Source organism: Hyperoodon ampullatus, assembly GCF_949752795.1.
Source record: "Hyperoodon ampullatus genome assembly, chromosome: 3".
Lineage (NCBI taxonomy): Eukaryota > Metazoa > Chordata > Mammalia > Artiodactyla > Ziphiidae > Hyperoodon > Hyperoodon ampullatus.
In genome coordinates, this window is record NC_136916.1 from 104,437,041 (window position 1) to 104,497,988 (window position 60,948).

General features: G+C 38.2%; 2 protein-coding genes across 7 annotated transcripts; both read right to left on the reverse strand.

Moving 5' to 3' along the window:
• Positions 1 to 2,220: 2,220 nt before the first annotated feature.
• Positions 2,221 to 3,218, reverse strand: OR5AU1 (olfactory receptor family 5 subfamily AU member 1; the record flags this gene model as incomplete). Its single annotated transcript, XM_079701333.1, is given in 2 exon segments — positions 2,221 to 3,011; positions 3,014 to 3,218. Coding segments are annotated over 2 exon segments (933 nt in total). The 5' UTR covers positions 3,156 to 3,218.
• Positions 3,219 to 36,203: 32,985 nt separating this feature from the next.
• Positions 36,204 to 56,551, reverse strand: HNRNPC (heterogeneous nuclear ribonucleoprotein C; the record flags this gene model as incomplete). 6 transcript variants are annotated; one of them, XM_079701329.1, is made up of 7 exons in its annotated part: positions 36,204 to 36,973; positions 37,073 to 37,233; positions 37,480 to 37,593; positions 38,110 to 38,267; positions 52,623 to 52,670; positions 53,262 to 53,376; positions 56,296 to 56,551. In XM_079701329.1, 7 exons carry the CDS (start codon positions 56,534 to 56,536, stop codon positions 36,890 to 36,892), a joined length of 921 nt encoding a protein of 306 aa, XP_079557455.1. In that variant the 3' UTR covers positions 36,204 to 36,889. The 6 variants fall into 6 exon arrangements, with proteins under 6 accessions (XP_079557455.1, XP_079557454.1, XP_079557453.1 ...); XM_079701328.1 differs by having other exon boundaries at positions 37,073 to 37,230; positions 53,301 to 53,376; positions 56,296 to 56,536; XM_079701327.1 differs by having other exon boundaries at positions 53,301 to 53,376; positions 56,296 to 56,536.
• Between the last annotated feature and the right edge of the window lie 4,397 nt (positions 56,552 to 60,948).

Below are 60,948 nucleotides of genomic sequence, written 5' to 3' on the forward strand. Positions count from 1 at the left end.
ACTCATGGCAATAAATTTGACAACATAGAAGAAGGAAACAATTTTTGAGCAAAATACAAATGATGAAACTGACTTAATAAGCAGGGAAAAAACCTAAAATGAAACCAATAATGATATAAGAAATTGGAAGAGTAATTAAAGATCTACCTTTTAAAAACACACCAGTCTCAGATGGTTTTATAGCAGAGCATATATCATTTTTAAAGAACAGATATTCCTATCTTATTTAAATTATTCCACACTATAGGAAAAGAAGAACTTAAAATACATTTTATAAGACTAGCTTACACTTAATATTAAAACATAATAAAGATAATACGAAAGGATAATAGATCAACTTTATCTTTGAATACAGATGCAAATAGTCTAAATAAAATCTTTGCAAATCAAATCCAACATTCTATTAAAAGAAAATCATTTCATGACTAAGTAGGACGCCAGGAAACAGTAATAGTTTAACATTAGAAAATCTATGTCTTCAATTCACCATGGGAACAAAATAAAGGAGGAAGATCACATGATTATATCGAGTGATATAAGGCATTGTCAGCAGCCATTTCTAATAATAACAGCTAATGTTTAAGTGCTTGCTATGTGCCAGGCGTCGGTTCTAAGTGCTTTGTTTGCATTAACGTACTTAATTTTCCTAACAACTGTATTGCTACAATCATTATTATTGCTATTTTACAAAAGAACTTGAACTTGAACTCAGAGAGGTTAAATAATGTCCCACATATAGGAAATGATGGAGCCAGGATTTGAAGAAAGGTTGTGTTTCTCTAGAGCCCACATCCTTATCAGCTAGACTACACTGCCACTAAGAAAATCTCTAATTAGCACTAAAAAAAAGTCACTATCCTTAAATATGATCAACATTCATTATTGAAGGCTAACAGTAAACTCTACAATAAAAGGTGAAATTTCCATTAAAATTCAGGAACAAGTTCAGTGTCAGGATCTTTGTGTGGGTGTGTCAATATATATAGCACCATTCTTTCCCTTGTGATTCTGAACAATGTAGAAAAAGCATAAGATGTAATCAGGGAGAAAAATATCAGTCATATTACCATTAAAGGCTAGATTAGAGTTCATGGATTGCATCTGTGGGAAATGGACTTTGGAAACTAAACTCCAGAGTTAGGCAGACCTTGCTGACCCAGTCATGGAAGCACCGGCCCGAGGCAGGTCTCCCCTTGTCAGGGGACTAGCCAAGCGTGCCTGATTTATTTACCTCAAGTGTGTCAATGAGCACAGAGAACCCAGGAATATTATGTTTGATTGAGCTCCCTCTATGTGATCCTTCTTATTTAAAAAGATTTAATTTGATTCAATCACAACTTATAAACTACCAAGAACAAAGCAGGGACAACAAACCTTTGTGAATGGTGGAACATGTACTCCTCTCTCTCACTTTGTGAGAACTTAGGGACTGATAGAAAGGAAAAGATGGGGCGTGTGGCATGCAGGATCTTAGTTCCCCGACCAGGGACCAAACCCGTTCCCCCTGCAGTGCAAGTGCAGAGTCTTAATTGATGGACCACCAGGGAAGTCCACAAATGCCTATCTTGTGCTGAATGATTTACATGCAATATCTCATTGAATGCTTAGTTTAAAACTCACACCAATTAGAGGATGAGATATCTGTGGCTCAGAAAAGCTAAGTAGCTTGCTCAAGTTTATCCAGTTTGGAAGTGACTAAGTAGTTATTTGGCCAGGAAAAAAAGTCAGTGAAGACAATAGAACATCATCTGAGCTTTTGAAATTGTTGTTACAGTCTCATTCAAATAATTAGTCAATCAAAAAAAATTTAAGTCAAGGAGTCAGCCTTTACAAAGAAGAGATTGTAAAGAATGGGGAAGATTTCCCCAAGACGTGAAGGTCTTCAAGTTAGTCAAGGGAAGATTTCATCATGAAGAATATAAATGTCAGTTTGTAATAATAAACTAAAATATTCACAAACATGGAAATATGAATGAAGCATCTGAACAAAGGCATGACTAAATATTGCCAGTGGGTCCAATTATGCAACAAGCTGACACTCCTCGCTTCTTTTTAGCCTTTATGACACCATCAATTCTTTCTGTGGCAGGTAGATTCAGAAGCACCTGCAGACCAGAGAGTGCCCCCTATAAATAGGGGTGAGCATGGGATTGTACTCAGGTTGGCACTACATAAAGTACCCTCAGTTTTCTAAAGATATGTGGTGATGAACTGAGAAGATCATTCCATTATTTTCCTTCCCCAGACCTTTCTTAAAGCTTCTTTCACATCCTTGTTTCTCAAAGAGTAGATAAGGGGGTTCAGCATTGAGATCACCACTGTGTAGATCACAACAACCATGTGGTCTTGGGTTAGGGAGTGGCTGGACCCGGGGCACAGGTACATGAAAAGTGTTGTGCCATAGAAGAGCCACACAGCAGTGAAGTGGGAAGCACAGGTGGAAAAGGCCTTGAACCTGCCCTGGGCTGAGTTCCTTCCCAGGATGGTGACGAGAATGAAGAGGTAGGAGACCAAGATGGTGAGGGTACAGCTCAAAAGGTTGAAACCAGCAAAAATAAAGAGCAGGATTTCACACCGCGAAGTGTCCACACGTGACGGAGACAGGATGGGCGGTCCATCACAGAAGAAGTGAGTGACCACGTGAGCACCACAGAATTTCAGACTAAAGATACAGCTCATGTGGATTAGAGAACTGAGGAATTCTGCACTGTAGGAGCCCACAATCAGAGAGGCATAGACCTCAGGAGACATGGCAATTGAGTAGAGCAGGGGGTTACAAATGGCCGCATAGCGGTTGTAGGCCATGGCAGCAACGAGATAGCACTCACTGGTGACAAAACCCTCATAGAAAAACATCTGAGCCATGCAACCAGGATAAAAGATCACCTTCCTCTTGGCTAAGAAGTTCACCAGGGTCTGGGGGACAACTGTGGAGGAGTAGCGGAAATCCAAGAAGGAGAGGCTCTTCAGAAGGGAGTACACGGGTGTGTACAAGGTGGCACTCAACGTGGAGCATAATGAATGATCAGATTCCCCAGCAGTGTGATAGTGTACATGCCCAGGAACACCATGAAGAGCAGCCTCTGGAGCCAGGGGTCACTGGTGGGGCCCAAGAGCTCAAACTCAATCCCTTGGCTCAGGTTTGCCCTTTCCATATTTCTCCAGTGCTCTGCGATATGGAAAGAGAGGACCACCAGAAATGAGGTGAAACACCCAGGGGCTCTCACTTGTTTAGTTCTGCCCTAAGGACAGCCTTCTGAAGATGATTGTGATAGAACTTTGTCATAGAGAAGTTCTCCACTACTTGGCTGGTTGGTTAGTTAGGAAACATGACTTGAGCAGCAACGGAAAATATAAAAGAAGTATACACAGTTTGCTTTCTTAGGGATCTTAAAAAATTCTAAATAATGAAACAGTTACTTACCAAGTGTTTATTGACCGTCTGCCATATGCTTAGCTCTGTGTTCTTCCTGTCAGGAATTCAAGAGTGTCTCACCTCAGGAAGTTTATATTCTAGAGACAGTATATTTTGCATTTAGGCACACAGGTTCTGGTGTCAGAGTGCCAAGTTTCCAAGCTGGGACCTCACTACTAACTAGCTGTGTAAACTTGGGAATGTTTCTTAACCTCTCTGATTTTCAGTTTTTGGCAAAATAGGGATAATAGCACTAATCTCAAAAGCTTGTTTTAAAAATTCAATGACTTAATTCATGTAAAGCACTTGAACAAAGCCTGGCACATTGAGAAAGAATGTTAGCTTTGATTATTCTTGTTGGAGAGATAGATCTAACACAAAACTAAACAACAATAAAATGAATAAATGAAACAATGACAAGATTTGGCAAGCAACCTACCACCAGACAAAATAGACAGAGACACGTGTACTAAGCAAGAGTGACTAAACAGGCCTTCAGAGGATCCTGAGTGTTCTAGAGGAGTTGAAGGTGGTTCATTGGCTCAGCTATAAAATTGCCTCTCAGAACTTGACCCAAGCCAGGCACTACCATGGGCTCTAAAGGTGATGGGGGTCAGGATGTGGAGAGATGGGGATGGTGGAGGGCTGTAGAGAGCGGGCTGAGACCTTGCACTCTCGGGAGCATCAGCCAAAGGGAAAATGCCACCCGTCGTTCACGAAGTCACCATCGTTTCCAGTGAGTAGAATCACCTTGTTCTCAAGGGCTGTTGGGCCAGCAGGGAAGGAACAGCCCCTCCCTAGGACTAGGGCTTTGTAAAAATGCCTTTTCTATTCAGAGAATGAACAAAGCCATGATGCATCACCTAAGCACCACACTCTCTTCTGCTGCATTGGCTGCTCTGTTCCTGAATTACCTCTGGGCTCTGGAGTCAGTTAAGTACCCTGTGCTCTTTGGTGAGGATCTTTAGTTGTGAAGATTTTGAAACCAGCAGATGTGATTGGGGTAGGATAGAAAGGGACAAAATTGAGCCCCCTCCTTCTGCCTTGAGGAGAGTAAATGAATAATACAGCTGTGAAAGATGTTGAGAGGATTCCAGAGAGGAAAGAGCTGTAATGAACATGCAAAAGATTCTAGTTTTTCCCACTGGCAGACTTTCCAGAATCAGCAAACTGCCAGAGTAGCGGAAGACTCTGGACATATGGATAACTAAATTTACCTGTCAAGTAGGTAATGAAGGCACTATGGCTGTTGATAGAACACTGTGAGTGTTGAATGGTGACAAGAAGAAAGCATTGTAATGCCCGAAGAGGTAACATGCCCTAATGAAGTTAAGACACAAAATACGAGGGCAAATGTGAATACCAAATTGGAGCCTCGGTAACTTCTTTTAGAGAACGTGGAGCATAACTGATTTATTTGGTCACTGAGATGTAACATTCAGCCATTCTTAACCCAACAGTTTCTAGTTTATAATAAACCCCATTATTGCAGGAATGTGGACAGCCCTAGATTTGGGTTGCAAATGTCATTGGCCCTATTGGTGTCAAAAGCCAACTCAGCTTCAAGGCAAATTACAAGGATTTCAAAGAATTGACTGTAAAAATCCTAGGATGGAATAATTTACAGGAAGTTGAGGAATTGTTGCTAAGAGTGAAGTAGAACTTCTTAAGACGCAGCTTCATATCTTCTTCCTCAGTTGACTGTTTCAGTGTGGGTAATGAGTCTGCAAGTACCTCTCTGATTAAAAGAATGGACAAAAGCAGAGAAGAGAAAGAATGTGGCCAACACTCAGGCAGGGAGGTGGGTTGGAATAGGGTAGGGTAGGGTGGTGGTTAATACAATGGGTAGCTGATCAGAGCCTCTGATTTATTACTTGCTTTAAATCTACTCTCTCTTTCTATTCTTCTCCCCTTTCCTCTCTCATCTCTCTTCTCCAGCCTGCACTAAATTCAAAACTATTCGGAATATAGAGAGTTAGTCAAGCAAGAGATTGTGGAGAAATTGACATCTCTGACAGTCTTTCAAAGGATGCTGGAGTAACCACTATTTCTGTTGGCTGCAGTTTGTACCTGTGAATGAAAACGAGGAAGAAAATTTGAGTGGTCTTATCATATGGAAACGGATTGTGGAGTGGTGTGTTTAGGAGTGAGAGCAGGTGCCTGGGGCCTGTAGATGAGGGAGAAGTAAGCAAGGGATTTTATTTCTACCTGCTTCTTTGCCCTCCTCCTTGGGCTAGCAGAGAGTGGGGGTACAACGGAGAGCCGGCAGTCAGAGGGAGCAGCCAGTATCTCTGAGCAACAGTGATCCGAAGCAATGGCTTTTTTTTTTTTTTTGCGGTACGCGGGCCTCTCACTGTTGTGGCCTCTCCCGTTGCGGAGCACAGGCTCCGGACGCGCAGGCTCAGCGGCCATGGCTCACGGGCCCAGCCGCTCCGTGGCATGTGGGATCTTCCCGGACCGGGGCACGAACCTGTGTCCCTTGCATCGGCAGGCAGACTCTCAACCACTGCGCCACCAGGGAAGCCCCCAAAGCAATGGTTCTTAAACATTAAGGTGCCCTGCCCAAGGTTCACTGGAGAAGCTTGTTTCTGTGCAGATTCCAGGTCCCAATCTCAGAAAATGTGAGCCAGTAAGTCTATAGCCAGGCCCCCAAGTCTGGTGAATCTGAAACAGGTGGTTGCTGAACCATACTTTAAGAAACACTAAACCATGGGGTAACTTCCCCCGAGCCACATATAAATATCTGTTCTAAGTTGCTAGAATTCTCCATGTCCTGGAAAATCGAATCAGCCTGTGGGGTAGGATGGTTGTCCTGGACATTCTCTTCCTTCCAGGATATGTGTCAGTAGTTAACAGTTCCCAGAAATCTGAGTACTACCTGACGATAATCAAACACCAGCGAATTTCCTCCTTCAAGGTTGCCTGAGATGTCCTTAAGCAAACCATTTAATTCCAACAAAGCATGTGACTTGGTGGCAGAGCTATTGCTCTGGGGTCAGAACACAAGCCTTCATTAGAAAAACAGTAAAGACAAAGCCAGACTCATTCGGTCCATAGACTGAGTCTGGGGATCAGAGCCTGCTACTGACATTAACCTCCCACGTGGTGAGGGGAGGGAGGCAGCCCCCTCCCTGAGAGGCACTCACAGCTTATCCTGTACTGGGAAGAGACACCCCAGAGCCATCTTTTCCCCTGGGCGGCCCATCAGGTCACAGCTGGGGAGGACGATGTGTTGGTTAATGAGGGTTTAGCAGGCAGGTGAGGAAGTGAGAATAACTGGTCCCATGTAGATCCATTAACATGTTTGGAAAGTTACTAGCTCCTCTACCCTTGAGGAATCTGGCGATTGGGAAACTGGAAATGAAGGGAATGGTTCCACACTAGATATCTGACAATACACTGATCATTAGCCCCAAAGGTCTTCTCTACCTCAACCCCAAACTGAACTCTTGTGTAAATATTATCTGTATTTCTTCTACATTGGAAAACAAAGTTTTTACAGTTTTTCTTTCTTTTATTCCAGTTACCCAATGTACACTGGGACCTAGATTACAGCTGAGGACCTCTATACCCATCAAGATCATAATAAAATTAGAGGTATGTGATTTACTTAACAAATACTCAGGGATTTTCTAGGGATCTTTCGGTTATTGATTTCTAATTTAATAACGTGATCAGAGAACATACTTTGTATGTCTTGAATGCTTTTGAATTTATTGAGATTTGCTTATGGCCCACCCAGAATATGGTGTATTTTGATGAATGTTCCATGACCACTTGAAAAGAATTATATTCTGCTGTTGTTAGGTCAAGTGGTCTATCATTGTCAGTTAGGTCATATTCCTTGATAGCGTTGTTCAAGTCTACTATATCCTTTCTAATTTTCTGCCTACTTGTTCTATTAAGAGTTGAAAGGGGGGTACATTTAAATCTCTAACTGTAATTGTGAATTTGTTGATTTCTCCTTGCTGTTTTTCAGTTTTGCTTCATGTATTTTGAAGTTTTGTTATAAAGTGCATAAACATTTAAGATTGTTATGTCCTCTTGATAAATTTCCCCACTTACATTATAAAATGACCTTCTTTATGCCCGCTAATATTTTGGCTCTGAAACATACTTTTCTGAAATTAATACTGTCACTACAGTTTTATTTTGATTACTCAGCATGGTATATCTTTTTTCATTTCTTTACTGCTAACCCTGTATTCCCAACTTTTCTGCACCATTACGTTTGCAGAATTTCCCCAGGCAGACCTGAAATCTTGGTCTTCCAGGATGATGATATGCCTGGAAAATTGATTTCAGATGTACCTTGACACACAGTAAGCATTCAGAAATATTTGGGGGCTTTATCAGAAGAGCTGGTATGGGCTAGGCAGAAATCAAACAAACCCTGTGAAAGGCAACTTTGCAAAGGATGGGATGGGAGCCTCACCCCAATCAGATGGTATCATAGGCAGCCTTTGTGGAGCCCTGAAAGCCAGAGATGATGGTCACTTTGATAGAGTGCTGCTGCATCTTCTTCTCCATGCAGGTATCTTTATTCAGTTGATTTCTCACATCCTTTACTTACAGTAAAGGAATTTTTGCCCTTTATTTGCGTCTGTTAGCTTGTTTCACATTAAAATCACTTTGGGGAACCAACACTCAAAGTTCAGGTGTGTGTGGCTTTTGTAAACAGCATATATCTAGAATATTCTCTTTTAACTAATCAGAGTATCTGTTTTTATATAGGTGAGATTTTGGGGTATTGGTTTTTTGCTTTTCAACTTTTGGGGCTTTCAGGTATATTGAATTTGTTTTATTTCTCACCTTGAGTTTTCCATTTATCATACTTTTTCCAGTTTGCTTCCCTCCCCCACCCTCTGATCCTGTTCATGTTTCCTTTTGGATTAAGTTTTCTTTTTTTGTAATGTATGTTTTTCCCCTTCTACTGATTCCTCTATTTCTATTAGTAGCTATCCTTAAATATTTAACAATGATATTTAGTTTAACAAAGTATCAAATATGATTAAATCCATAAGTTCATGATGATATTTAAATTAATTGGTCACTGGATTAGTTATCTATTGTCACACAACAGATTATCTCAATAAACATTCATTTTCTTATACTTTTGGAAGTGACACAGTACTGTAATTTTTGCAGTATCCTCCTGGTTACACAGGTCAGCCCCATTCACTGTGGGAGTGGACTACACAAGGGCATCAATACCAGGAGCTGAGAATCACTGGGGCCATCTCAAAGACTGGCTATCATAGTCCTCCCTCTGGTCTTCACTGATTAATGTCCAACTTACACATGAATATACGCTCAAAATATACTCACCCCCTCCCAAGAATCCCAAAAGTCATGTTCCATTACAGTATCAGCTCAAGGTCCACAATCACATCTAAATCAGGTACAGGTATGGATGAAGTGCATCATATGTGGTTTCTTACATAGAGTTTCTTGAGTACAGTTCCTCTCAATCGTAAGATTAGTGAGCTAAACACACAAGTTACATCTGGCTTCTACACATACAAAACACATAATGGCAGGACAGGTATGGGAAAACCACTATAGAAAAAATGGGGGGTAGAGGAAGGTGGGCACACAAGAGTCACTGAGGCACAAAAATTCTAAAATCCAGTAAGACACTTGTTGGCAAGTCCTTGATTAGGACTCAAATCCTAGGAATAATTCTCTGTGGCTCTTGGCTCCACTCTGAGATTATAGTTCTGCCCACTAAATTATCCTTCATTTTATATGAAAGCTAGCCTGTGTTTGTAGCTGAGTAGTTTTCTTAGCTTGCTTCCTGTCTGAAGGAGTTCGGGGATTGAAAGGCTTCTCTTCATTTTCTACTGTCTTACAGTTCAAGCTGGTGGTGATTCTGCCACCATGACATTCTTAAAAACTTAACAAATCTCTCTGAGATAACACTCTACCTTGAACCTCTGCTGAGACTGCTGAGGGCCTACACTCTGAAGCTTCCTGGAAGTCCTATCATTTGTCTGAACTGTTCTCTGAGGCACCACCTTGGATCTCCCTAAGGTCTTAATGAAAGATTTTACTGTCACCCTCAGCTTCATCTTTATTGATTGATTGATTGATTGATCGATTGATTGATTGGCTGCACGCAGCTTGCGGGATCTTAGTTCCCTCACCAGGGATTGAAACTGGGCCCTCGGCAGTGAGAGCATGCACTCCTAAGCACTGGACCACCAGGGAATTCCCAGATCACCCATTTCATTAGGTACATTTTCTACCACCTACACTACTGTAACAACAGAGTTGCTAAACTCTCTGCCAATGCATAACACAGATTTTTTTTCCTCCAGTTTCCAATAACACTATCCTCATGTTTATTTAAGTCCCATTGGCAGCCTTCTCAAAGGCTATCAGAGTTTTGCTAACAGTCTCCTCAAAGCCTTTTAGACTTTCACTGATACTTTCCTTAAAGTTCTTTCAGCTTCCTCCCACCGTACTGTCAAAGACACTATAACTTTTCAACGTCTCACTTCCATGTACCAAAGTCTGTATTACTTATCTGTTGCTGTGTAATAAATTGTCCTAAAATTTAGCAGCTTAAAAGAACAATAAACACTTAGTATTTCACATGATTTCTGCTGGTCAGAAATTTGAGAGACCTTGGCTCTCACCACCAGGAAAGTCCGTCAGGTGGATTCTTAACCACTGCGTCACCAGGGAAGTCCAAAAAACATTCTTAAAGAACATAACTTACCAAAACAAAGAGGAAATAGATAATCAGAATAGTCCTAAAGCTAATAAAAATTTTTATCCATTATTGAAAATTTCCGGGACTTCCCTGGTGGCATAGTGGTTAAGAATCTGCCTGCCAATGCAGGGGACATGGGTTGGAGCCCTGGTCTGGGAAGATCCCACATGCCGTGGAACAACTAAGCCTGTGTGCCACAACTACTGAGCCTGCTCTCTAGAGCCCATAAGCCACAACTACTGAGCCTGCGTGCCACAACTACTGAACCCCACATGCCCTAGAGCCCGTGCTCCACAAAAAGAGAAGCCACCGCAGTGAGAAGCCTGCACACAGCAACAAAGACCGAAAGCAGCCAAATAAATAAATAAATTAATTAATTTTAAAAAATTCCCTACAAAGAAAAGTCTAGGCCCAGATGGCTTATCAGTAAAATTTCCCAAATATTTAAAGAATAAATAACATCTATATTACACAAAAAATTCCAGGGGATAGAAAAAGAGGAAATTCTGTTCAGTTCATTGGAAGAGGCCAGCATAACCTTGACCACCAAACTTGAAAAACACTGTAAGAAAGGAACCTACAGGTCAATTTCTCTCCTGAACATAGATACAAAAATCCTAAATAAAATATTACTAAAGTGAAGACGGCAATATATAAAAAAGGTAAATCTTACATCAAGTTGATTTTATTCTAGTAATGCAAAGTTGATTTAACATTCAAGATAGAATCTAAAGAAAGGGTACAAATGAACTTATTTACAAAACAAAAGTAGAGTCACAGACAAATGAACTTATTTACAAAACAAAAGTAGAGTCACAGATGTAGAAAACAAACTTATGGTTACTGCGGGTAAGGGTGGGGAGGGATAAATTGGGAGATTGGGACTGACATATACACACTACTATATATAAAACAGATAACTAATAAGGACCTACTGTATAGCACAGGGAACTCTACTCAATACTATGTAAGGGCCTATATGGGAAAAGAATCTAAAAAAAGAGTGGATATATGTATATATATAACTGATTCAATTTGCTGTACATCTGAAACTAACACAACACTGTAAATCAACTATACTCCAATAAAAATTTTTTTAAAAAATTCACAATAAAAGCTAAAATATATAATTGTCACAATTGATGGAGAGCAAGCATTTGATAAAATTCCATATCCACTCATGATTTTTAAAAACCTTTGCAAACTAGTGATAAAAAAGAATATCCTTAATCTAACAAAAGATAAATACAAAAACTTTACAGCAAGCATCACATTTATTGGCTTTATTAAAATCCAATAAATAGTAAAAGTTTTCTCCCTGAGATCAGGAATGAAGCAGGGTTGTCCTCGATCACAATTTTGTTTTGATATTGAACTGAACAATTTGTATTCAATAGTGTGTAATAGGCAGGAAGAAGAAATAAGAGGTATTGAAAAAGAAGAAACAAAACTTTTATTATTCACAGACATGATTGAATACATAGAAAGTCCAAAATGAATCTACAGAGTTAATAATTTAATTTTACAAGGACCTGAATACAAAGTTAATGCATAAAAAATAAATTATTAGAAAAGATCATTAGAAAATGAAACATCAAATGATAGCATTTCTATTGGTATCCAAAATTAATGACTTCTAATGACAGATGTATATGAAAGCTACTACATAATACTAAAACTAAAGAAGACTAAATAAATAGTTATATTATTTTCATAGATTAGAAGATTCAAAATTATAAAAATTCATTCCATTTTGATCTACAGATTACATTCAGTCCCACTCAAAATCCCAGCAGTTTGCCTTTGGAAATTGCAAGCTGATTTTAAAATTATTACATATTTTTGGGGCTTCCCTGGTGGCACAGTGGTTGAGAGTCCGCCTGCCGATGCAGGGGACATGGATTTGTGCCCCGATCCGGGAAGATCCCACATACCGTGGAGCGGCTGGGCCCGTGAGCCATGGCCGCTGAGCCTGCGCGTCCGGAGCCTGTGCTCCGCAACGGGAGAGGCCACAACAGTGAGAGGCCCACGTAGCACAAAAAAAAAAAAAAAAAATTATTACAGATTTTTTAAAAAGGCCTTCCCCAAAGCCTCTCTTTAGCCAAAGGACTGGCAAAGGGTGGCCTAGCAGAATAGAAAATCTTTGGACAATATTCACACTACTACAAACCACCATAGCAAAAACTGCAATCAGCAGTCCCAAATGAGGAACCTAGAGTTCCAACCCATCCAGCAGTAATGAGGCACCATTCTCCCTCCCTGCAGAAGCTGAGTGGAGGGTCTAGACTTCCATTCCTGCCTGACAGTAACAAAGCGCCCCTCTGGATACCCATGATGTCAGTAGAGGCTGAATCAAAAGTCTAAATTTCTACCCCTACCCAGCAGTAATGAAGCATTTCTCCCCATGTAGGCAGAGGCTGAGTGGAAAGCATAAACTTTCACCCCCACCCAGTGGAAAAAAGAGGTGTCCTCCCTTACCCCACCAGCAAGGTGTCATTGGAGGCCTGCTAAAAGACAAGATTTAAATAAGATCCAGAAAATCATAAAATAATACCCAGTATGTCCAGGATACAATAAAAAAAAGTTGTCATACCAAGAACCAAGGAAAGCCTCAACTTCAATGAGGCAACACCAAATGAACACCAAAATGACACTGTTGGAATTATCTTAGAAAGATTTTAAAGCAACCATCATAAAAATACTTCAATGAGAAATTATAAACATGCTTAAAACAAGTGAAAGAGGGCTTCCCTGGTGGCGCAGTGGTTGAGAGTCTGCCTGCTGATGCAGGGGACACGGGTTTGTGCCCCGGTCTTGGAAGATCCCACATGCTGTGGAGCGGCTAGGCCCGTGAGCCATGGCCACTGAGCCTGCACATCCAGAGCCTGTGCTCCGCAACGGGAGAGGCCACAACAGTGAGAGGCCCACGTACCGCAAAAAAAAACAAGTGAAAGAAAGGAAATCTCAGCAAAGAAATAGAAGATATAAATAAGAACCAAATTCCATTTCCATGGAAATCTAAATTTCCAATTTAGAACTTAAAAATAACTGAAATATAAAACTAACTGGATGGGCTAAAATAGTACAAATGGAGATGACAGAGGAAAGAATATGTGAATGTGAAGATAGAACAATAGAAGCTACCCTATCTAAACAACAAACAGGGAGAAAAGGGACAAAATTAAAAAAAAAAAAAAAACTAAACAAAGAAAACACCACCAACAACAGCAAAAAAAAAAAAAAAAAAAAACAAGAAAAACCCCCAAATCCCCAAAACCTCAGGTACTTGTGGGACGATAACAAAAGATCTAACATTTGTATGATCAGAGTCCCAGAAGAACAGAAAGAGAATGAGAATTTTTACATTAAAAAAAAAAGCTAAATTTCCCTCAAATTAGGTGACAGGCATAAACCTACAGATTCAAGAAGCCTAGCAAATAATTCCTAACAAGATGAACCCAAAGAAATTCACACAGAGAACATCATAATCAAAACTTTTGTTATCTAAGAATGAAGAACACCATCTTGAAAGCACCTAGAGAGAAAAGATACATTACCTATGGGGGAATAAGAATTCAAATATTAGACTTCTCATGAGAAATCATGGAAGCCAGAAAGGAGTGGCACACTTCAAGTGCTGGAAGAATGGTCAGCCATGAATCTTTATCCAGGGAAAATATCCCTCAGGAAGGAAAGTTAAATAAAGATATTTTCAACTGAGGTAAAACTAAGAATTTTTGTCAACCAACCTATTCTAAAGAATAAAGCAAGTTCTTGAAAAAGAAAGGATCTTGAAAAAGAAACTTCGGAATATTAGTAATGAAAAATAGGAAAATGAAAAGGGTAAAAATATGACTAAAGGTAATACACTATCCTTCTCTTGAAATAAAAAAAAATTCTGTTTGATGGTTGAAGCAAAAATAAAATTGTCTGATGTAGTTCTCTATTCAGGTAAAGGAAATATTTAAGACAATTTTATGATGAAGGAACAGGGTAAAGGGATCTAAATAAGGTTTCCAAATTTTGCTCAAAATGGTAAAATAAAAGCAGTAGACTATGGGCTTCCCTGGTGGCACAGTGGTTTAGAATCTGCGTGCCAATGCAGGGGACACGGGAGCCCTGGTCTGGGACGATCCCACATGCCATGGAGCAACTAAGCCCATGCACCACAACTACTGAGCCTGCACTCTAGAGCCCACGAACCACAACTACTGAGCCCACATGCTGCAATTACTAAAGCTCGCATGCCTAGAGCCTGTGCTCCACAACAAGAGAAGCCACCACAATGAGAAGCCCACACACTGCAACAAAGAGTAGCCCCTGCTCGCCGCAACTAGAGAAAGCCTGCGCACTGCAACAAAGACCCAACACAGCCAAAAATAAATAAATAAAATAAATTAAAAAAATTTTAAATGCAGTGGACTGTGGTCAGTTTTGTATGTATAATGTAATATCTAAGCAATCTCTAAAAATCTCTATAGAAATCTATCAACAGAGTGAAAACACAATCCACAAAATGAAAGAAAATATTTGATTATAGCTCATAAGGAATTGATGATATCCAGAATTCATAAAGAACTTCTATAATCCAACAAGAATGAAACAAACAAGTCAATTAAAAAATGGGCAAAGGAACTGAATAGACTTAATCCAAAGAACATATAAAAATGACCAATAAGCACAGCAAAAATGCTCAACATCATTAATCATTAGCGAAATGCAAATCAAAACCACAGAATTCCCTGGTAGTCCAGGGGTTAGGACTCTGTGCTTCCACTGCAGGGGGCACAGGTTTGATCCCTTGTCAGGGAATTAAGATCCTACATGCTGTGGTGTGGCAATAAATAAATAAATAAATAAATAAAAATAAAAAACATTAAAAAAAAAGAGACTTTATAAAAAAACCCACTTTTTTTACATCTTTATTGGAGTATAATTGCTTAACAATGGTGTGTTAGTTTCTGCTTTGTAACAAAGTGAATCAGTTATACATATACATATGTTCCCATATCCCCTCCCTCTTGCGTCTCCCTCCCACCCTCCGTATCCCACCCCTCCAGGCGGTAACAAAGCACCGAGCTGATCTCCCTGTGCTATGTGGCTGCTTCCCACTAGCTATCTACCTTACGTTTGGTAGTGTATATATGTCCATGCCTCTCTTTCGCTTTGTCACAGCTTACCCTTCCCCTCCCCATATCCTCAAGTCCATTCTCTAGTAGGTCTGTGTCTTTATTCCTGTCTTACCCCTATGTTCTTCAGGACATTTTTTTTCTTAAATTCCATATATATGTGTCAGCATACAGTATTTCTCTTTCTCTTTCTGACTTACTTCACTCTGTATGACAGACTCTAGGTCCATCCACCTCATTACAAATAGCTCAATTTCATTTCTTTTTATGGCTGAGTAATATTCCATTGTATATATGTGCCACATCTTCTTTATCCATTCATCCGATGATGGACACTTAGGTTGTTTCCATCTCCAGCCTATTGTAAATAGGACTGCTATGAACATTTTGGTACATGACTCTTTTTGAATTACGGTTTTCTCAGGGTATATGCCCAGTAGTGGGATTACTGGGTCATATGGTAGTTCTATTTTTAGTTTTTTAAGGAACCTCCATACTGTTCTCCATAGTGGCTGTACCAATTCACATTCCCACCAGCAGTGCAAGAGTGTTCCCTTTTTTCCACACCCTCTCCAGCATTTATTGTTTGTAGATTTTTTGATGATGGCCATTCTGACTGGTGTGAGATGATATCTCATTGTAGTTTTGATTTGCATTTCTCTAATGATTAAAGATGTTGAGCATCCTTTCATGTGTTTGTTGGCAGTCTGTATATCTTCTGTGGAGAAATGTCTATTTAGGTCTTCTGCCCATTTTTGGATTGGGTTGTTTGTTTGTTTGTTATTGAGCTGCATGAGCTGTTTATAAATTTTGGAGATTAATCCTTTGTCAGTTGCTGCATTTGAAAATATTTTCTCCCATTCTAAGGGTTGTCTTTTGGTCTTGTTTATGGTTTCCTTTGCTGTGCAAAAGCTTTTAAGTTTCATTAGGTCCCATGTGTTTATTTTTGTCTTTATTTCCATTTCTCTAGGAGGTGGGTCAAAAAGGATCTTGCTGTGATTTATGTCATAGAGTGTTCTGCCTATGTTTTCCTCTAAGAGTTTGATAGTGTCTGGCCTTGCATTTAGGTCTTTAATCCATTTTGAGCTTATTTTTGTGTATGGTGTTAGGGAGTGATCTAATCTCATACTTTTACATGTCCCTGTCCAGTTTTCCCAGCACCACTTATTGAAGAGACTGTCCTTTCTCCACTGTACATTCCTGCCTCCTTTATCAAAGATAAGGTGACCATATGTCTGTGGGTTTATCTCTGGGCTTTCTATCCTGTTCCATTGATCTATCTTTCTGTTTTTGTGCCAGTACCATACTATCTTGATTACTGTAGCTTTGTAGTATAGTCTGAAGTCAGGGAGCCTGATTCCTCCAGCTCCATTTTTCGTTCTCAAGATTGCTTTGGCTATTCGGGATCTTTTGTGTTTCCATACAAATTGTGAAATTTTTTGTTCTAGTTCTATGAAAAATGCCAGTGGTAGTTTGATAGTGATTGCATTGAATCTGTAGATTGCTTTGGGTAGTAGAGTCATTTTCACAATGTTGATTCTTCCAATCCAAGAACATGGTATATCTCTCCATCTATTTGTATCATATTTAATTTCTTTCATCAGTGTCTTATAATTTTCTGCATACAGGTCTTTTGTCTCCTTAGGTAGGTTTATTCCTAGATATTTTATTCTTTTTGTTGCAATGGTAAATGGGAGTGTTTCCTTGATTTCACTTTCAGATTTTTCATCATTAGTATATAGGAATGCCAGAGATTTCTGTGCATTAATTTTGTATCCTGCTACTTTACCAAATTCATTGATTAGCTCTAGTAGTTTTCTGGTAGCATCTTTAGGATTCTCTATGTATAGTATCATGTCATCTGCAAACAGTGACAGCCTTACTTCTTCTTTTCCAATTTGTATTCCTTTTATTTCCTTTTCTTCTCTGATTGCTGTGGCTAAAACTTCCAAAACTATGTTGAATAAGAGTGGTGAGAGTGGGCAGCCTTGTCTTGTTCCTGATCTTAGTGGAAATGGTTTCAGTTTTTCACCATTGAGGACGATGTTGGCTGTGGGTTTGTCATATATGGCCTTTATTATGTTGAGGAAAGTTCCCTCTATGCCTACTTTCTGCAGGGTTTTTATCATAAATGGGTGTTGAATTTTGTCGAAAGCTTTCTCTGCATCTATTGAGATGATCATATGGTTTTTCTCCTTCAATTTGTTAATATGGTGTATCACGTTGATTGATTTGCATATATTGAAGAATCCTTGCATTCCTGGAATAAACCCCACTTGATCATGGTGTATGATCCTTTTAATGTGCTGTTGGATTCTGTTTGCTAGTACTTTGTTGAGGATTTTTGCATCTATGTTCATCAGTGATATTGGCCTGTAGTTTTCTTTCTTTGTGGCATCGTTGTCTGGTTTTGGTATCAAGGTGAGATACCACTTCACATCTTTTAGGATGGCTATCATCAGAAAAAGAAAGAAAGAAAACAAATAACAAGTGTTAGTGAGGATGTGGAGAAATCTGAACCTTTGTGCATTGCTGGTGGGAATTTAAAACGGTGCAGCCAAGGGAATTCCCTGGTGGTCCAGGGGTTAGGACTCGGTGCTCTCACTGCCAGGGGTCCGGGTTTGATCCCTGGTTGGGGAACTAAGATCCCACAAGTCACATGGTACAGCTAAAAAATGGTGCAGCCACTGTAGAAAATGGTGTGACAACACCTCAAAAAATTAAACAGAATTCCCATATGATCCAGCAATTCTACTTCAAAGTATATAACCCAAAAAAGTGATAGCAGAAACTTGAATAGATATTTGTACGTCCATGTTCATAGCAGCATTATTCACAATAGTCAATAGGTAGAAGCAAACCAGTGTCCATTAAGCAGATGGATAAACAAAAGTGGTATATGAAAAAAAAAGTGGTATATATACCTAGGAATAAACCTACCTAAGGAGGCAAAAGACCTGTACTCTGAAAACTGTAAGATGCTGATGAAAGAAATTAAAGATGACACAAACAGATGGAAAGATATACCATGTTCTTGGTTTTTTTTTTCACCTTTTCAAGAACTTTATTTTAGAATTGACTTTTTTCCCTTATATATATACTTTTTAACATCGTTATTGGAGTACAATTGCTTTACAATGGTGTGTTAGTTTCTGCTTTATAACATAGTGAATGAGCTATACATTTACATATATCCCCATATCTCCTCCCTCTTGCGTCTCCCTGCCACCGTCCCTATCCCACTCCTCTAGGTGGTCACAAAGCACCGAGCTGATCTCCCTGTGCTATGTGGCTGCTTCCCACTACCTATTTTACATTTGGTAATATATATAAGTCCATGCCACTCTCTCACTTTATCCCAGCTTACCCTTCCCCCCTCCCCCACGTCCTCAAGTCCATTCTCTACGTCTGCGTCTTTATTCCTGTCCTGCCCCTAGGTTCTTCATAACCACTTTTTTGTTTTAGATTCCATATATATGTGTTAGCATGCAGTATTTGTTTTTCTCTTCCTGATTTACTTCACTCTGTATGACAGACTCTAGGTCCATCCACCTCACTACAAATAACTCAATTTTGTTTCCTTTTACGGCTGAGTAATATTCCATTGTATATATGTGCCACTTCTTCTTTATCCATTCATATGTCGATGGACACTTAGGTCACTTCCATGTCCTGGCTATTGTAAATAGAGCTGCAATGAACATTGTGGTACATGACTCTTTTTGAATTATGTATACTGTGTTCTTGGATTGGAAGAATCAATATTGTTAAAAATGACCATACTACCAGGAATTCCCTGGAGGTGCAGTGGTTAGGACTCCATGCTTCCACTGCAGGGGGGCATGGGTTTGATCCCTGGTCGGGAACTAAGATCCCACAAGCCATGCAGCACAGCCAAAAAAAAAACCAAGGCAATCTACAGATCCAATTAAATCCCTATCAAATTACCAATGGCATTTTTCACAGAAATAGAACAAAAATTTTAAAATTTGTATGGAAAAACAAAAGATCCTGGATAGCCAAAACAATCTTGAGAAAGAAGAACGGAGCTGGAGGAATCATGCTCCCTGACTTCAGACTATACTACAAAGCTACAGTAATCAAAACAGTACGGTACTGGCACAAAAATAGACATATAGAGCAATGGAACAGGATAGAAAGCCCAGAAATAAACCCATGCACTTATGGTCAATTAATCCATGACAAAGGAAGCAAAACTATACAACAGAGAAGAGACAGTGTCTTCAATAAGTGGTGCTGGGAAAACTGGACAGCTACATGTAAAAGAATGAAATTAGAACACTTCCTAACACCATACACAAAAATAAACTCAAAATGAATTAAAGACCTAAATGTAAGACTGGATACTATAAAACTCCTAGAGGAAAACTTAGGGAGAACATTCTTTGACATAAATTGCTGCAATATTTTTTTGGATCCATCTCCTAGAGTAATGAAAATAAAAACAAAAATAAACAAATGGGACCTAATTAAACTTAAAAGCTTTTGCACAGCAAAGGAACCATAAACAAAATGAAAAGACCTCGTATTAGACTGGGAGAAAGTATTTTCAAAGGATGCTACCAACAATGGATTAATTTCCAAAATATACAAAGAGGTCATATAGCTTAATATAAAAAAAAACCCAATCAAAAAATGGACAGACCTAAATAGACATTTTTCCAAAGAAGACATATAGATGACCAACAGGCACATGAAAATATGCTTGACATTGCTATTTATTAGAGAAATGCAAATCAAAACTACAATGAGGTATCACCTCACACCGGTCAGAATGGTCATCATTAAAAAGTCCACAGGGCTTCCCTGTTGGCACAGTGGTTAAGAATCAGCCTGCCAATGAAGGGGAAATGGGTTCAAGCCCTGCTCCAGGAAGATCCCACATGCCACAGAGCAACTAAGCCCATGCGCCACAACTACTGAGCCTGTGCTCTAGAGCCCGCGAGCCACAACTACTGAAGCTCACGTGCCTAGAGCCCGTGCTCTGCAACAGAGAAGCCTGCACACCATAATGAAGAGTAGCCCCTGCTTGCTACAACTAGAGAAAGCCCATGCACAGCAATGAAGACCCACCACAGCCAAAAATAAATAAATAAATAAATAAATTTATATTAAAAAAAGTCTACAAATAATAAATTCTGGAGAGGGTGTGGAGAAAAGGGAACTTTCCTATACTTTTGATGGGAATGTAAGTTGGTGCAGCCACTATGGAAAACAGTATGGAGGTTCCTTAATAGACTAAAAGTAGAGTTGCCATATGATCCAGAAATCCCACTCCTGCACACATATCTGGAGAAAACTCTAATTCGAAAAGACACATGCACCCCAATGTTCACAGCAGCACTATGTACAATAGCCAAGACATGGATGTCCACTGACAGATAAATGGATAAAGAAGATGTGGCATATATATACAATAGAATATTACTCAACCATTAAAAAAGAATGAAACAATGCCATTTGCAGCAACATGGATGGACCTAGAGATTATCATAGTAAGTGAAGTAAGTGATACAGAGAAAGACAAATATATGATATCACTTATATGTGGAATCTAAAAAAAATAATACAAAGGAGCTTATTTACAAAACAGAAATAGACTCGCAGACATAGAAAACAAACTTATGGAATGGAGGGGTGGGGTGGGGTGGGAGATAAATTAGGAGTTTGGCATTAACATACACACACTACTATATATAAAATAGGTAAACAACAAGGACCTACTGTATAGCACAGGGATCTATACTCAATATCTTGTAATAACCTATAATGGAAAAGAGTCTGAAAAAGAATATATATGAATAACTCAATCACTTTGCTGTACACTTGAAACTAACACAAAATTGTATATTAACTATACTTCAATAAAAAAATTTTAAAGCGATGTATGTATAGATATATATGTGATATGATAAAAAATAAATATTTATACTTTGTTCCTAGTTCCTGGCACAGATTTCCTAAAACCCTTGGAATCTCCTACGTGAAAAGAGTGTCTTGTATGCAAGTGAGATTACTCATGGGGCGGGGGGTTGCACCTAGATATCTTCAGGATGGGGACTGGTCGCCAGAAAAACTAACAACTGATTAGAAGGCTAAAACTTTCAGCCTCACTCCCAAACCTTGGGGAGAGGGGAGGGGCTGGAGGTTAAATTCAAGCATCAGTGGCCAACAATTTAACCAATCATGCCTATGTAATGAAACCTTCATAAATATCTCTAAACAACAAGCTTCAGTGAGCTTTCAGATCAGTGAACACATCAGTGTGCTGGGAGGGTAGCATACCTGGTAAAGGCAGGGAAGCTCTGCATCACCCCACCCCCACGTCTTTCCAATACATCTCTTCCATTTGGCTGTGCCTGAGTTGTATCATTTATAGTAAATCAGTAAAAGTAAGCATAGCACTTTCCTGAATTCTGTGAGTTGTTCTAGTGAATTATTGAACCTGAGGCAGGAGGTGAGGGTTGTTGGAACCCCCAAATTTTCAATAGGCCAGGCAGAGAGTGGCTAATTCGGGCACTGAATTTTCAGCTGGGGTCTGAAGTTGGGGCAGTCTTCTGGAATTAAGTACTTAACCTGTGGGGTCTGCACTAACTCCAGGAGTTACTGTCAGAATTGAATTATTGGACATCCAGTCAATGTTGGAGAACCAGAATGAACTGGTTGGTGCTAAAAAAACCCACATATATTTAGTGTCAGAAACACTTTACACCATACAATGGAATATTATTCAGCCTTAAAAAGGAAGGAAATTCTGACACATGCTGCAACATAGATGAACCTTGAAGACATTATGCTAATAAGCCAGTCATGACAGAACAAATATGGTATGATTCTACTTATATGAGGTACCTAAAGTAGTCAAATTCATAGAGACAGAAAGGGGCTGGGAGGAGGGAGAAAAGGGGAATTAGTACTTAAATGAGTAGAGTTTCAGCTGGGGAAGATGAAAAAGATCTGGGGATGGATGATGGTCATGGTTGCACAACAGTGTGAATGTATGTACTTAATGCCACAGAACTATATGCTTTAAAATGGTTAAAATGGTAAATTTTATCTTATGTATATTTTGCCACAATTTTTAAAAAAGACTATTTCTAAAAACATTTTAAGTTAACCAAATTATCCACAAAAACTACCAGAGCTAAATCAAGATGAAATTCTAAAAAGTGTTCAAGTAACCCATAAGACATCAGGAAAATGGGGAGGTGGGGAGAACAAAATAGAGAGGAAACAAACAGAAAAAAAAAAAAGCAGACTAAAGCCCTAACATACCAATAATAACATTAAGTGTAAATGGTCTAATCCATCAAGAAGACATAACAATCCTAAACATGTATAGTCCAAATAATAGAGGTTCAAATGCCTGAAGCAAAAACTGATGGACCGGGCTTCCCTGGTGGCGCAGTGGTTAAGAATCTGCCTGCCAATGCAGAGGAGATGGGTTTGAGCCCTGGTCCAGGAAGATCCCACATGCTGAGGAGCAACTAAGCCCATGCACCACAACTACTGAGTCCACGTGCCTAGAGCCCACGCTCTGCAACAAGAGAAGCCACTGCAATGAGAAGCCCACACACGGCAACGAAGAGTAGCCCCCGCTTGCTGCAACTAGAGAAAGCCCGCATGCAGCAATGAAGACCCAATGCAGTCAAAAATAAATAAACAAAATAAATAAATTTATTAAACAAACAAAAAACTGATGGACTGAAATGAGAAATATATAAAATCATAATTATAGTTAGAAACTTCAATATCCCTCTCTAAACAATGTACATAACTATTAGATTAAAAACAAACATATGGAATATGTGGGTAACACCATTAACCAACAGGACCTAATTGAAATTTATACAACACTCCGCCAAACAACGGAGTAGAATACACATTCTTTTTAAGCATCAATGGAACACCTACAAAGATGGACCATTTCCTGGGTCATAAAACAAACCTCAGCAACTTTAAAAGAATTGAAATAATACAGAATATGTACCCTGATCATGATGGCAACAAACTAGAAATCAATAGCAGAATGATAATAGGAAGACATACAAACACTTGGACATTAAGCAACACAAATCTAAATAATCCATGGATGAAAAAAGAAGTCTCAAGAGGAATTAAAATTACATTAAACTGAATAAAAATGAAAATACAACATACCAAAATTTGTGGGACACAGTTAAAGCAGAGAGAAATGGAAATTTACAGCAGTAAATACTTATATCTCAAGGAACTAGAAAAAGAGCAAAACAAAAAGCAAGCAGAAGAAGGCAAATAATAAAGATAAGAGCAGAAATCAATGAAATTGAAAATAGAATAAGAGAAAATTGAATAAAAAAGTGCCTCTTTGAATAGATCAACAATCTTGATAAACCTCTAGCAAGACTGACAAGGGAAAAAAAAAGAGAGAAGACACAAATTACCAACATCAAGGATGAAACAGTGGCCACTACAGAGCCCACAGACTTCAAAAGGATAGTAAGAGAAAAGGTCAAACAACTCTACACACATAAATTCAACAACTTAAATAAAATGGATCAATTCTTTAAAAAAAAAACTATTAAAATCACCCAAAACAAAATAGATAACTGAGTTCCTAGTTTAAAAAAATCCTTAAAAGTAAATCTCTAGGTCTAGATGGTTTCAGTGGACAATTCTACCAAATATTTAAATAAGAATTCCCATCTATTCTACATAATCTCTTCAAGAAAATACAAGAAACCCTTTCCAACTCATTTTATGAGACCAGTATTACCATAATACCAAAAACAAAACAAACAAAACAACAAAAAAAGGAAAATGGAAAAAAAAGACCATACTTTAAAAAAATCTGTCAAGAATATAGACACAAAACTCTTCAGCAAAATATTAGCAAACAGAATCTAACCATATATAAAGAGAATTATGCACTATGACTAAGTGGTGTTGATTCTGGGAATGCAAGATTGGTTCACTATTTGGAACACAGTTTTTGGAATCTACCATATTAATAAGCTAAGGAAGAAAGTCACACAATAATATCAATTGGTCCACAAAAAGCACTTGACAAAATTCAACACTCATTCATGAAAAAACACTCTCAGCAAGTTAGGAATAGAGGGGAATTATCTCAACTTGACAAACAGCATCTGTGAAAATCCTACAGCTAATATCATAATTACGACTATTTTCACCCCTAAAATTGGGAACAAAGCAAGGATGTCTGCTCTTACCACCCTTATGCATCATAGTACTAGAAATCATAGCCAGTGCAAGAATGCAAGAAAAGGAAACAAAAGGCATACATACTGGAAAGGAAGAAAATCCCTATTTGCTGATGACATGACTGTCTAGACAGATAAATCTACAAAATTCTCAATGCATTGAGAAAATTCATTTCTCAACGAAGCTACAAAAAAACACACAAAACTCCTAGAATAAGAGAGTTCAGTAAGGTTGAAAGATGCAAGATGAAGATATAAAAATGAACTATATGGGCTTCCCTGGTGGCGCAGTGGTTGAGAGTCCACCTGCCGATGCGGGGGACGCGGGTTCGTGTCCCGGTCCGGGAGGATCCCGCATGCCGCGGAGCGGCTGGGCCCGTGAGCCATGGCTGCTGGGCCTGCGCGTCCGGAGCCTGTGCTCCGCAACAGGAGAGGCCACGACGGTGAGAGGCCCGCGTACCACAAAAAAAAAAAAAAAAAAAGAACTATAGTTTACATACTAGCAATGAACATGTAGAAACTGAAATTAAAATAAAATACCATTTGCAATTGCTCCAAAATACTTAGATGTAAATTTAGCAAAACCTGTACAGAATCTGCCTTGCTATATGCTTAAAACTACAAAACATTGATGAAAGAAATAAAAGATCTAAACAAATGGAAAGTCATGCCATGTTCATGGATTGGAGGACTCAACATGGTAAAGATGTCAATTTTCCTAAATTGATCTACAGATTTAACACATTTCCTATCATAATCCAAGTAAGATTTTTAACATACAAACAAGCATATTCTAAAATGTATGTGGAAATGCAAAGGAAATAACTAAAACAAGTTTGAAAAAAATAAAAGAATAAGTGGAAGGAAACATTCTACCCAATTTTAAGACTTTCTATACAGCTACAGTTAACAAAAGTATGATATGGACAAATGGATAAATACACTGAACAATGGAACAAAAGAGAGAACCCAGAAACAGACTCACTCCAGTATGCACAATTGATTTTTGACAAAGGTGCAGAAGCATTTCAGTGGAGGAAGGATAGTCTTTTCAACAAATGGTGCTGGAATAATTGAATAGACATAGGTTAAAAACAAACAAACAAACAAACAATAACATCCTTCAATCTAAACCTCACATCTTATATCAATACAAAAAATTTTAAATGGATCATAGATTTAAACTTAAAAGTTAAAACTATAAAACTTTTAAGAGAAAAACAGGAGAAAATTGTCAGGACCTAGGTCTTGGTGAAGAATTCTTAGAAATGACACTAAGGGACTTCCCTGGTGGTCCTGTGGCTAAGATTCCGTGCTCCCAATGCAGGGGGCCCAGGTTCCATCCCTGGTCAGGGAATTCGATCCCACATGCCGCAACTAAGAGTTCACATGCTGCAACTGAGACCTGGCTCAGCCAAATAAATAAATATTTTTAAAAAAAGAAAAAAAAAAAAGAAAAGAAATGACACTAAAACATGATAATAAAAGAAAAAAATTGATTACTGGACTTCACCAAAATTTAAAACCTTTGTTCTACAAAAGGCTCTATTAAGATGAAAAGACAAGCTACAGACTGGGGGAAAATATTTGCAAACCATCAAAAGGATATGTATCTAGAATATATAAAGAACTCTCAAACCTCAGCAGTTTAAAAAGAATCCAATTATAAAATGGATAAAAATATGAACAGACATTTCACCAAAGAGGGATGTATGGATAGCAGATAAGCACATGAAAAGATGGTCAACAGCATTTGCCATTAGGGAAATACAAACAACCAAACAGAAACAGAAAACTACTACATACCTATTAGAAAAGTGAAAATAAAATCTAGTGACAATCCCAAATCCTGGCAAGAATGCGGAGAAACTGGATGTCTTATACACTGTCGATGGGAATGTAAAGTAATACAGCATCTCTGGGAAATAGTTTGGCACTTTTTAATAAAAATAAACATATACATACTTACCATACTACTCCCAATCACCACCAAATGTCCACAAAAACTGATACATGAATATTCATGGTAGCCTTGTTTGTAATAGCTCCAAACTGGAAACATCCCAAATGTCCTTCGACAGATGAATAAACAAACTGGTACATCCACAGCAATAAAAAGGAACAAGGGCTTCCCTGGTGGCGCAGTGGTTGAGAGTCCCCCTGCCGATGCAGGGGACATGGGTTCGTGCCCCAGTCCGGGAAGATCCCACGTGCCGCGGAGCGGCTGGGCCCGTGAGCCGTGGCCGCTGGACCTGCGCGTCCGGAGCCTGTGCTCCGCAACGGGAGAGGCCACAACAGTGAGAGGCCCACGTACCGCAAAAAAAAAAAAAAAAAAAAGGAACAAATTATTGATACACGTTAACAACTTGGATGGAATTCAAGGGCATTGTGCTGTGGGGTAAGGAGGAGCCATTCTTAAAAAGTTACACACTGTACAATGCCATTTATATAACTTCTTGAAATGGCACAATTATAGTGACTAGGAACAGATTAGTGGTTTCCAGTGGTTAGGGATGGTAGTGGGAGGATGACGTGTGTGTGTGTGATGAGACAATAAATAGTACAAGCGTTCCTTTGTGGTGATGGGACACTTCTTTATATTGATTGTGGTCGTGGTTACATGAATTTATACATGTGACAAAATTGTGCAGAAACACACACACACACACGTGCATGTAAAAACTGGTGAAGTCTGAATAAGGTCTGGAGTTTAATAGTATTGTACCAGTGTTGGTTTCTGAGTTTTGATAAATGTGCCATGGTAGTGTTAAGATGTTAACATTAAGGGAAACTGGACAAGGGATATACAAGGAGTTCTCTGTACTGTCTTTGCACCTTTTCTGTAAATCTAACATGATTCCAACATTAAAAGTTTTTTTTTTTTAAAGAAAAAACTTTTAGGGCTTCCCTGGTGCCGCAGTGGTTGAGAGTCTGCCTGCCGATGCAGGGGACATGGGTTCGTGCCCCGGTCCGGGAAGATCCCACATGCTGCGGAGCAGCTGGGCCTGTGAGCCATGGCCGCTGAGCCTGCGCGTCCGGAGCCTGTGCTCCGCAACGGGAGAGGCCACAACAGTGAGAGGCCCGCGTACCGCAAAAAAAAAAAAGAAAAGAAAAAAATTTAATGTGATTCCACTAGGCACCTTTAAAATTAGAGAGAATCTAGGTAGGCAAGGGTGTGGGGAATACTCTTTATCCCAGTGATTTCATTCTTAATTTCATAACCAGAATAGATACATATGTTCAAAAAGACATGCTCTAGAATGTTCATAATAACTTTATTCATAACAGCTAAAATCAAAAACAGTCCAAATGCCTATTCACAGAACGAATAAATTGCAATATATTTTTACAACGTAATACTATACAACGGTATGAACTACAACATGCAACAACATAGATGAATTGCACAGAATGTTGGATCAAAAAGCCAGACACAAAAAACTACATAATATTATATATTATACCATTTATTTGCAGTTCAAAATCAGGCAAAAAGAATCCATGGTTTCAGGATAACATGTTCCTGGGATGGTGGTATAGTGATGGGAAGAGGGCATGCATGTATGGGGCTCTAGTGCTGATTTTCCAATTCTTGATTTCTACCTATTGTGTGTGTGTTCAGTGTATGAAAAGTAACAGCTATACACATGATTTGTGCACTTTTCTATACGTAAATTATACTTCAATAAAAAGTTTACCAAAAAGCAAACAAACACAAAGTGAGATACCACTACATGCTCATCAAAAAAACCTAAAATTAAAAGGACTAACAATATCAAGTGCTGGCAAGGATGTGGAGCAACTGAAAATTTCATTTACAGCCAGTAAGAATATATATTAGTACAATCACTTTGGAAAAGTGTTTTGCAATATCTGTTAAAGCTAAATATACACATAGCATATGATCCAACAATTCCACCCAATTATATACCCAACAGAAATGTGTACAAATGTGTACATATGTGTTTTCCAAAGACATTACCCCAAACTGAAAATAATCCAAATGTCCTTCATTGCTGCTGGAGCCTAAGATCAATTACAGCCCAGAATTGTATATAAGTTAACCTTCTTGTGGCATCCCTCAGTGAATGGGGAAGAGGAGCCCATGGCTAAGTATTCCAGCCTCCCATTCTCCCAACCTTCAGATAATTCTGGGAAAAGCACTGTGTCCAATCTCAATAACACACCTTTATATTGGTGTTTCCTTCTTAACTGTCTCACTCTCCCCACTTCATCACTCCTGTCTCCTGGGATCATCCTCCCCCAATAAACTACTGCATCCAAGTGTTTTCTCAGGGGAGCCCAAACTTCCACGATCCAATACTATTACATCTACACATAGTTCAAAGACAGACAAAATCTATCTATGGTGACAGAAGTCAGAATAGTGGTTACCTAGTGCTGTAATGATTGGAGGGGGCATGAAGGAGGTTTCTGGGGTACTGGTAATGTTCCATATCCTGATCAGGGTGGTGCTTAAACAGGCATGTTCACTTTGAAAATCTTCACCAAACTGTATGCTTCAAATGTATGCATTTTATAGTATATAATTTTAAAACTTAAAGAATGCAGGTGTTGAGGAGTAGAAGAGTGGGCTATGTCAGGGAAATCAGACATACAGGTATGGAAAGGTTAATTGCAATAGGTACATCCATCTCTCTGGATAATGCCCTTTCTCTCTCATCCTTGGCATCAGACACAGATTACTGAGGGATTTGTTGGAGGCTGACATTGGGAGAGGATTGTGAAACACTACAGCGGAAGCAAAGGCACCGAAATTCACCTGTTAGGAAAGCACCTCCTTGAGACAGGCACAAGCATTACAACATTCTTCCAGGTGTGCAGTGAAGTCATTTCTTCAGCCTTGCTTGGCATTCCTGCTGCCTGTTTCCAAGACTGCCTCACTCAGGGCTAACCCTCCCCACCTTCTTCCTTTCCCTTCATTCATTCATTCATCCAACATATATTTGTGTTTCAGATACTACGTTAAGCACTTGGGATATACTGGTGAACAGTAATAGATGTGGTTCCTGCTCTCACTGAGTTCCATTCTAAAAGAAAAACTTATTAATCAAATAATCAATACAAATTGATGAGTCTGACTGTAATCAGTGCTACAAAGAAGAGATTCCTGGTTCTATGAAAGCCTATTGGTCTACTTAGGAAAGGTAGGGAGTGACACTTGAGCTAAACTCTAAGGATGAATAGAAGTTAGCTAGGGACACTTGAGGGCAAAGGTGGAGGGGGAGAGCATGGGGAATAAGAGGGACAAAGAAAAGTCCCATATGGTTGCAAAAGGCAAAGTGCAGGAGCAAATGGTAGAGAGGCTGGACAGATGGTCAAGGGAAGACCATTTTTGTCCATGTACACTGTGTTAAGAAGTTTTGTCATTATCCTAAGGACAAGTAAAGCCAGGGGGGTTTTAAGCTGAGAAGTGCCATCATTACATGTGTGTTTTGAAAAGATTACTATGGCTGGTGTGTGAAGTGACGGGAAAAGGATCACAGTTGGATGTGGGTATACAGGAGGGTACTAAGCCAGGAGAAAGGTGATGGTAGCATGGACTGGGATGGTGGCAGTCAAGATGGAGAGAAACAAAACAGTTGAACAGATATTTAGGAGGCACATGAGCTTTAAAAGTAGCTATTAAAATATGGTGTGTCATCTTTATTTCTGAACAAATATAATTATGTGTTTACATAGCTAGATGCAAAAGCATACATACATATTGTTAACTTCTGTTGTTATTGTTTCACTAGCACATTTCTTAGGAAAAAAGGTGTGTGACCATGTTGCAACTGAATTGTGCCTGGGATATTCTGAAGCTGCTAAGTACCAATATTGCTTAAGGAAAGAATTGAAGATTGCCATAAAGTTGCCAAAAAAGGGAGCAGGGGGAGAACATGGCTAGGGAACCACCAATGAAGAAAAAACACCCTAAGGGCACAATGCAAGGGAGGCAAAATGAAAAACAAGTGTACAAAGGGCAGGCAAGAGGCTGCCATCTTGGTGGAAAAAAGTTGAAACAGGACTCCAGATACACCAAAGCTAAGACAAAACTTCTCAAGGTCTGTAGAGATTTTGGCAAAACGAACCTTTGAGTCATTTGCAGGAAGAATGCAGAATCCTTGAGAAAGTGAGGGACTCCGCTGAGGGTGTTAATATTTTGAAGCAAAGATGTATATACTTACACTCAGGTGGATGCTTAGGAGGACAAGACAGAACAAGTTCAGGAGTGCCTGCCACGTGCCTGATCCCAGGCTGAGGGGGAGACAGCAGGGCCCCACCAGAATGGATCAGGATTGTATGCCCAGTTAAGAGGGAATGAAAACACTGACAGCAAACACTGAGGCTGTCTCTAAAAGTGTCATGAGAAAACAAAGTGAGGATGCTGCTAGACTTCCCCTGGGGGAGTAGATGCTGCCAAATTGGGCTGTTCCTCTGCCCAAGGCAGAGAGAGTTGGAATACCTCCAGCTGGAAAAACACTGCGGGTCAGTCCAAGATGGGGGACCTGGAAAGGACAGTGCAGAACATCACAGCATTTCCAGCAGTTATGCAGACAACTTCCTGGCAATTAAACGCCAGCAACTTCTGGGACCTGGGAACGATCTAGCTGCTGCTACCCAACAGCTTTTGTGAAGAGTGCGTATAAAATTCTGGGGAAAGGACAAATTTAGCTGGATGAGGAAACTAACAAAAAGTAATCACACGCAGGTTCCAAGCAGGGAGAGGAATTTTGTGGGTGAGGTTGGGCTGGAAGATGGCTCTAGACAGCTATTTAGCAGACCACCTGGTCCACTACAAGCTCTCTGGTTAGCGTAATTTCTCCCAGCAAGACCAAGACAGTGTTTGAAGTATTACATTCATAACTCTGGAGCAAGTATCTTTGAAGGCAGAGACAAAACAGGCAAAAAAACAAAAACAAACCAAAAAACAGACATTAAGGTCCACTTCTAAGTTTGGATGGGAACTAGTAAAGCTGTTAACCAAGGACCAAGCTGGAAATCAGCAGGCTCACCTTCCTCCCACCCGCAATGTGTCTCATAGCCACACCAGCAACTCATTATTGTGGCTTGTGTGGGTCTGCAAAGGTGAGTCAATGTGTGTCATCGAACCCCTTACAGATGAAGAAGTCCTTTTGGGAGGGACTCATCTTGCAATGGCGCTGCCAGGCGCTTTTTATGAGTCATGCAGCCTCAAGGGATGTGTAGTTGTTGTACTATCCTGACACAGAATAATTTTTACAAGGTATTTGGAAAGTTTATGTTGTCTGAAGTGGAAGAAATGGCCTAAAATAGGGGCTCTGGGTGCCCCAGAAGAGCAAAGGAAAATGGGTGAAAATGTATTTTCTGTATTCTTCCTGCATTTCTAAAGCCCAACCATGTAGCATAAAACAGCAGCATTTCAGCCCTGCCAGGCATTTTTCAACAATGTGCTTTTCCAATGATTAGGTCTATGAACCACTCTAGTACTCAGTGGACAGAATGGAAAGAAAAATGAAGGTATTTTTTCTCTTTTAAGAGAGTAGGTGCTGACAGTAGGTTACCGTAATTTGGAAATAGTTTTGTCATTTTCTAGGATTCGGGATGTGGGTTCAAATACACCATTTCCTCTCCTAAGGTCCAAAATCCATGGATGTTAAGTCAGATCACAGATTGCAATGTTGGCATCATTTAATAACTATGGGGCTTTAAAGATATTTAATCTCTCTGAAACCCTTTGAAACAGCAATTACCATTTCCATACATATGTAATAGAATTGTGTGAGAATGAAGTAAGACTGTATATGTTAAAGGCTTGCCTAGCATCACGCTGGATGCATCTATAACTCTCTATAAATGGTAGTATCTGCCTGAGCCTTGGGTCACCCAGCCAAGTCAGTTTACCACTTAAAAATGTATTTTATTCTACAAGAGGCCTCGCTAAATCAAGGCGTGAGCAACATGGATTAGGCCTGCAGTTGTAGATGTTCTCATGCTAGGGAAATCTTCAATTTAGGGTCTAGGGATGTTCCAGGTAATGTTCAATGTTCTAGGGAAGCCTTCAATGCTAGCGCCTAGGGCCTGGAAATAATGAACTCAGGATATGAAACATCTTGGAAACAGTCACATTTGTTCACATAAATTTGTTAGTAATCTGTATCTGTACTTGTTTAGAAACTGCTCAGTATTCTCTAATACTACACTACCCAAGAAGGTAGCCACATACTACATGTGACTATTTAAAGAAAATTAAAATCCAATTCCTCTCTTTTTTTTTTGGCTGTTTGGCTTGTGGGATCTTAGTTCCCCGACCAGGTGTTGAACCCGGGCCCCCAGCAATGAAAGCCTGGAATCCTAATCACTGGATCGCCAGGGAATTCCCCACACTAGCCACATGTCAAGGCCTCAGCCACTGGGCTACCATACTGGTCAATGCATGATGAAACATTTCCATCATCACATAAAGTTCTAGTGGACCATGCTGCAGTTTCTTATTCCCCACACACCTTGGGCTACAACTCCTTCCTCTTAACCGCTCTTTTTTGGCATTACATTATCCGTTCTCTCTTCCTACTGTGTTTTATAGTTCTAATTTAAGTGGTGGGGGCAGAGTCCCACTGTAGCTCACAACAGGGCTTTAATTCTTCAACACCGTCTAAACAGGTCCCGCTTTTCTTAACTGGGGTTCTAAAATTTTTTTGATAACCTTGAAAGTTTCTAATGAAACCACCTACTGATTTTTTTTTTTTTTTTTCCGGTACGCGGGCCTCTCACTGTTGTGGCCTCTCCTGTTGTGGAGCACAGGCTCCGGACGCGCACGCCCAGCGGCCATGGCTCACGGGCCCAGCCGCTCCGCATGTGGGATCCTCCCGGACCGGGGCACCAACCCGTATCCCCTGCATCGGCAGGCGGACTCTCAACCACTGCACCACCAGGGAAGCCCCCACCTACTGTTTTGAGGCTTTCTCCTTGATTTACTTTAATTCTAATGATTAATTTGATTAGAAAAATCAGAATAACTTAGAACTTCCAAAACCCCTAATTTAGTCTCTGAACATTTGGAATTCTGTCATCCCAGTCAGGTAGACATCTATACCCAGCCTTTTCTCTACAAAGCTTAACTGCCAAGTTTTTACTTTATCCCTAAGGTCTTTCTAAACACGGAAAGTTCTCCAACATAGTGTCCCTTATTAGTCAAATAAACACCATGGTATAAATACCTGTTCTCTGTGAGGTAGAGCATTGATAAAGTGAGGTACTTTAAGTTACTTAGTAGCCCTACTCTGCATATTATATGTAACATTTACTCATCACTCATTTCTATGTCGCATCTGTTTACTATTGTTAAGTGGTTTCTGCAAGTCATCAGGGTACTGCTACTTTTTCTTTGATCCCTCTAAATTCAACTGAAATGCATTTTCTTGGTCAAGCTGATCCGAACTAGGGTCCCAAAATTCAAACCCCACTTGACATTGGTGAAGCTGCATTTTCCTCATATTAAATAAAAAGGTCAACTGTCACTGAACTTTATCTGGCTAAGTCCTTCATTCTCCCAGGCCACCACAGTCAATAATGATGCTTCCTGGTTCTCTCCTGAAAGTAAAATTAGCCCATAAATGGTCAGTCAATGCGGTCACAGGCCAGCCATGTGTTCTCAGAACAAAGTACATTTTTAAACTGATCTCTTTAAGTATACAGCTATTTCCTATTCCCCAACTATTTCCATAACACATCCCCCATCATTTCATCTGGGTTAACTAAAAAACACTAGTACTTGTGAAGTATAGATTGTCACCTGTTTCTTTACTTTCTGTATCATACACCTGGGGCTTTGCTATCCCTACTTATTCTTTTGAACATACTGCTAAGCTGTCCAGAAAATTCCTTTATGGACATTTTATGTCTACTGTATGACTCAAATGATGGTTATTTTTCTTCTACTCTTTCCATTACATTCTCAATCCTCATCTGACTTAAACTTATTCCCTTCCAATTTACCAAAATCTTGTTGTTCCTGTTTGCACTATTTCCCTTTTCTTTCACATCCAGTTCCCTCTATAAAACAGGGGCTTTAAAACATGCATTGACTGGTACTAGTCTATTTATAATCCTTGCAGGTTTCAGATGCTGGAGTAACATCTGAACTGAAATCTAATGGGAACCCCGTTTCAAGCATTCCAAATTTGTCATCCACCCCAACTTGATATCAAGTTTGCTCCTTTCACTGGTTAGATAACGGCAAATTACCAAGTACCCTAAGCCAGTGAGCTCCAAAGAACAGTTTACCAATTAAAAACTACGTACCATTAGAAATGTTCCAAAGGGATTTCTTTTCAATCATACAACCTTCTCTCTTGCATTCCAACCTTTGTTGGAAACTGCATTCTTAAAATCTTCCAGGCTATTTTCTTAGATTTCATGGCTTACTGAGAAAACCCATCATTCTAAATTTTATATCCAAACAAACGCATCACCGTATTTTACTTTGTTTTGAGCTTTCCACAATTTTTTCAATACTTGGTTTCATATGCAATTAAAAATAGACACTTGCATGCCTGGGCTAATTGGTCCACTACTTCTAAATACTGATGGCTAACATAATCTCAAACAGGTTTTATTAGCATCTTAGTCTTAGAACTTTGACTCCTCTTCTAAGCATCTAGTTTACTTTCTTGTCATCAGTTATGTGCTAAAAGTGAGTGTGTATAACATATGAGAACATATAAGATCAGAAAACAAAGTGGTTAAAAGTATTTTTGACCAAATCATCACACAAAAGCTACGTATATACTGTGAATCTGAGATCCAAGGGCAGTCCACAGATCAGCCTTTCCCTTCTATTCTACTTTGTCACCTATTATATAAAATGACTTATGAAATCTTTATAAATAGGATATGACTTCTGCCCATACTAGGTTGTATACAAACGCCTTTGAAACAGCAGCAACTTTCTGGGGAATCCAAGGTTTGTGTGAGTGATAACAGCCCAAAACTAACTGTTTTTGTCCTGCTCTGCAGGAAAAACTGAAGTATAAAACAAATAAACTGGACCTTTCAGGACAAGGCAAGCATCACAAAACTGAAAGCTGTTTAATAAGTTCAGCCTTACAAGTTTGGGTGCTAACTAGTACCATGCCTGAAATTAGTTTATATGGATTGAATTAATTGAAAGTGAAATAAATGTGTAACTCTGTGTCCTCAGTTACCTAGGAAGGCACAGGCTACCAAAGACCAGGAAATAAAAAGCTCTCCTATTTTCAGTAACACTGAGGCACAGACTCAGAATCCATTTGGTAACTGGGGCTATAAACAGCAATTAAAAGAACAAAATGGAAGAAAATACAGGTTTTATTATCCAGTTGTTTCACTTTTCCTAAAATCTTGACATGTTTGAGTCTCTTTCTATTTAAGGTTGAAACAGTTCAGCACACGACAAAAAAATCTCAAAAAAGGTGCCAACTAGACCACAAAGCATTGAAGAAACGGCTTAATGCAGTTTCCGAACTTTTCCATTAGGATCTAAAAGCCATTTTCGCAAAAGAATCTCCACTTCACATCAAAGTTACTTGTCTCCTTAATTCAACACCCAGCCCAATGAAACATAATTTGAGTAGTGTTATGTTGGTATGCATAATAATTATGACTCAAAGAAAAATTTATCTAGTATATTCTAGGGGTTTTGTGGAGGCCGCTGTGAAACAAAGAATTAAGTAAACAATTATAAAATACAAAAATAAAAAACCAGGGTGTTTATTTTTTCTCCAAATTCCTGGTTTAATAAGGACTTGTTTATTTTGAGAAAAAAAGGTCCCAAACATCAGGCTATTCACAAAAATAACCCACAGTATCAACTTTAGAAAACAAATCTTAAAGACTATTACACTAATTATTTTTCTAGAGAATCCATTTGACATGCCAACTCTCATTCACAAAAATACATTGTTACATTTGTGTTGAACAGCCCCACACAGCACTCTTATGTGGGGTATAACACGCATACCTCTAATTCAAAGCTGCTCTTAGGTGCTACTCAACTAATGAGACTGCCTTTGTAGTTAGGGAAGCAACTACTGAACTCATGTATGAATGGAAAGAACTGTACTCCCTGCATAACAAGAGATTATTTTGGAGACAGTTGATAAAAACCATACATCCTTTTTATTGTTAAGTCATAAAGAGGTATCAAAATTAAAAGCAAAAATTACAGGGTAAGACTTAACTACTAGGAGCATCAAAGGAAGTGAAAACGGGACTAGGCGCAGGGCAATGTGAATTAATGAACATGGGAAGGACAAGGATGGGGACAACAGTGAGCATGTGCTGAAGATACTAGGGGAGAGGATCTGGTGAAAATTTTGATCTTAGACAAGCGCCTAGGTAAAGAAATAATGGGACAAGATTTCTAAACCCCACTATGTGCTTAAGAGTCATCCTCGCCATTGGCGCTGTCTCTGTCATCCTCTCCTTCCTCAGCCTCTTTTTCATCATCCTTGATCAACTCCAGCTGTGAGAAACAGACACAAATAGGATGGAGTTAGAGGCACTCCATGTGTCCCTGATCCCCCCTCCACCACCTCTTTCTTTCCTTTCCCGTGGTTTTCACCTGGTCATCCCCCCGATCTTCATTATCATCATCATCCAGTAGGTCCCCCTCCTCAGCAGAGTCATCTGCACCCCCCTCAGACTCCATCTTCACATTAGTCTCCTCTTTCTTCAGGGAGCTGCTGCTCTGCTCCTCTTCTGACTTATCATTCTTCATCTCTACTGGGGATGAGAAGGACAAGTCTGTCTAGGGGCAAGTAATGTCCACAGAATGTAGACAATCCCCACTGATGATCATAATAGAACTGCAGCACAAGTCTATATCCTCCCACACAAATGCCCTTCCCAATTCAAATTCCACAAGTTTCACATTAAACTGCTTTATATCCCACTATTCCAACATACACTTTCAACTCTCTTAGATAGCTACCTCTACTTTACACCCAACAAGCAAAAAGCACCATTTACCTCCTTGTTTGCTCTGTTCCTTTTCGATTTTTTCCAGGTTTTCCAGTAGAGAATCCACTTTTTGTTTTATCTGAGTCAACTCCTTCTTAATGGCCTGAAGGTCATCTCCTTTCACTTTAATACAAACAAAACCCTAGATTAGAATCAAATGTACCAGAAGCTACCAGTTAACCAAACACACTTCCCCACTAGACTATGCAACAGTAGTCAACAGGAGATCCTTGGAGAGAAATGGAGCCTATACCAGACTGTCCTAGTTATGGGGTCCACCGATCTTTTAGTTGGTAGCTGAAAATTGAATCTAATGTGCCTATTTCCTTAGCAACAGCATTCTTACTTTGTAGGTCTGCTAAAGACCTCAATTCTATTTTAAAAGCACTTTACCAACATATTTTACACAATGAATGGGTGCCCCTCAACTCCCTAAAATCTAATGACTTTTTTCAAATTACCACGGTCTTAAGGATAGAAGGCTGCCTAGAGTTGGCCCCTTAATCACTATTTTCTCATCTTCTATTATTTTGATTATGCAAAGTTATTTGTACAAAACCTGAACATTATTAACTGCACTAATTTCCATATTTCAACATACAAGAAATATCAGAATCACAAAGCTGCAATAATACATACACTTTCCAGACTTAGAAGATCCCCGCTGTCCACTCTTAGAATTGAAGCCACTTTTGCCCCTTCGTGAGGTGTTTCCTGATACACGCTGGCGTTTTGAGGGCACTACAGCCCGAGCAATAGGAGGAGGAGGAGGAACACGTGCTGGGTAACTGTACATCCTATTGGATAAAAGGAAAACAGAATTCCTTCACAACTAAAAATAAGTCAGGAAGAATCCAACAATGGTGTCCTTATAAAATGATAAATCATTGTCCATTGTTCCGCAATTATTTCTTTATGCTAAGTTAATTTCATTCAAAAGGCCAATTTACTCTTTGATATTTTTAATACTGCAGCTACTTTTCTTCAAGAAAATACTACATATATACACACATATCCAATGATATGGTTGGCTGGAAATAAAAGCACTGGAAATAAAAGGTTTGTGTACAATGGCAGTATTAACAGAACATTACTTTTTACAATGAATGGCCTTTACCTTGATCTTATTCTTTTCACATATATACTACAATAAGCAATCCATATAAGCCAAATAAAGTACTTACAAAAGACTGCAATTAACTAAGTCTGCAAACAGAGCTATTGGTCACTAAATCCCTGATCTTTTCACCCACGGAAGCATACAAATAATTATCACTAGTTTGTAATATTACATTAAACCATATAAAATTGCCAATATTAACCATTTTTGGCCTATAGAAACCGGTATTTCATGTGTTAGCTGGGTATACACAGCATTATCAATTCTAACAACATTTAGCATACTCTCCACTCAAAGCTCCAAAAGGACAAAGAATACTGTCTATCTTGTCCACTATTCACTACTGCCTAGCACACATTTAGCTTTCAAAAATCACTGATTGTTCAACTGCTGCTTCCACTGGATAAGTATCCCAGTGATTGCTAAAGATATACCAAAGTGATGGCCTGGTATTGTTGCTTCCATTTGTAAAGAGAAAAATCAAAATACAACAAAAAAACTTCCCACATGGACATCAGGTTCTAGAAAGTCTCTTTATTCCATGCTGTTACTTTTACAAAAGCCTGTGGCAGCATATGAAGCTAAGACATACCTGTAGGAAAAAAACTTACAATTCTAGTTCTGCACCTTTTTGGCTATTAACTTAACAACCCACCAACTGTTGCTCTGCCTAACCGCAAAGCTTTGAAATTTTATAATTCAACGAGATACCTAATAACAGTTAAAATTTTTTTTTTAGGTAGGTAGGTAGGTTTGTTTGTTTGTTTATTTATGGCTGTGTTGGGTTGGTTGGCTTGCTTGTTTGTTTGTTTATTTATGGCTGTGTTGGGTCTTCGTTTCTGTGTGTGGGCTTTCTCTATTTGCGGTGAGCAGGGGCCACTCTTCATCGCGGTGCGTGGGCCTCTCACTGTTGCGGCCTCTCCTGTTGCGGAGCACAAGCTCCAGACGCACAGGCTCAGTAGTTGTGGCACACAGGCCTAGTTGCTCCGCGGCATGTGGGATCTTCCCAGACCAGGGCTCGAACCCGTGTCCCCTGCATTGGCAGGCAGATTCTCAACCACTGCGCCAGGATTTTTTTTGATGTGGACAACTTTTAAAGTCTTTATTGAATTTGTTACAATATTGCTTCTGTTTTATGTTTCGGTTTTTTGGCCACCAGGCAAGTCCCCAACAGTAACTCTTTATCATCACTACTTCCTTCCATTTTTATGTAAAGCTTTTCATCTTCTGGCCCAAAATTTTCCAAAGTATAATGATCCAGAAACTATAAAATATCAGTGTTCAGAAACTACTTTCCTTTGTGTAAGGTGATGCTACTTTGTACAATTTCTGGGGGTAAAAAAGTGAGTTATCCACATCTTTAGGTATGAAGAAACATCTCATGCCTCAGCCCTGTTGAATTCAGAGATCTAACCTACCTTCCAATCGTCTCACTCTCACTGGCATCAGTCTCCAAACCAATGATCTAGCCATTCCACATTCCCTACACTCCAAGGCACTGGAATTTCCTTTTGAACCATACTAGTTCATCTAACTGGGGTAAATCGCCATAACAAAAATGAAGAAATATAGTCTACTTTCAATCTATGTAATGGCCTCCTGAACACAAATGGAAGTCAAACGCGCTAGTTCTCTAAAGAAAAACGTGTTTTAAAAGATCAACTGGCAATGCTTTTTAGTGCCACAGAACTTGAACTTAATTGCTGGTTAAGCAAAAATGGGCTCTCAAAAAACTCACAAAGATTCCTCTAAGGAAGTTTAAGTAGACCTTGCCTTATAAAATGCCAAAGTGCATCAATGTGAAAACATGAGGCAAAAACACAAAGAGAAAAACCATACCTACTGTGATAACCCTTAAAGTCAAAGAAATAAATAAGAGGAAGCTCAGTATAAAAGCGTCAAGAACCAGCTACAAATTAAGTAACCATTTTCCTCACAGGAAAGCTATACAATAAATCACAGGAGGCATCAAAATGATAAAGCCCAAGTCATTAAAAAGTCTTCATGAAAGTTTCACTATTACCAGAGGAACAAACACTCAACACTAAGAGAATTATGGCTGCACCCTGAATCAGAAATCTGGACACTAAGTGTTGGTATAAAAACTAGTCAGAAATAAAAGGCTATTAAAATACCACTTTAAAGAAATTAAAACATTTCTGGACACACATTAGCTAATAACATAAACAGATAAGCCAAAAAAAAAAAAAAAACAAAAAAAAACCCCTCTATCCTAATCTCCAAGCTAAAACATAAGCATTACAAGGCATTTATTAAATGTACAGGTTTTCAAAGGCAAGCTTCTTAACTAGATGTAACACATAGTGATCTTCGGCCTCAAAAACCCTGATTAATAATAATACATTTCAACCACTACGAAAGTATTGATAGAAACAACTAGAATAAAGTATTAGTGGGCTTCCCTGGTGGTGCAGTGGTTAAGAATCCACCTGCCAATGCAAGGGACACAGGTTCAAGCCCTGGTCTGGGAAGATCCCACATGCTGCGGACCAACTAAGCCTGTGCGCCACAACTACTGAAGCCCACGCACCTAGAGCCCGTGCTCTGCAACAAGAGAAGCCACCGCAATAAGAAGCCGCAAGGAAGAGTAGCCCCCACTCGCTGCAACTAGAGAAAGCCCACACGCAGCAACAAAGAACCAATGCAGCAAAAAAAAAAGTATTAGTAAAAACCTACGTTCTCCTGAATGTTTATTTAATGTACCATAACTGTTTCCACTCTTAAAAATTGGATAAAAAATAATTTTAGGCATATTCATTATCAAATTCTGAAAACCAGCTTATTTTCAGGTATTGTTGCCCACAAAAAAATGTGAATAATAAATGCCATAATGTGAAATAATTTATAGGTGAGAGCAATCTAGTAAGATCACCCCCCCGACAATACTGATTCATCAAATTCACTTTAAACATGCAATCTCATTATAATTTCATTCAAGGGTTAGGAGATACTTTTTCTTCCACTTCATTATTTTTCATCTACAACAGAAAAATTTCAAGATGAAGGTTCTTCCTCATTACCTTTGATTTTCCTAGAAAAGGGACTGATTTTATAGGGTACTATGTTTTGGGGCTTTACAATGTCTGAGACCCCCTGAAATTGTCTGCTAAAATTCTGTGAATGCTCTGACTTAAAACAATCTACAGCTTCTACAATTTCAATTTTAAGTTTCCCAGTGTATCATCCGGAGTAAACCTTCAGAACACGCCACTTATGTAACATTATGCTGTACAGTTTTGTAGAAAAGGACTTTACAAAATTTATCTTTGGCCTTGTGTGGACTGAAGCATTATACTGCACAAGCAGAATATCAACTACTGATACTCATGAATACCAGAATTTAAAAAACTGTTCCAAGAATCAAGGCCTTCAATAATTGGCATCTTTGAACATTATAAATGTATTCCTGGATATTTCTTCCTCACTCTTTATAAAACCTTCTGAGAAACCATATTTGAATGATTTAGGTAACTATTTTCCAATCTTTTTTAAAACTACCAAAACTTTTGCCGGATTATATTGACGGTACAACCCCATCAAGTAGACTTTATATCTTACCATTCTTTTTTAGTAATTAACACAATGAAATTATCTTAAATTTATTATTGAAGACTATGGTAAACAATTCTAATATATAAACTTATTAAAAACTAATTTTTTTAAAAGTTCACCCTAATCTAATTTTAATAGTATATATTTCTTTAAATGTCAAAGCTTTATTTTACAAATGTGTAGACTACTGACTTTAACTACATAAGGGAAAAGAAGTGCAAAAAATGACAATGTGACATGTTTAATTCAGGTTTACATTAAAATGAAAATATAAAACTGTGTTATGTCAAATACTGACCCTCAAAACCCATCTTCATGATGTAGTTGGAATTCATCCTGTTGAGCTTTAAAATAAACTAGCGAAATTCTTAAAATTTGTGTTTTATTTCTAAGTTAAGAGACAATTTCTAATTGTTATTTGTAGGCACCCCTCCACAAATGTTGCCTTGAGGAGTCTGGGAGAAGCCAAACTAGATACAAGGGTTAATTAACACTTGTTTTGCTAATACAATTTGCAGATAGAGTGCCAATTACCAAGGTAAATTTGCATAGTTGCACTTTATGGTCCTTAACTTTCTTCAAGTTGCCCTTTATGGTCCATTTAAGGATACAGATTATCTGTATGACAGATAAAAGTAGTAACAGCAAGTACTTCTAATCTAAATGATAAAGGGACTGAATGATAAACCAGTCTGCTGTACAGGATTCATTCAATATATAAGGTCACCCAAACTATCAAAATTCAATTAAATAACAATTCTTTAACGAAAGGGGGAAAAAACACATAAAAGAGGTTATTAGTATCTCTGTAAGGTTTAAGAACCTTGCCCAAAGGTTGGGGAACACCACATGCACTGCTGCTTACAAAGAGCAGGAATCAACAGCCTCTATATATGTAGAACCAATGGAAGCAATCAATAATTGGTTCTGCAATCTTCTTTTGAAAAGAACTGTTGATATTAGTATTTAGAGATATTTTTGCAAATTCAAAGATACATTTGATTAAAAATTGTCCCACTGATTTTTACAAACAGTTTTGCAATAGAGGGAAAAAATACTGAATGTACATACTCATTTTAAGATGCATCCAATCTCACAACTTTTAAAATATGAAAAGTTGCTTCTTAAAATTAAGCAACTATATTGAACTTTCTTGATGGATTCATTGGGAAGCTATGTTAACATAAAACTATATGTTTCATAGGAAGGCAATTTGAAAATTCACTTGAAAAAAATAATCTGGGCGATAAAATGCAGATTGCTTTGAGTCCTAAATAAATCTTTTTAGAAACAGGACTGGATCCAAGAAAATATTAAGAAAAAACCCTTTTTAATCCCTGGCTTTGCTTCTGTTTATAAAACTTTCCATCCAGGTGATAATCTTTTCAAGACTCCTCAATTTCCAAAGAATTATACTATTACTCATTTATCATGATGTCCTCAACAAACATTCCCAAATGTCACTTTGGATATTTCCAAAAGATAATGTCTTAAACTCAGTGTGGTCCAATTTTTACTTTTTAAAAAGCTGAAATTAAAAACAGTATTTATGAAAAATACTGTTTATAAACAGTAAGTTAGGAACATATAAGCTCATTCATTCCTATATTCTCATATTATCAACCCAGGTCAGAGTACAATTCTCTCTTTTCACTTACAATACAATTTCTTTTAAGGAGTTGTCTGAGAAAACAGATTTGTGGTTGCCAGGGGAATAGGGTAGAGGGAAGAGCTGACTATAAAGGAGCTTCATGGCGAATTTTTGGAGGTATGAAACTACCTATATCTTGACTGTACTGGTAGATACATGGGTACACATGTAAAAACTGTACACCGAAAGAGTAGATTTTACTGTATATATATATATATACATATATATATATATATGTATATATATATATTTAAAAAGTTTTCTAAGTTGTCTCCACAATTTCTGTCTTTCCATTCTCTCTTGAATCTCCTTGTAAAGTTTTGTGCCCCCACCATTATCAAAACCTACCCTTATCACCAATGATTTCCACACTTGCTACTGCCTACTTTACATCTCTCAAAGTGGATATCTAATAAGGAGGTTAAATTAACATGTCCACAACTCATCTGTTATATTCACCCCTCACCCTGGTTCCTTCTATGTTCTTTCCCTATCCACTGTTTCTATAAATTCCAAGCCAAAACTTTGGTGACATCTTTGATTCCTCTCTTAGCCCTCACATAGATCTGGAAGCAAATCTGTCTGCATTAACTTCAAAGTTCAACTACTTCTCACCATTCCCACCGTCACCTCCCTGATCCTTCCCCAAATGATTGTCTAGATAATTCCATCATCCACTTATTATCTATTTTCAGAATAATCTTGTTAAAACATTACAATTAAGATCCTTTCTGCTCACAACTCTCCAATGGCCTTCCCCTCATTCAGAGTAAAAACTAAAGATACACAACATCTTAACAGTGCTCTATATGTGTTCAACACATTCATCTTCTCTGAGACCATCTATTTTCCACTAGTACCCCTGGTACACACAACAATGCCTCATAATAAGATCTTAACAAATACTTGTTGAGAAAATAAATGACTTTCCTAAATTGGCCTCTAGGAAAGAATTTATCACAAGCAACATTATCAACAACAGATAACAAACCAAACCTACCCATTTAAGGAAAGCCAGTAGGATCAGTCTGCCTTTTTTCTAGCTTTATAGAGACTATTGGGAGAGTTTTTCCCTAAGAAAACCAAACAAAACTTGAATAATAATCTACCACAAAACTGAATCCTTTTTCAAGCTATTTATTACAAAATAAAAATCAGATCTTGTGCCTATAATGTATGTAATTTGAGCCTATTATGCCATGCTTCCTGTAAGGAAATCACAAAGACAATCTTCCATAGATGAGTTTCTCCTGCTATTATACTTTTTGTACCCTATTAATCTGTTCCCCTTGCTAAACTCCACTAATCTCACAGTAATAACACACTTATCACTGTAAAGTAATAAAGATCCTGGAAAAAAAGTTTATCCACCTAAACAAGTCAAATTCGATTTGGTAGACTCTGTTTCTTATTCCTTGGATTACAGTTTAAGAGGGTATCAAAGTATAATCTTATCCTGTTTATCAAAAGGATATGTCCTCTTTCTTTCCTTGAAAAATAACATTAGTTTCCTGGATATTCTTTCACTATTCCCAACAGCTTTGTTTCAAAACTACAGTCTGGGTTCTCTAACTTCCGGAAGAACAGTCTTTACTCATTATATTTCTGATACTGAACACTACTCAAAATTTGTTATACCTAGTTAGGACTAACTTTGTAGCACTCCAAACGTGTACTGTCCAGCTGAGTAGTGACTGGCCATGTGTGGATAATTTAAAACAAATTTAAAATTCAGTTCTGCAGTCATGTTAGCCACATTTCCCATATGTGGCTGTCTACCACAACAATAGTGCACATATAGAATCATCACACAAAGTTGTATTGGACAGCGCTGTTCTGGTTTGTTCCTTCCATACCTATACCTATACCTATATGTAATTTCCAAAGAGAGCCTAGAATTCTATAACTTTAAGTCTATAACAAAAACAAACTAGCTAAATGTCCTTAGTATAAATTGATAGTTACACATCTCCTATGAGCACAAAGCAAAATGGTGAAACTATAAAAAAAAGCTAAAAAGAGTAATAATAAACTTCAAAAATGATATTAGGTACTGTATCCAGAGACTTACATCCAGAATATATGAAAAAGCTTTACCCAATATAAAACTGGGCAAAGGATCTGAACACATTTCTCCAAAGATGAACAAACAGGCAATTAGCACATGAAAACCCAACATCAGCTTTTAAGAAAATACAAATCAAAATCACAATAGGATAATCCTCACACTAGAATAAACAACAAAGATACATAATAAAACAAATGTTTGCAAGGATGTGGAGAAATTAAAACCCTCATAACATGGCTGATAGGAAGGTAAAATGGTACAGATGCTTTGGAAGACAGTATGACAGTCCCCCCAAAAGTTAAACAGAATTATCGTTAAGACCCAGCAATTCTACTCCTAGGTACACACCCAAGAGAAATGAAAACATATGCCCATGCAAAAATGTATATACCAATGTTCAGAGCAGCATTATTCAAAATCTGGAAACATCTCAAAAGTCTACCAACTGATGAATGGATAAACAGAATGTGGTATTATCCATGCAATGGAATATAATTCAACAATAAAAAGGAATGAAGTACTAATACAGGGTGTAACATGGATGAACTGTGAAAAATTCACGGAAGAAACTGGTCACAAATGCACATCTCATATGATTCCTCTGACATGAAATGTCCACAATAGGCAAATTTATAGATAGAAAGCGGATGCTATGCCTTGGGATAGAGGAAGAATAGGGAACAACTGCTAGTAAGCTGTTTATTTTTGGGGTGATAAAATGTTCTAAAATTAGATCATGGTCATGACTGCACAACTCTGAATATATAAATTGAACTGTATACTTTAAAATGAATTACATCTCAACAAAGCTAGGTTTTAAAAAGAGAAAAAATTAACATCAAGGAGCTTGACAAAGTATACCTGGATGGAGAATGTCCTGAAGTAGATTCCTAAAACAGCAGAGGTTTCCTTTCCATTAGGTAATAATGTACCCAAAACACCACTTAATTAAGAGCCAAAGCAGATTCTCTGATCTAGACTCAAATGCTTCCCCTTCAAATAAATATCTCCCACTTACTCAACGAGAGTCCAGGACACAAATTTAAGTCCAATAATATCACATTTATGTTCAAAGTATAGTCATACTAATATATGCACTCATCTAAAATCTTTCTGCCAACTACAACATGATCAGGTTCCCGTAAGAAAGAAAGAACCAACAAAAGGGCTCTAAGCAAATGAAAAATTTCACCCTATGCCTAAAATGACATCTAAACTGTCACCTAAAGAGGCATCTCTTAGCTTTTTCAAGTAGCCAAGAACCCTCTTGCTCTCTGAATCACATGTCCTTTCCAAGCAGATGGTTGCACTCAATTCTCCAAAACTTAAATATTTCATGTACTCTTCCTTCATACACACATACAAAGCCCATCTCTTGGGTCCAGTGTTGCTCAGGAATATCAGAAAATTGGAAGAAAAGGAGGGAGCCAAGAAGACAGCGCCTCTAACACCAATAAGATGGGTGGTGGTGCCTCCAATCCATATACTGTATTTTTTGACTTCTTAATTCAAAACCTAAAACACTGTATGCATAGAACAAAATAAGGGCTCAAATATTAGTTTAAGGAATATGATGGTCAGCCTCTTTTCCCTGTCTTGCATTTCAATGGAGGTTCCCCCACCTCAACTTCTTTTCTCCACTCTCTACCACCAGCATACCTTAGTGGAAAAGATCTGTAGGGTAAGTATCAACAAAATTGCTTATTTCCCAAAATTCTAACAACTCAAAGCTTCCAAACACTTGTCACTTAGCAAAAAAGGTTATGCCTTTAATGGCATAATTCTAGTCATAAAAGATAAAAATCTCAGCTTTACTTGACTATTTTCTCCCTACAAGGCACCTGTTCTCATAACTTTGACCCAATAAATCATGCCAAGAGCAGTCTACCTCAGAAATTTCTCCCCATTCCAACATTTACAATGGTAACTACACATCTTTTCCTCCTCCAGTTTCTCTTTTCTAGTCATGGGGTTGTTTATAAGACATCACTGCTAATATGACACAACTAAATATGCCCTTGACGACCAACATTCTTTCCAGTCACAGCTGGCTGCTTCCCCAAATATGCTAAGGATATTCATAACTGTGTATCTTTATTAGAGATGTACCCTCACCCTATCTGCCTAAAAAACCTCCTGCTTAATACCAAAGGCAGGTTCAAATACTGCCCTTTGTGAAACTACCTGGAGCTCTTTAAATTTTAACAGGGGAGCTTATAGCTCCCCAAAGGGCAACACAATTCATCTTTCTATGAGACAATCCTGTACAAAGCAAGACACATAGCAGCCCCTATTAATTTCATAGCACTTTCTTTACTGTATAATATAGTACATATCATGCATGTGCCATATTTGATCTGCTTATAGATTTACTTCATTCCTCTATTCATGGTGTACTAGCAATATTTACTTAATATATTTATATGTGGAGTAATAACTGCACTCTGAAAAATCTCTAGTGGAACAACTTCACAGTTCAGTCACTTATACACTGTTGACATTATTATCCATATGCAACTTATGATAAGTTATGTAATATAAAATCCTCAAAGACCACGGAACTAAAACCAGAGTCCTTTTGAACCAGATCTTTTGTTTACCAGGTGTTTAACATGTCTCAGCTATCATACTATAGCCTATTATCAAATCTGACTAAGTAAGCGCTCCCAAGTTCTTTATAGAAGAATGACTGAGAAAGAATTACTCCACTGTCCATAACTGGTATTTCTTTTATTCAAATTGAGACACAATTCGCATACCAAAGCACAAAATAAACCCTTTGAATATGTACAACTCAGTGATTGTTAGTATTCTCACAAATTTCTGCTATCATCACCACTCTGTAATTCCAAAACATTTTCCCTGGGTGATCTTATAAGGGAAAGAAAAGCGGGACTACAACTGATTACAGAAAGTACATCTGAAAGCTTTTCCTAAAAATGGATATGTTTTTACACTTAAGAAAACACTGTAAATATTTGTGGCAGAAATCAGAAACACTTATAAATCGATGCAGGGGACGCAGGTTCGTGCCCTGGTCCGGGAAGATCCCACATGCCGTGGAGCGGCTGGGCCCGTGAGCCATGGCCGCTGAGCCTGCGCGCCCAGAGCCTGTGCTCCGCAACGGGAGAGGCCACAACAGTGAGGCCCACGTACCGCAAAAAAAAAAAAAAAAAAAAAAAAAAAGAATATTGCCAGGTTAGCTGTGACAAACAATTTCATACGTGTTAGCCTAGTGAAGAACTTTCAGATCTACTTTTAGTATATTTCAATCCTCTTGTGTGAAAGATAAGATTCCTCAAAAACTATATAGCTTTAAAAAGTTTTTTTTATTGGAAAAGAGTTGATTTACAATGTTGTGTTACTTTCTGCTGTACAGCAAAGTGTATCAGTTATACATATATATATCTCCATTTTTTAGACCCTTTTCCCATATAGGTCATTACAGAGTATCAAGTAGAGTTCCCTGTGCTATATCAAAAACTACAGCTTTAATGCCTGTTTATCTCCAACAATGTGCCAATTATTTTTATTACAACACTTTCAGTACAACAGCATAATGTGCCTTCTAATGATCAGTAATTTCAAAAATAAATGACTAAATATCAATGTGGAAAGAGAATTAAAATAAACAGAAATTAATTTAAGCATTTGAAAGAAAAAACACTCAAAGGAACTGCTTCACACAAGAAGTCCTCTAACAGGAACTACTCCAGCAACAATTTCCCTAGAAGCAACAAGATTCAACAGGACACAACTCAAACTGGATCTTTGTCAGCTTATAGGACTTATCAGACTTTCAACATCAATGAACAATATGTTTTGTACTCAAGGGTAATTGATGCAACTCTCCTAGTTTTATACACAGACCCCCATGAATATTCACCCAACTTTGAGCCTTGTATTCCTACCAGAAAAAAAAAATGTGTTAACAAATCTGTGAGTAATTATAAACTATGCATGACAGTTTATAGCATATTTGAAAGAGCTGACAATGTATCTAAATGACATTAACAACTCTATCTAAAGTGGTAGTTTCACGTATGTTGGCAATTTATGTTAAACTCATCTAAGAACTTCCAACATCTATTACATCAGGAATGGCCTTAAGAACAAATAAAAAGACAGGCCTAATTTACATAATTTATGAAAAAGGTAATTTGCGTTAAGACTACAGAATCCAATCTGCTGTCTCCTCAGAAGACAGCATACTAAAATATAAGTGACTCAGTTAAGTTTCAATATTTGATTATACTCCAGTTTTAAAGGTAGAGTATTTATAATCTTTGGGACTTGATCACCAATACCCACAAATACCCAAGCAAAAATACAAATCACTCTAATTCTCCTAACAAAACATCATTAATCACCTACTCCCTGATATCTAAAATATATATATCTCCCTAAGAAACACCCAATGTCTTCATTCTTAAAGTTTCTAACAAAAGTCAGGCTAATGATGATTAAAGTGCATAATACCTTCATGGAATATTCTGGTCTCCTCTCCCACCTCCCCCATGTCAAAAATGAGAAAAGAAAAGAAGAAAATAGTACTTGAATCTCAACTAGCCTCCAAATCTACCCCACTAGTTCACAGGGAATACAGGTGGCAGAGGAACATGCTAAACAACACAAAATACAATCTGGAAAATCTGTGGTCTAAAAGAATTTCCAGTCTGTGGAACACTGATGAGATTATTTTAATTTAACTATTTTAATTATAAATGCTATTGTCATTATGTTTATAAAAGTAGTCTTTATCTTTTACTGATATACTACTTTCTTATATATGTGTATTTGAATTAAAAAGTTACATAACACAGAGTAAACAAAAAAGTTGAAGTAACTACTAAACAGCATGTCTAGAAAACAAACACCAATCAGTCTTCATTTCACTATGAAGACTTCTGTCACATAAAGAACTCTAATTATGCTAGAGATGTTAGTTTTTATGGAGAGGAATGGTGCGGTGTCCATGATTCCCTTCATTTTGATATTACAGGAATATTCATGCTCTAAAAAGACTGGGAATTCTTGACTGATTAAAAGCATAATAATATTTGAGGGTTATTTTATAATGCAATCTGTCTTCCACGTTCCTTTAGTCTTCATAACAACTCTATTAGCAGGCATTATTATCTCCATTTTAGGGATAGGAAAACTGAGATGACATATATGACTCTGGTCATAACCTTTTCCACTAAGTTTTTGGATTCCTCAATTATTCTTTTCTCTGCTCTGTATCAGCTGCCTCCCTAACATAACAATAGGTAGTAGAAATGTCAAGTTTATGTCTTGAAATATTCATGTGAATTTCATGTTCTTCAGGGTATGACTAAGGACTAAAGTGACTAAGTAGACAGATTTAACCTCCATTTACGTAACAGGAAGCAGAGTTTTCAGCACATCTCACAGCCAATTTCCCATCTTCTTAAGAATCTAACAGTTGATTCAGGATGTTACTAACTATATCTTAATCTTGTGAATAAAGCATCTTCAGGATGACTTCTGAGAGAAAACTACACCATTTTCCTAAGAAGTTTTTCCATTCTTAAAATGTTTGTTTCCCCAACAGACCTCGGTATATATTTAAATGAGCTCTATTTCCAGCTATTATTTGGTTACTCCATCACTCATCAGAATCCTTTTTCTACTGGCTGAGATTAGAATGGAAGGTCAAAGACATTCCTTTTCACTGACACTCCATAATATCAAGCAATACAGAGAATAATTAAAGGTATTCCCTTGCCTCTTGAAAAACTAAAAAGTGAGGCCAACAGTGGTGCTGTCACCAATTTTTAACACCAAATAGCAGTGGTAAGAAATTTGAAGATATTTCTGCAAACATCTAAATGATTTCACTCTTCTCTGCTGTCTCTAACTCTTTTACTCAATTTTGAAATTCCTCACTTAAAAGAGCTTTTCCCAAACTTATTTAGAGTGGGATGATAAAGGGATGGTCCAAGTTTCACTGCCTCACCAAGACAACTAAAAGTAAAACTTTAGAGGACAATTCTCATGAAGGTAGAACTGTACACTGTTAAAATTTTCTATGCACTCAAAGTCATACATAACTTATCCCTATCCACACATCTACCAATTTTCTCATGACTTTTTCAAATACGAATGCTATTCTGCAGGCACAAGAAATCATAATCATTATTCCAACCTCCCTGCCTTTTAGAACTGTATCATCACCCCCAATCTACAATACAAACACTTCAACATTAGCTCCTAAAGCAATCTGTATTGTTAATTCATTATATATGCTTATTGCATCCTATTTCGTATTGGTTGGTTTGCTCAAAGGAGACTATTGGATTTTTAAGGTTAGGAATCATTTTTTATAGTTTTGCTGTAATCCCTTACAATGCAAAACCAAGGGGCCAGTATGCAATAGGGGAATAATGAAGAGAACATGATACTGCTAATTTAGACCCATTTCATCACTAGGCAAGTCAGTCCTTACTTTTATGTGGCAAACAAATTAAAACATTTGCCCTGACAATATATATAAACTGATTCTTTGAAATCAACAGAAACGTCACCTTAGCTAGTCTACCTCTGACGATTTTGGGGAAGGTATTTTTTCATTATGTTCTGGCAGAAAGAGGGGGTTTTATTTGAAAACATGTCTGTTATTCATTATTACAAAATGGAACATTACTACACAATAGAAAAATAAAATGGTTCTCACTAGACAGCTTCTTTCTGGAATAGACAAAACATTTTAAACATACCTGTCATAATAATCCCGTTGAAAGTCATAGTCCAAGTCAAAAGAGGAGCTGAAAAATAAATACCGAAGAGGATTAATTTGGAACTGTTGATGTAAATTCACAACAGCAGATGGGAAAAAAAAAAAAACCCACGCTAAACCAACCCAACAAATAGATCAATAGATTAGCATGAACTAACACCCAATCATTAAACAACAGATCTCTAAATTCCAATCACCTTAGGTCACTGGCCATTCAGTGGCCAAACTGCAAATTTAGGTGTAAGATTGCTAAAATGTCAACACACAACATAACAGCTAAAATAAGAACATGGAAAAATACAATAGTAAATTAAACATTTTTATGCCATCCTCCTTCCCTCTCTCCCTCCCCAGCTTCTTAGAAGCTAAATAACTCCTCTTGAAGGACTGTAATTTATGCTTTAAATACCAAACTACTCTTTAATAGTAAAAACCTCAGGGAATTCTAATAATTCTCTGGGATATGGGGTAAAAGGAGGTATATTAACACAAAATTAATAAAGCATTACTTTCGCACATATAAAACATACTACAGTTAACCCTCCCCACATCCAGAAAACAGATAGAGAAGATGCCCACTGATGGACACAATGCAGTTATAAATAATAAAGTTCCGGACCTGAGTAGAGGGGACGGAGAAGGGTGTTCTGGTACTGACCCGTACATCTCCGCTGCAGATCGTTTCACACCTGCTTTTCCTCGGTTCACTTTTGGCTCTGCGGCCAGATTAATATCTGAAAAAACAAAAACAAAAGCTTTAATGACACCTCCGTTGAGGGGTAGGGTCGAGTGGGGTGGTCCTCAAACTGCAGCTTTTTAAAGTGTACGTGGCCATACACATCAACAAAGGTCAAAAGATGTACCTCACCTTTCCTTGTCATATAAAAAAGGCTCAAGAATTTTTTACAAGGTTTGGACTTAATCTTCCATTTCTTTGTCCTCTGTTCTGTACCAACAAAGCATTCATTATGCAAAACATATTAAGTTTGTCTCTGGTACCTTCTACCCTCAGCTCGCACACTTCAATGAGAAACTCTCACCATTCAGAGAGTGGCTCACTCAGTTACTATCAAAGAAGAAAAGTATCAGTGACCAACAGTTGCATTTCCAGAAATGATTCTGTGCATTTAAAATAAGCACAAATATTAGGGATGAGTAAATGACCTCAGAGATATAAATATATAGCAATTCATGAATTAATATGGTTGAAGTATGGCACCCTCAAAATTATCCCCAAAAGGGAATTTTAATTCTCCTTACAAATAGGATAACCTGAAAAGCTGCATATAAAATACTTAAGAAATACTGTGCAAGGCTGCCCTCGTGGAGCAGTGGCTAAGAATCCGCCTGCCAATGCAGGCGACACGGGTTCAAGCCCTGGTCTGGGAAGATCCCACATGCCGCGGAGCAACTAAGCCCGTGCACCACAAGTACTGAGCCTGCGCTCTAAAGCCTGCGCACCTAGAGCCCGTGCTCTGCAACAAGAGAAGCCACCCAATGAGAAGCCCACGCTCCGCAATGAGGAGTAGCCCCTGCTCGCCGAAACTAGAGAAAAGCCTGTGCACAGCCACAAAGACCCAATGCAGCCAAAAATAAAAATAAATAAATAAATTTACAAAGCAAAAACAAACAAAACTCTATTTGGAGAAACTATTAAAAAAATAAAGAAATTCCGTGCAAGCAGCGAGATGCTTAAGTAAACAACCTTTACATGCATGCATACACACTCCAAGAAAAGGGAAAGACGCAAAAAAAAAAAAAAAAAAAAAAAATCCTAGTTTCCATATACAGCATAATCTTTAAAATACCTATGCCAGAGTGCCCAGCTGCTTACCATACCACTCACTACCTACGAAAGAGTTCATGTTTTCCCTCGTATTTTAACAGAAGAGACCATTTGTCAAAAAACAATTAGCCAAAAGCTAGCCAGCTCTCCAAAACTCAGTTTAAATGACTGAAAAACAGACATTTAAGTACACTATTTGCTAAACACCATTAAATTTATGAATAATCTTCAGAGTTCTTGGCTCACTAAACATTTGTAATTTTTAATATGTAATGTTTATTAACAACCTTGCTTTTTACAGTTTTGACTTTGGAATCCTAAGATTTTACAAAACTAAATACAGAATTTTTAAATCAATTTAAAAATGTAATAACAAAATGAAACAGAACTAAACTATATATCAAGTTGATTATACAACCTTGTAATTATTTCATGTGATTCTAAACTACAGTATAGTTGACTCTTGAACAACATAGGGGTTGAGGCCCTGACCCTCTGCACAGGTGAAAATCTGCACATAACTTAACAGTTGGCCCTCCTTATCTGTGTTTCCGCATTGGGGGATTCAACCAACGTTCCTGTAATACTGTAATACGTATTTATTTAAAAAAAAAAATTCCACGTATTAAGTGGATCTGCGCAGTGCAAACACATGTTGTTCAATCAAAGGAAAACTGTACTAAGTCAATATCCAAAATAGAATATACAGTAATAAAATGAACCTCAAATCTAAAATAACATTTAGTAATCTTAACTTTGGTAAAAACACCGGTATGATTGTTTGAACCCGTGGTACAAAGTGCACGTAAAAGCATACGTTTTGTTTTCTTAAAAAAGTAGTAAGTGTTTCCTATTCTGCCCAAGATGCAATTGAAATTCAGTAACAATAAACACTCCCGGTATAACAGGTTTCTAAGTAACTCCCATTAAAAGGAGCCAACACTCTTATGAAAAAGGGACAAACTCCAGGATAGATCAAGAAATACACAGATGATCTGAAATATCTCGTGGTACCAGAAAGCAAGGAAGCAATGCAATATTAGAAGAGTAAGGTCTCAAGGACACAGGAACCAACTTGAAGGTCATCGATCCACTGGCCAAAAACGAAATATCCTGAGCTCTAAAGAATGACTTGCAATGGACTGAACATATGTAATGCGATCTAAAGTTCAGAATATAAACTGTTTCTCAACAGAGCTCAGATCTCATTTCTCAAAATCTGAACATGCTAGATCAGAGAACCCTACTGGGGGAACCAATATCTAAAACAACCTTTTATTGAGTGTAACATACTGAACTAGAAGCTTCTCATGAATCATCTCAATTAATCCTCTCAAGTTATCTAATTTCTCTGACAACTCCGAAGTATTATTACCTCAGGTAAGAACAGATAATAAACTGAGGTCCTATTACCTTCATTTTAACAAACGAGAAAAATTAAGGCTCAGCCAAACTAGGTAGACTGCCCAACACATAGTTGTGAGGCCCCAACATACAGCCCAGCAATCTAACTCTAGAACACATGACTAAGCTATACTGTCTTCACCCAGTCGACTGTGTGCAGTAAGACACAGCCATTTTAAGCAGCAATAGTACCTTATGAAATATCACTATCTCCCCTACCTTACTCAAGACTGCCAACTAAGGGTTATCCAGTCTCTACTAACACAAAACAACCTAGTAAGTAAAATCCTCTTTAGCCTATGAAACCTATAAACCCAACAGTTTTATTAGGCTAATGTCAGTCATAACATCCAGAACACCTCAGACTGTTATGTTTATGGAGAGGGAGACAAAGAGAAGACATGAACAACTCACAGATCTGAATTATATAATCAATGAAAAATTAATTCAACCCAGACCTTACCTAAAACCTGGCCAGCAATCATTCTGCCATCCTCTCCTGCCACAGCAGCCCGGGCATTTCTCTCATTAACATACTGAACGAAGGCAAAACCCTTATGAACAGAGCAACCCACGATTTTGCCATATTTCGAGAAGATTGCCTCCACATCAGATTTCTTGACCACAAGAGTATTGAGATTCCCAATGAATACACGGGAGTTCATGGAGCGAGGATCCGTCTTGTTGGTAACATTGCTGGCCATTGTCTTTGATGGTAAGGTGCCTCACAAAGCTGAAAAACTGAGAAAAAAAGGCATTCAGGTGAAAGGATGTAAAAACAAAACAATCCTTGATAAAAACCTGTTCTACTCTTATTTTGAACCACTGTGACTACCTACTACCTTATTTTGAACCACTTTCAGTCAACTGAAAAGGATCTCATAGCAGCAAGTATATTACTATTCAGAGACTAGAGCCCCCTGAATAAATCCTTATAGAAATTCAACCTCCTCTTCTGTAGTATATTCCTGTTAGACTATCCCTTGGGGCGGGGTGGGGGGGGAATCCTCTTCGATTATTGGCAACACAATGTTCTTGGGCATTATTAATTCCAAGTGACCTCCCTGTTTTAAAGTCCTCAAGAAAATTAGAACCCCCTAAGCTCTCTACCACTGACTTCTTGTTTTTCACCTTCCCAGTCATGCTAACCTAACTATTTCTTGCCATCTATCATCAATAACTCCACCTTCTTGCACACTGCTTTTACTAAAATGAGTCTCACTCATTCCCGCAGATACACAGAACTCCAAACTCTGCCTGCAAACTCTTCTTCAGCTAGATGAATGTGGACAACTGACACACTACCCTTCAAATGTAATTAACTTTATTATACAAAAGCAATAAACAGAACCAATTCATTCACTCTGGAAATAATCTATTTCCAGGTACTTCAACTGATTTATAGTATGCCATAGATACCTCAGGTACCAATACCATCTTTTTTACAAAATGTAATAATTCTTTACTATTTATGTGAAAATATAATACAAAATATAGCTGGGACATTTAATAATGCTGGATGGTGATGATGATAAAACTACCAGGTAGAACACTGCGTGAATCAAAAAAGAACCAGGAGACGGGCTTCCCTGGTGGCGCAGTGGTTGAGAATCCGCCTACCAATGCAGCGGACATGGGTTCGATCCCTGGTCCCGGAAGATCCCACATGCCACGGAGTAACTAAGCCTGTGTGCCACAACTACTGAGCCTGCACTCTAGAGCCCGTGAGCCACAACTACTGAGCCTGTGTGCTGCGACTACTGAAGCCCACGCGCCTAGAGCCCATGCTCCACAGCAAGAGAAACCACCACAATGAGAAGCCGGCGCACCACAACGAAGAGTAGCCCCTGCTCGCCGCAACTAGGGAAAGCCCACGCGCAGCAACGAAGACTCAACGCAGCCAAAAATAAATAAGTTAAATAAATTAAAAAAAAAAAGAACCAGAACCAAGGAAGAGGATACAACTTTCCTCAGACCGTTTCAAAACAAAAATGATCTTTATGTATGTTACAGAGGCACAATCCTGTAATTACATGGAGACTCATGGTATCATTTTAAAGTGCAGATGTTTTGACATTCTTTAGCTTTTGTATCAGTCTACTGCTCCTTCCCATACCAAAGTTATAAAGGATTTAACATGGACCCGCCTTAGATTTAGAGTAACATTCTTAAGATTATTTCCCATTCATCCCTTTGAAAGGTACTGATAACAAATTAAACAAATTAAAAGATACCAGTATCGTTTAACTTTCCAATCCTCAAGATAATCATAACAAACTAGTTTTCCTGGATTATGTAAAAATGTTTTATATATACATACATGTAAAAAAAAAAGACGGTATAACATTTATACATGACCACTACCATTCTGACCCTTAAAATACCTAGTCATTTCATAAGCATACTGATTTTAAAGCTGTATAGCTCCTATCCTTTCTGAAATTCAAGAAACAGCCTGTCTTTACTTTGGCTTCTAAATTACACCTTTATAAAGTTAATTTTTTGACTAAGCAGTAAAAATTTACCTCACAGTGGCTAGCGAGAATCACCAACAGCCTTTCAACTTAAGTGGGAGCACCAGAAAGTTTTAGAACATCAAGAGGAATCAAAACAGAAACCTACTAAAAGACCTAACTGGTTTCAAATGCTTCTGCTTGGCTCTTAAGGTTTGCTACTAAGTGGGGACTTAAGCCAGTTTTCAGCAAATGTTTTTCACAAACAATAAATATACCAATAGCAATTACAGGTAAAATCTCCCTTTAAAAAAAAATTTTATTTATACTTGGCTCCGTTGGGTCTTCACTGCTGCGCGCAGCTTCCTCTAGCTGCGGCGAGCAGGGGCTACTCTTCGTTGTGGTGTGTGGGCTTCTCACTGCAGTGGCTTCTCTTGTTGCGGAGCATGGGCTCTAGGCACATGGGCTTCAGGAGTTGTGGCACGCGGGCTCTAGAGCGCAGCCTCAGTAGTTGTGGCGCACGGGCTTAGTTGCTCCATGGCATGTGGGATCTTCCCAGACCAGGGCTTGAACCCATGTCCCCTGCATTGGCAGGCGGATTCTTAACCACTGCGCCACCAGGGAAGCCCCCCCCACACCCCGGGTTTTAATGAGAAGAATAACCATAGCATGGAGAGCGTTTACAACAGAACTTGGTGTCAAAGCACCCCAACCAAAACTCCAAAATGCACGCTAAGGGCAAGCCAACAGCTAACATGCACGGTATCTATCACTGTGGGAGAAGCAAAGAGAAGCAACCGCGAGCCTAAAAGACCCAGAAACTGAAAAATACCAAAACACCCAGGTAGTATTTATTGGAAAGGAAAAGGGAACCAATGCCAGAAAAGCAGTTCCAACAGGGAGAATTTTGCCTGCTCCAATAGTGGGTGAGTACAAGGTACTGCAGCTTAACGGACTGAAGGTGCTAGAGCAGCTCAAGTCTCTATAAAATCTCAATACCAACTCAGAAGCCCCATATGCACCATTCCTTTCTCAATCCCTTTCCTCCCCCTAAAACTCCTAACTTTACAGTAAAATTACTTTCTTCCTTTTAAAATAGTTCTATTACCTAAATGTATATCCCTGCATACTACAGTCTTACCCATTAAAACAAATTTGATGTGTCTTTTAAGGCTCTTTTTATAAGTCCCCCTTTAACTTAAAATTTATCTGTTGAAGAATCCTGGGCATTTGTCCTGCAGTTTTTTCCAGAATTTCATACCCTCAGTATAATTCCACATATTCTTCTGTCCTTTGTATTTTCAGAAATTGGAGGCTGGGACCAACGGCTTGATCAGACTCATGTGTAACACTTCTGTAAGATTATATATAGGTGGCATTATCTTTTTGTGATGTTAGTAATGCTAAAATTCTACCAGATCTCTCTAGGCATTATGGTCCCTCAAGCTTCTAATGTATTACTTAGAAAGAACTTGGAAAATAGTTTATCAGTTCTTGCATCTTAGTAACAGTTTGCCTGTGTCCTTTATATTTGTCAGTTTCACTGGGTATAAAAATCATTGAATAACATTTTCTTTCCTTAAATATTTTACTCCATTTACTTCTGGACTGTCACAGAATCATCCCAAAGTGAAAACCTTGCTGTCAAAGTTGTATTTTTCTCAACTTGAGTAGAAACTGCAAGGTTTTTGCTTTATAGTAACTCATTAAGCTTTTTTTTTCTTTTTAAAGACTTGACAGAAATGGAATAGATATAAATGAGTGCATCTGAGGCTGCCTCAGGGGTCACAGAAGTTTACACTTTGGAGTCACCCTCATAAGACAGGTCAATTCCTCCTAGCTTTTTAAACATAGTATCAGTGAAGGAAGAAATGGGAGAAACTGTTCTGACTGGGTTAAAACTCAGACCCAGAGGGTACAGTCTTAAAGAACTATATCAGATTTTAAGTGTAAAAGCAAGTTGCAGAGAAAGGGGTCAGTTTTTGCTTTTTACTTTATACAGAGCTGTAGCATTAGGTTGCACTGGGTTGGCCCAAAAGTTCGTTCGGTTTTTTCATAAGGTGGTATGGAAAAACCTGAATGAACTTTTTGGCCAAGCCAACATTCTACATGCATTTTTGTAGATTTTTAACTCAGTATTCTCATTACCAGCAATTGCAGTCTTTAGAAAAATTACAGATTACTTTAAATGACACGAAAAATTACAATAAAATGTTTAAGTTAGAAAGTAGTATACATAATTGTACAATACCTAACAGGAGGCATATATACCTACCCATATAATAATTGTGTGCTTAGGAAACATAGGGCAGAAGTATTTAAAAATACTGTTCCATGGGTACTCTTGTGGTTAATCAACTGCTACCACCTTCATAGTTTTTTATATTATCCAAATTTTCTACAATGAACATGTAAGTTTTTTATTTTGTTTTTAGGAAAACATTTTAAAAGTCAAGTACCTAACTCCTAATCAGGAAATGCATTTGAGAGAAATAAAAAAAAGGGCCTGTCACATTAGTAACAACAATCCAGGTTCTTTAAACATTTATTTTTGTTTTGTTTTTGTTTTTTGCGGTACGTGGGCTTCTCACTGCTGTGGCCTCTCCCGTTGCGGAGCACAGGCTCCGGACGCACAGGCTCAGCGGCCATGGCTCACGGGCCCA